This window comes from Dipodomys merriami, unplaced genomic scaffold, assembly GCF_024711535.1.
Source record: "Dipodomys merriami isolate MVZ:Mamm:240054 unplaced genomic scaffold, mDipMer1.0.p SCAF_129, whole genome shotgun sequence".
NCBI lineage: Eukaryota > Metazoa > Chordata > Mammalia > Rodentia > Heteromyidae > Dipodomys > Dipodomys merriami.
The window spans coordinates 2,606,052-2,675,854 of record NW_027202593.1 but is presented as its reverse complement, the minus strand read 5'-3'; the positions used below and the strand labels follow the sequence as shown (position 1 = coordinate 2,675,854).

Here is a 69,803-nt window from a genome sequence, read left to right as displayed (position 1 = left end):
AGGGGAAATTTGCAACCAATGATTTTGCTTGTTGTTAATGGAGTCCTTACAGCTAGTGCTAGCAATTAGGGTGCTCTTGAGACCAGACAAAAAGCTGATGATGTGTTAACATATATTGTTTAGAGGGGAGTTTGATCTTTTCCTCATGGCTTCTGTTGTTTTTATCTAGTAATATTCCCTCCTTATTTTAGAGCTGCATCCATGGCTCCCAGGGAGCAGAACATAGCTCCCTGGTCTGTTAAACCGTCATTTATAGAGCAATAAAAAGCATAAATGTCTTTGTATCACAGACTCTGAAGCCTGAATTTCAGTATCACATGGAAGATATTACAAATGAAATCGTTTCTAAGTATCTCCATTCATCCACTTAAATTGATTACTGTGTATCAACACTAGTGTGCTAACTTAGGGCACAATAGCTGAGAGAAAAATAGTCCCTGCTTCTTGCATAGAAAAGAAAGAATTTACATAATAAATATCATATTAGGCCAGGCACTGGTGGCTCTTGAGACTAGGAAAAAAGCTAGGAGGCTGAGATCTAAGGATTGCAGTTCAAAGGACAGCCTGGGCAGAAATATCCATGAGACTCTTATCTTGAATTAGTCACACACACTTACACACACACACATACATACACACAAGCCAGAAGTGGAGCTGTGTCTCAAGTGGTAGAACACTAGTCTTGAGCAAAATAAGCTCAGAGACAGGGCCCAGGCCCTTGAATTTAAGCCCCAGGACTGGCAGAAAAACAATTTAAAAAAAATTAATACTAGCATATTAAAGGCATTTTTAGCAAATGATGGGGTTTCCCTTTGGACTGTAAATTCCTGAAGGATAAGAATTATGCCTTTATGTGTAGAATAAACCTATTCTTCACAGTAGACTGCTGTCAGTAAATATTTAAAATATTAGTTAACTACCCATTTTTAATCAGTGTTATTTTTGTGTTTTCTTGATGTTTTGACAGAAAACACATAATAGTAAAATGTTATAGCTTGCATGCAGTAATTTCCAGAATATACTAAAATACTAATATTAGTTACTAAATAATTTTTCAGGACTCGGCTGGTCTGTGCTACCCTTCCAGGAAGAATCATGAGCAGACATTTTCTTACTTTGTTGTGGACCCTGTCAAACGTCACGTTAATGTTCTGTACCACTGCTTTGGTGTTGGGGACATGTCTTGAATCCTTCAGATGACCTGTATCTACTGGCTTTTCATTTATTGTTTTTCTGTTTCCATACTAATTTAGAGACAAATGTTTACCTTGTAGAGAGCTGCTTAGAGAAGGGAAATGCAAGCACAAAGAGTCCCTGTCTAAGTTTGTCTGGATTCCCTGCCACAGTGGATACAGAGCCATTGTGAAGTGGTGACAGCGAGTTACCAGAAACTGACAATCTGGATTGTATTTGTTGTGTTAAGATTCAAGTGAGTTCTCAATTTCCCATATATTTTGTCTTTGAAGCTAATTCTGCATTGAAGTGATAATAGAAAACTGAAATATCTACCACCAATTATTAATATGAATTGTTAGCTTTTTGAACTTGATTTTCATTTAATTATGTTTTTTACATTGCATTAAGGTTTACACCTCTGGAGTTAGGAAAAGCATCATTCCACTTAGAACCCAGTAGTGTTTGGTAACTGTAAACTTTTTCATCCCATGTAATTAGAACAGCAGGTACCCCCATCTGACACAAGAACTATGTGAGCAGGGAAGTTGCCTGATGATACTAAATTGGCAGAACTGCAAGGATCAGGTCGTCTTGGTATAGTGTCCTGTTACAGTCACAGAATGGACATAGAACTGTTTGGGTCTTTGTTGTTGTTGTTTAATGCAGTCCAGGCTAGCCTTAAACTCTTGAACTTCCTGCCTCAGCCTCCTGTGTGCTGGAATTACAGGTGTATCTCACTACACCTGGCTGACAGATTTTTTTTCCTGTGGGAAAGTGATCATATCCTATAGGTGATGGAAAGCCTGCCAGCGGTATTGAGCTTTGAGGAGGGAGCAGTTTGAAACACGTTCCTGAGGTACAGGGGTGAGGATGATAATCGTGGACTTGAGTCTGGGCCAGAGGGCTGGGATGAGCAGGCCTGCTCAGCCTCCGCCGCCTCACACGCACCTTGGCACATTGCTTATGAGTGAATAACTACCACTAGTTGGTACAGGCTGAGTATGCCTTGTTGAAATGCTTGCGACTAGAAGTCCTCTAGTTTTAGTTCTGTGGATTTCTGTTCTGTGTGATACTTGCAGAGACTTTACTGTTGAACATCCCTAATTACAAAGTCTGAAGAGAAAAATTTGAAATTTTCCAGTACTGACAGAACACTAAAAAGTAACAGATTTCGGGCTGGGAAGGTGGCTCAGTGGTAGAGCGCTTGCCTTGCAAGCCTGAGGCCTTGGGTTCGATTCCTCAGCACCACATAAGCAAGAAGAAAAAAGCCAGAAGTGGCGCTGTGGCTCAAGTGGTAGAGCGCTAGCCTTGAGCTGAAGAGCTGAGGGACAGCGCCCAGGCCCAGAGTTCAGGCCCCACGACTGGACCTCAAAAAAAAAAAAAAAAAAGTAGCAGATTTCATAGAATTCCAGATAGCACATTTATGGGTTAAGGATATTAAAGTTGTGATATCCAAGATTATTTTAACTGAAGGTTATTTCTTCACTTTTTTTTTGGGGGGGGGGAGTGAAACGTGGAGAGAGACAGGGTCTTACTAAGTAGCCCAGGCTGGGCTCAAACTCAAGATCCTCCTGCCTCAGACTCACTAGTGCCAGTATTATAGATGGTTGCCACCCTTTTTTCTTTTTAAATACTTTTCCGTTTTGATTGATACATAGTAATTGTGTGTGTACACATACCATGTGCTCTTTCAATACCTAATTTTAAATTACATAAAGACACAATAAGAATTTAAAAATACTTTGTTTTTTGCTTACAGTCACATAGTCTTCTAGGGCTAGAGGACCCTTTGATCATTCATTCATTCATTCATTCATTCATTTAAAGACTAAGTCTTGCTAGGTGACCCAGGCTAGCTACAAACTGTCCTTCTGTCTCCTGCTGAAACCACACCCAGCCCCCTGATTCCTTTTGAATGTTAAGTCTGTGCCAGACAGTCATCAGTTTACTCTGAGAAAACATACACTTCCTATAAATCTAGTTGGGATAATGATCATTGACAGTGATCATTGACAGGCACAGTTGCATGAGTTCAGAAGAGGGGTGATTTGTGAACAGAGCCAGAAAAGGTCACCTGATGAAGGTGAGCTTGCTTGGCTCACCTGGAAGCCATGAAAGAGAGCAGCTGAAAGAAATCTGAGAAGGCCCGGCACATGGGGCCAGGTCTGGGACTGAAGCCCAGAGGTGGACGGAATTGATTCTGAGAGCCAACCTTGCTTTCCACCAACAAGGGCAGGCAGGCACAGAAGTGGTGCACCTTTCAGGAAAGATTACTTCATTGTTTTGGGAAAAACATTTGAATGACCCATCTTGATTATGTAAATTATCTAAGTGAGGGAGCCTATTGGGAAAACTTTAAAGAGTTTGGGCTGGGCTACCAGATTGCCTGAATTCTTAATTCTGCCCTCACCTGTGTGACCTTGAGCCAATTACTCAACCTCTTGGTGCCTTAGTTTTCTTTGACAGAAAATGCAGAAACTAGTCAGATTCCTTCATAGAACTTTTTGGTGTCCTGGGGGCTGGGAAGTTGGCTCAGTGGCAGAGTGCTGGCCTCGCAGGCTTGAGGCCCTGGGTTTGATTCCTTAGTACCACATAAGCAGAAAAAGCCGGAAGTGGCGCTGTGGCTCAAGTGGTAGAGTGTTAGCCTTGAGCTGAAGAGCTGAGGGACAGCACACAGGCCCAGAGTTCAGGCCCCACAACCACCAACAATAAAAAGAACATTTTTGTGTCCAAATTAGTGCATATATTGGGTTTATAATGGTGCCAGCCACATAGCTAAGTACCTATGGATTGCGGCTGTATTAATTCTGTAGCGAGGAAATATGAAACATGGGGAGGGGCTGTGATGGGGGTTGGCTGCACAATAATGTAAAAAGTAAATATGTGAGGTCTTCCTTGGGTTTGGTGGCTGTTCCTTGGTCAGATGGAGTGTAAGGGATAGGAAGTCAGTTACCCTCTCTCCCGGGCCCCAGGGGAGGTCAGCATCCCCAGCTCTGAGGCTGAGTATTTTTGCTGCATTTTTCTTTGTTGTGTTACTGTCTTTGTTGATGGTAGTAATCTGTTGCTAAACTAGTTCTTATCTGTCTCCTATCTGTCTCTCCAGAGATCAGGACTTACGTGTGTTTTGCCCACTCTTACTAGGCACCTTGCATTTTCTGGCAGACAGGGATGAGCTGGTCTTGGAGTGAGAGGGGAGGTGTAGAGCGGGAGGGGAGGGGGGCGGGCCCTGAGTCTGTTGTCCTGACTGGCTGCAGAGCGCGACACCCATAGTAAGTTCTCCTGGTCCCCCAGATCCTGTTAAGTTCAGTGAGTGCCTTGGCCTGCATGTGGGGGAAGGAGGACCAGAGACATGTCTGGGGCACCATTGCCCTGGGGAGGGGCAGGACAGCCCAGAGAACAGTTTGGGGGAGCAGCTCTGTCAGCTGAGAGAGCACTGGTGCTGGAGCGGGACAGCTGGCAGTCACACAGCAGACACAAGTGTCCTGTGAATGGCTTTTTCGAACTCAAGAACATTCCTCAGAAATTCCAGAGGCTGCTGAAGGAGAAAGGTCTCACAGGATTGTAGTTTTGACGTTGGAAAGAGAGACTTGGGCTAAAGGCTGGAAAATCTGAGCCATTTGGATCCCATAAGCCAAAATAAGTCACGAGGCAGGGTATAAGACATATGCAGCACCCTGTGGAGTAGTTGAAATAAGGAGTCTTGCTCAGGTGAGGCACAGAGGAAACAAATTAGTGGAGGTGTGCTTACTCTGAGGACTGGGGTAGAAGGCTACGAAATTTAGATCCGTAGGGCACCACGGATTTAATTTGGTTCACCCCTCTCTCTCCAGTTAACTAGCAGAAAGCTGGGCTGGAGGTAAGACTCAGGTGGTGGAGCACCAGCTGAACAGGTAAGCTGAGAAAGAGCATAAGGCTTTTGCGTTCAAGCCCCAGTGTGTTCACACAAAAAAATAAATCTTGTAAGTGATGAATAGCAGTCACTACATATATGAACAAAGTCTGGAGAGCACATACTCACTCTCCCAATTCAGCATCCTCTCCTGTCATTCTCCTCCTCTGATAGTTTCTCCAGCAGAGTTCCACCTTTTACACTTACGGCCTGTTGTTATTACTTCAAGTTATAGCTCAGTGGTAGAGGGCTCGCCTAGCAGGCAAGCCCTAGGTACAAGCCCCTGAGTTTCAGAACTGGGGTGGAGGGACCTGAAAGCACTGTCAGATGCCACGTTTGATTGGGGCATATCAAAGAGATGGACCCAGAGTCACAGCACATGTCTGTAGTCATTGCCTTCAACTCTGTCTGTGATCAGTAATCAGTCCCACTTTCTAAATCTTCTTTATAAGGAGTGGGTAGCTTTTTAGGTAGGGTTATGAAGATTTGGATTCCCCTCCAGAACTCTAGATGCTCCTTCATTTGTGAGTGCTAGCCTTGAGCAAAAGAAGCTCAGAGACAGTGCCTAGACCCTGAGTTCAAGCCCCAGGGCTGCCAAAGAAAAAAGAAAGAAAGAAATATGCTAAGTTGATACCCTGGGTTTGATTCCTTAGCACCACATATGCAGAAAATGCCGGAAGTGGCGCTATGGCTCAAGTGGTAAAGTGACTAGCCTTGAGCTGAAGAGTTGAGGGACAGTGCCCAGGCCCAGAGTTCAGGCCCCGCAACTGACAAAAAGAAAAGAAAAGAAAAGATGCTAAGTGATAGGTAAGTGATAGGTGTACTGATAAATCTAATGTACTGAATAGCATAGTCTAGCAATACAACACACTGTGGAATGCCTGCTGTTCTGGGGACCAGGGGCTGGGGCTCCCTGCTGTGGCCTGAGCATCCCTCAGACTGCATACTGCTGTCCCTGTTAGAAAGCACCAAAGTTTAAATTTTTGAGGTTCTTTTTTGCCTAATTTATCTCCCTTTTGTACTCAGAAAGTCAGAAAAGCACACTGTGTAGAGGTGACTGTCTGCAGACTGGGCTCAGAGGGCAAGGCTTCTGACCATGCTATCCCTTTCTTTTTTGTTGTTTTTTTTTGTCGGTTGTGGGGCTTGAACTCTGGGCCTGGGCACTGTCCCTCAGCTCTTCAGCTCAAGGCGAGCGCTCTACCACTTGAGCTACAGCGCCACTCCCGGTTTTCTGGTGGTTTATTGGAGATAGGAGTCTCACGGTCTCTCCTGCCCGGGCTGGCTTTGAACCGCGATCCTCAGATCTCAGCCTCCTGAGTAGCTAGGATTACAGGCGTGAGCCACCAGCGCCCAGCCCCTTTCTTGCTCATAATTGTTTCTTGCAGTCGGCAGGGAGGTCCCTTTTTTTTTTTTTTTTTTTGTCGGTCATGGGCCTGGGCACTATCCCTCAGCTCTTCAGCTCAGGTTAGTGCTCTACCACTTGAGCCACAGCACCGCTTCTGGCTTTTTCTGCTTATATGGTGCTAGGAATCGAACTGAGGGCCTCATGCATGCAAGTCAAGCACTCTACCACTGAGCTACCTTCCCAGCCCTAGAGGTCCCTTTTCAACAGGAGTCTATTTCTAGCTCAGTGACTAGCACCTACTGTAGGAAAATGCGCAATAGTCGTCCAAACTATGATCAGGGACATTTTGTATTTGAGAACTCAGAGCATGAAGTGGAATGAAAGAATAAATGATCTCACTGATACACAAAGACACACAAAATACCTTCTACATGTACACATGAAACAGAGCTCCTAAGTTCAATAGTCAGTCATCTTCCCAGGCCAACCAGAAGTTTTTTTCAGCAAAATTTTCTTTAACAGTTTTACTTCCAGACAGTGATTACAAGTCAGCTGTGTCTGGGGGTCCCTTAATCTACAGGAGGCTTTGATGAAAATACATTCAAGCTTAATTGTATGTGTGTGTGAGGGGGCGGGGTCATGGATGGGGCTTGAACTCAGGGCCTGAGAACTGTCCCTGAGCTTTTTTGCTAAAGGCTAGCCCTCTACAACTTTGAGCTACAGTGCCAATTCTGGTTTTCTGGTGGTTAATTGGAGGTAAGAGTCTCATGGACTTTCCTGCTGGGGCTGGCTTTGAACTTCGATCCTCAGATCTCAGCCTTCTGAGTAGCTAGGATGACAGAGGTGAGCCACTGGTGACTGGCTAAGCTTACATTTTTTTTTTTTTTACTCCTCACTATGGTCTTGTGAAATAGTGTTATAATCATCAGCACTGAAGCTGGGTACATAATCACAGTCTGTCAGTGCTTTTATAAATGTTTTACCTTAATTTCATCTACTCAATGTATGTATCAGCAAATGGAAGGAAGACCCAGAAACAAGGGAATAAGCGAAAGTTCTGAGACAGTTGAAGCTGTGTGTGTATAGAACATGAGATAGGAGAAGAAAAGGAGCAGTCTCCAGTTTCAGCAGAAAGGAAGGCAGAGTGCCAGAAGTGGACAGAGAAACTCAAGAGTGTGCAGGGATTGAGGGTAAGGGATTACAAGCCATCTCCAGCATGATCACAGCCACACGGAACACGGAGCTCCTGGAGATCTAGCCACTAGGCACATTTCTCCCTTTCTCCTGTGTCAGCAAAAGTGTGGCATCCAGTAAGTGATCGCTGAAGAGCACAGCTCTGATCGCATCTGCAGAGGCACAGGGGGGAAATGGCTTCTTCAGGGAACAAACAAATGATTCCGTTTGTCTGGAAAATAGCCTGGTCTGCTAGGGTGCCTGTCATTCCAACACTCCAGAGGCTAAAGCCGAGCCTGGGTTACGTAGCCAGACCCTGTTAAAAAGAGCAAGGAAGGAAGGGAAGAAGGAAGGAGGGAGAGAGAAAAGAAGGCACATGTAGTGAGTGAGTAGCAAGAGATAGGTTGAAAAGAGAAAGCAAAGACCAAAATGGTTCATGGTTTGTGCTAGGGATTGGCTCTGAACAGTAGACATCTTGAATAGTAGACTCAGATCATTCTGATGTCTATTCAGAATAGAAGTCTGAGAGATACAGGTAAAACTAGAAGTGGGCCTGGCGCTGGTGGCTTACGCCTATAATTCTAGCTACTCAGGTGGCTGAGATCTGAGGATCATGGTTCAAAGCCAGCCTGGGCAGGAAAGTCTGTGAGACTCTTAACTCCAATAAACCACTAGAAAACTGGAAGTGGCGCTGTGGCTCAAGCAGTAGAGCACTCACCTTGAGCTGAAGAGCGCAGGGACAGCGCCCAGGCCCAGAGTTCAAGCCCCCCCCCAAAACAAAAAACAACAAAACGACAACTAGAAGTGGGAACATGCTCTTCCAAGGTGTGTGGAATGTGGTGGGAAGTGGAGTTGAATCCAGCATGGGGTTGGGTGGCAGCGTACCAGAGATCGGAGAGAAAATGCACGCACTGGAATTGGTTGGCTGGATGGGATGGCAAAAGGTGATTAAGAGAGCTCATGTGTTCTGGCTGAACAAGTGCAAGACTGTGCTGCCACCACAGATGACGAGTCAGAAGGGCGTGCGTCCGGCTGGTGTCTGTGGGAGGGAGGCACAATGCAACGTCAGACGCGTTGAAGAGGTGGATGAAGAAAAGTGGAAGGATTGGGAAGGTGGCTTAGCGGTAGCGTGCTCGCCTAGCATGCATGAAGCCCTGGGTTCGATTCCTCAGTCCCACATACACAGAAAAAGCTGGGAAGAGCTCAGGGACAGCGCCCAGGCCCAGAGTTCAGGACCCAGGACTGGCAAGAAAGAAAGGGCTGAAGGGAAAACAGGAACCCAGGTGGCTTTCCTGACGCACACCTGCGGAGGGAAGGCTTCTGGAAGTGCATGCGGCCTTGGCACTGGGAGCCGTGGAGAGGAGGCCATTTCTGGCCGCTGAGGCCACGGCCCTCCTGCGACGTCCCTGGCGGCCCCCGTGTGCCGGCGCGCCAGGCTGCCGGGAGGAGGCCGCCTGCTCCGCGTGTAGACTCGCAAACGAACGCTTTCCGCACTGACGACAGACGACGACAGAAGCGACTTCACTCACGACGTCATCGGACGCCGCGGCGCCGCGGGGCAGCGTCTGAGGAGCTGCGCCCGAGGCCTCCTCAGGCGGCCGGGCACCACGCAGGGCCTGTCTGAGGCCCTTCACACGTGCGGGCCGGGCACCACGCCGGCCGCCGGGCACCACGCAGGGCCTGTCTGAGGCCCTTCACACGTGCGGGCCGGGCACCACGCCGGGCCTGTCTGAGGCCCTTCACACGTGCGGGCCGGGCCACAGCCCAACAGGCCTAACTGATGAATCCGCAGTGGAGGACTGAGCGAGGGTTGCGGCTGCTGCGGTGACAGAGTGGGGACGGCTTCCTCATTCAGCTGCGGAGCTAAGCAGTCAGGGCTCGGCCAGGGCCTGTGTCCTCGCTCCTGGGATGGCGCCGAGCCCCCCCCCCCCCCCCCCCCCCGTGGAGGGAAGGACGGACGGGACAGGGCCAAGGCTCCATCCTATTCCGGTGGCGGACGGTGGGGCGGAGGAGGAGCACCGGCCGAAGGAAGGCAGCCACAGTCCGGGGACTCCTGAGAACTCTGGGCCTGGGAGGGAAGGAGACCCCGGTGGGCGTCGGAAGGCCGACTTAATGGCGGGGGAGCAACAGCCAGCCAAGCAGCCCCCGGCCTAATTGCAGTGCTGGCCGCGGGCGCAGCTCCCATGGCAACCCGGGGGGCGCTCGCTCCCTTCTGCGGGAGGGTGGGGACTGGTCCGAGGGGACGCACGCAGGGGGGCTGCGAGGCCGCGGCCTCCGTGAGTGGCTGGCCGCGACGCCCGGCCCGACCCCCCGACCCCGGCGCGGAGCGGAGTGAGGAACCGAGCCAGGCAGGGCGGAGGGGCCGGGAGGGGTCCGGGGGCGCCGGGCGCGGGTCTTTGGCCTAATCCTACTGAGTCGGAAGGCAGATGATCCAGGAAGGCCGATGGTTTCAAAGCCAGCAGAGGCCGGGGAAGGAGGGCCGCGAGTTCGAGGCCAGCCCGAGCTGGGAAGCAAGCCCACAAAAGCTGGCGAGGGACGGGTGTGCGGCGCAGCCTCGGATCCCTCCCGGGGAGGCCGCCGCGCAGCCAGCGCGCAGGGGCCGGGCCGGGCGAGGGCCGGGCCAGCCCCGCGGCGGAGGGACGACGCGCCCCGCGTGCGCTCGCGGCGAGCAGGCCGCGCGCGGCCCCCGCCGGGGACCGGAGCCACAAAGGCGCACCGACGGGAGCGAGCGGACCGGTTCCCGGGCGCCCTCTTCGTCGCCCGCGGCCCGCCCGACCCGGCCCGGCCTCCCCCCCCTCCGCCGGGTCCCGAGCAGGAGAGCCGGGACCCGCCCGGGGAGGGGCGCCCGGCCACCGCGGTCCCCCGGGTCCCCGCGGCCCCCCGGCCCGGGGGCGGGGCGCGCGGGGCGGGGCGAGGCGGTCACGTGCCTCCCGGGTCCGCAGGAATGCGGTAACTCCGGGAAAGTTTCCCCGGGCGCCGCCGCGGATCCGGGGCGGGCGGGCGCGCGCAGGGAGGAAGCGCGGCGAGGGGCGGAGCCGGCCGCGCGGGCGGGCGCGTCTCAACTTTAGTTTTGGCGTCCGGAGCGAGTTTCTGTCTCAGTCGGGCGCAGCCGCCGCCGGGGCGAAGAAAGGGAGGAAGGAAGGAGCGGGAGGGGAGGCCGCGCGGGGGGGCAGGCGCCGGGCCTCCGTCGGGGAGGGCGCCGGGCCGCTCCGACTTTCGAGGCGCAGCCGCGGGGCAGCGGCGCGGGGATGCGCGGTCGCGGCGCGGCGCCCCGGGCCTGACCGAGAGCCAGGCCGGAGTCCGGAGCCCGGAGGCCGCCCAGCGCCCGCCGCCCGGAGCCCTCGCTCCCGCCCCTCCCCCGGCCCCGCGCCGACCTCGGCGTCCGGGCGGAGCCCTCGCGCCCGGCCAGGGCTGCGCGTCCGGGAGCCCGAGCCATGGACCCCGGGCAGCAGCCGCCGCCCGCGCCGGCCCCGCAGGGCCCCGGGCAGCCGCCCGCGCAGAGCCCCCCGGGCCCCGGCCAGGGCCCGCCGTCCGCGCCCGGGCCGCCCGCGCCCCTCGCGGCGCCGCAGGCCCCGCCCGCGGGCCACCAGGTGGTGCACGTCCGCGGGGACTCGGAGACCGACCTGGAGGCGCTGTTCAACGCCGTCATCAACCCCAAGACGGCCAACGTGCCCCCGACGGTGCCCATGCGGCTCCGCAAGCTGCCCGACTCCTTCTTCAAGCCGCCCGAGCCCAAGGCGCACTCCCGGCAGGTAACGCGGGCCCCGCAGCCCGGGGCCGAGATTGGAGCTCCCGGGCCCCGTCGGTGCGGCCGCCGCCCGGCCCCCGCCTCCTTTCTTTCTTCCCGGGGCTCCGGGAAGGTTGGCGGGAGCAGGAAGGAAGGGGGTGGGGAGGCCGGGCCGGCGGCGGGGGCTCGGCGGGCGCGCGCCCCGCACCTCGGCCCCGCGGGAGGGCGGGCCGGTGGGGGAGGGGGCGCGGGCGCGCGGGCGGGGGCGCGGGCGCGGGCGCGCCGGCCGAGTCGCCGAAGTGGAGCCCGGGGCCTCCTCCGGGGCCCCTCGGCCGGGCCGGGCCTCCTCGGGAGTCGGATAATTGTTCTCTTGTTCCCGGCCGGGCCGGGCCGCGCCGCCTCCCCTCCCCCCGAGGGCGCCGGTGCCCCGGGCGCGGGGCTCGGGCTTCCCCCCCGGACTTTTCCTGGAAGTCGGCGGAGGATCTCCGCCTGGCTCGGGGCCCGGGTGGCGCCGGGGGCTCCCGCGCCGCGGCGCCCGCGGAGGCCCGGCGTGGACGGCGCGCGGCCCGACGGCGCCCCGCGCTGACTCAGCCGGGACTCGGAGCGAGCGTGGGGGAAGCGGTGACTAAGGCCGCCCGCCGCGGCTCCCGCGCGCGTCCCGGGGCGGACGTGGCTGCGCGGCCGGCGCGCCCCGTCCCGCGCCCTTCCTCCCCGTCGTCTCGCTCCTCCCCGCAGCCCTGGCCCGAGGCTCGTCGGTTTCCCGAGTGCTGCGGGGGTCGGCCCGCCCGGGCCCGGCCCTCCCCGCCCCCGGGTCGCCCGCGCTCGCAGCGGTGGCGCCGCGCGGGGGAGGGGCGGCCGCACGCGCGGGCGGGCGGGGCGGGGGCGGGGGGCTCCGCGGACCGCGCCGCCGACTCCCATTTTGTGGCGTCCGAGCCGCGGGGAATGGCGGCCGGGAGCGGCCCGCGTGAGCCGGTCCGGAAGGGTCCCGGTTGCTGGTCGGTCGGAGGGCTGCCCGCTCGGGGGCCGGGCTCGTGCCCGCGGGGCCGGTCGGGACAAGCCCCGGGCCCGGCCGCCCGGAGCCCGGAGCGAACCGGCGCCCCGCCCCTCGGGCCCCGCGGGGGCGGGGACCGGGCTCGGGGTGGCCCCGCCGCCCGGCCGCCGCCGTGACCGTCCCTGTCCTCTGCGTCCCCCACAGGCCAGCACGGACGCGGGCTCGGCGGGGGCGCTGACCCCGCAGCACCTGCGCTCCCACTCCTCGCCCGCCTCGCTGCAGCTGGGCGCCGTGTCCCCGGGGGCCCTGGCGCAGGCCGGGGCCGCCCCCGGCGCCGCCGCGCCCGCCGCGCAGCACCTCCGCCAGCCGTCCTTCGAGATTCCCGACGACATGCCGCTGCCGGCCGGCTGGGAGATGGCCAAGACGCCCTCGGGCCAGAGATACTTCCTCAAGTGAGTGGGGGGCGGGGGGGCGGGGGCCGAGGGGCGGGGGGCAGGGCCGAGGGGCGGGGGGCAGGGCCGAGGGGCTGGCGGGGTGGGGGGGCAGGGCCGAGGGGCGGGGGGCAGGGCCGAGGGGCTGGCGGGGTGGGGGGCAGGGCCGAGGGGCTGGCGGGGTGGGGCGCAGTTGTATATGTACACATACCTGTATAGATCCGTACTGCACGTATCCGTGTATAGTATACATGTGTCTATATGGTACATATGTACACGTAGCTGTACGAATGGCGTGTGTCTGTGTTACGTGTGTGTGTATTTGGGGGGAAAAGCTGAGCACTTTCTTGAGCGGGGGTTCTGTTTTGAAGACTTCGCTGGGTGTGCACAGTGGCAGTGTCAAACCTGTTGGCTGGCCTGGGACAAGACAATACCGTATGGTGTTTGTTTCTTTGTGTGGACTCCTGGGGATTGAACCCAGGGTCTTGCTTCTCTCCCAAATATGAACAGTAATACTAATTTTGAGGCTTGATGTTTAGTTAATTATGGTCTGTCTTATTTCAGTCTAGTGGGTCTTCAAAACGGAATGGCTTCTCTAAGCGAAAAAATAGACCATTTAATTTTTTTTTACTAGCACTTTGTCTTTAATAAAATGGTAGTTACATTGCAATAATATGGAAGTAGCATAGAATTATCTACAATTCTGTAAGTAGAATTCTGTAAATAGAACTCTACAGATAGAATTTGATGTTCTAATTTTGAAATTATATAAAGACTTCCATTTCACCTGGGTCTTTTGAGTCAAATGGATATAAAATTGTGTATAAGACTTGTTACAGATTGGGGCTGGGAAGGTGGCTCAGTGGTAGAGCGCTTGCCTTGCATGCATGAGGCCCTGGGTTCGATTCCTCAGCACCACATAAGCAAAAAAGAAAAAAGCTGGAAGTGGTGCTGTGGCTCAAGTGGTAGAGCGCTAGCCTTGAGCTGAAGAGCTGAGGGACAGCGCCCAGGCCCAGAGTTCAGGCCCCTCGACCGGACCCCCCCCCCCCAAAAAAAAAAAGACTTGTTACAGATTGAAATTGTTCTTAATTTCTTATTTTTACCTATTTCTTCAAGATGAGATAACTGAGAAAGTCCTGGTTTTGATTTAGATCTGCCTTGACAGTCTACTATGGAAAGTAACATTTATTAGATCATCAGATAATACAATTAGCAATATTGTTTTGTTGTGTATCTTTAAAAATTTATGTGATGTGAGTCTCAATCTGTGTTTTGTGTTGCCTGCCTTTCAGGCTGAGTTACTCAGTAATGGAAATAGTTCTATGACCTGCTTGTTCTAGAAAAGAGCAGAGAGAGAAAAGTTTGATCTTAGTTTCTATAGTAGGTGGGTTTTTTTGTTTTTTTGTTTTTTTGCCTCTTTTCTGCAACTTTTTCTTTAAAAATTTTTTTTTCTGGTGTCCAGCCTCGTGTCCATTTCAAAGGGTCAGGTTTCAGCCAGAACAATAAAGGGCCAGAAACTGGAAAGTACACACAAGTCTGGCAAACTAATCTGCATGTACAAGATATTTGTTCTGCAGACATCAGTGATTGAAAGAGCAGCAAACTCCCTTCTAGAGGGAGGGGCGTCCTCCTGGGGAGAAGAGTGGAAACTCACCCCGTCCTCCTGGAGAGGAGAAGCTGCAACTCCTTTAAGCCTCTCCCTGCTCGGTCACATGCTTTGTGGGGAGATTTTTCAACAGCTTTGTAGCCTGCACTCCTCTCCTGTGGCTGAGAGCAACACAGGCTAAAGAGACACATTTATGCACTTAAAATCTTTTTTGTATCTTGTTAACTGCTTGTAGGTGACTTCTGCTTACATTTTCATTATTTTGAATCAGCAGTGTTTCATTGTCAGCTGGAACAGTAGATACTTGTTTCTAAGTTTCCATTGGTTCTTTGAGAAGAAATGTTTCCTTTGTAAGGTGCAGACACACAGGTTTAATGAATGGTGTATAGTTCTCCCACCCCCTTCATCCACACCCACTGGGGGGGGGGGTAAAAGAAGGTGAACCAAACCCAAACAAGGGGGAGGGCTAGTTACAGAAGAAGTAGGAAGGCTTTACCTGGAGAGAAATCTGTCCAGAGGACAGGTGAAGGCAGTAGTTTTTTCAGTGTTTTTGAGGAATGCTCCTGTGGAAGTAAGGGAAAGTAGAGTTTTCATTCTGGTCATCTTTTTCATATCAGCTTTGTAGAAGTAGAAGACTTTTCCCTGAGGGGAAAATGTAGGTCAATGAAAGCAGGCAAGGTGAAGTGGTTAGTAAGCCCAGTGGCTAAGCATTGGATGTGGAAGGATGATAGCTGCTGTGGACTTGCACAGTTTATATTCCTCTACTGAATGAGCCTCATTCCATCCATAACAATAAGCCGCCTCAGGAATGTGAGCCAGCTCTGCACCCTCATAAGAGCTGCCCCCATGCTGTGAGGAGCTGAAGAGTCATCCTAAAAACAGATCAGTAACATGAATGACCATCTGTCCTTTGAGTCAAAAGATGGTAAACTCAAGCTTTTAGTACCACATTGCTATTGTTAAAGTTTTTTTTTTTGTTGTTGTTGTTTTTGCTAGTCTGGGGCTTGAACTCAGGGCCTGGGCACTGTCCCTGGACTTCTTTTGCTCAAGGATAGCACTCTACCACTTGAGCCACATGCATGCCAGCGAAGCACACTACCACTAAGCCACATTCCCAGCCCCTAAAGTTCATTTTTAAAATGATTACGTTCATGGTACAAGGGAGCTCAATGTGATAATCCCATCATCAAAAGTTCTTTGAATTCTAGTACTGAGCTTGAACTCATGGCTTGGGCGCCTACTCCCTTAGCTTTTTCACGAGAGGCTGGTGGCCTACCACTTGACAAGCCACACACACACAGATGCATTTCTAGTTTTTGGTTGTTAATTGGGGCAAAGAGCCTCACAGATTTTTCCTGACCTGCCCAGGCTAGCCACTTCTAAACCACAATCCTCAGATCTCAGCCTCCTGAGTAGCGGGATGCAGGTATGATTCACTTTTTTTTAATGTTTAGTTCTCTTGGCAGTCAGTACTTACTTATTTTGGGGGGGGAGGTCCAGTTGTGGGGCTTGACTGGGCCTGGTTGCTGTCCCTCAGCTCTTCAGCTCAAGGCTAGCACTCTACCACTTGAGCCACAGTGCCACTTCCGGCTTTTTTCTTTTTGCTTATGTGGTGCTGTGGAATCGAACCCAGGGCCTCATGCATGCAAGGCAAGCGCTCTACCACTGAGCCACCTTCCCAGCCCCAGTACTTACTTATGTTTCTCTTGTTTGATGATTCTTTTTGCCAGCCAGACGTTGGATGATTTAAAAACTAGTTACAAATTTGATACTCATTTCAACAGGGAAAAATAGATGTTATGAACAGATACTTGTTGAAACTAAATTTTGAGTCACAAAGCATCTTATTTACTGAGATTTCTACATGGCATGAAGAACTGATTATAAGTGGTCCAAACATACAAGGAGATGTAATTTGAGAGAACACTTAGAAAAGTTGACTTTGGAAACAACTGTTGTTTCCCTGTGACCATCCATGAATGAGTTTCTGCACTTGGCTGGCACTCTTCCGTTCCAAGGCAGCGTAATTACGCAAAGGGCTGTAGCCGTCCATTTGTGTTTTTAACTCAGGTCCTACGAGAGTGAGAGCTTTTGCAGAAAGAAGACTCTTGGCTCTCACCTTGGCGGATGGTGTGGCGGGAGATGGGAGATGGGAGCAGCGCTTCAAGCTCTGTGTATGCCACACCCGATGTCTTTCCTGAAGAACAAAGTCTGAACCTTTTCCCCTCTAGCATAGCACCTTCAGTTCTTATTTAAGAATTCCTTCTCTTTATGACTCAATTACTGCCTTCTTCAGCTGTCTTACAGTTTTCCTACAGGAAATAGTTCTTCAAGTAGTTGGTCCACAACTTCCTATTTCTTTATAAGCTGCTGAATAACTTCCTGAATTAGTATTCTATAACATCTTTGGTTGCAAGGCGTGCTTTTACTTCTCTAATTTATTTTATTGAATCTGATACCATAGAGCTATCTATTACCATGCCTAAGGAACTGCCTATGTATAACGTATGGCTATCCTACCTCAATGTAACAAATGCGATCTACAGATTTAAGTTTGTGGGTTTGCATTGCTTTAGTAATGTCCTCATGGCGTCTAAAAGACAATTGTTTCATTTTAATTTATTTTCTAAATAACTAGCCTTCGTGTTATTCTTGAAGACTCAGGGTTTCTTATGGCTGTGATTTTGTTTAGAATAATCCATAGTTTAAAGTATTTTTTCCAGTATTTTTTTGACATTGCATAGTATTTAGCCAAATGCGAACATTAAATGCAGTTACCTTGCAGATATAATTGTCGGCTGTAAATACAGTATTTTGACTCTATTTCTGCTACATGTCATTTTAGAAATGAGTGTTCTACTGCTCTAATCACAGTCAAGTCAGAAATGCATCCGCGGAAATAAACTGTTCCTTGTTACAGTGTCATCGTATGTTTCCCTTTTGCCCAGTGAAAGACTATAAAGGCATACAATAAAGATTAGATATTTTAAGTAAGAAGAGTTTCATAAAGAATAAGGTCACTTGGGGTTTTTTTCCCCTTATACACAACCCAAGCATATTTCCCCTTAAAAATGAAAGGCTTGTAACTTAGCCATTGAAAGTTGGTTAAGCTTCCAACGTACACACAACACAAGGGTACATTGCAAACTGCAATCATGAAGTATTTCCCTGTCTGAGGGGAGGGCCAGTCTCTGCCTGTTTGTCTTGCTATTGAGATGGAGTGGTGAGGGAAGATGAAAGTATGCGCCCCCCTCCACTCCTACTCAGTGTGTGGGCAGCCTGCAGGGAGGAATGCTCCTCCCCCAGGGACTGAGGGAGGAGAGCTCTGGAGGGCCAGTCTCTCCAGACCCAGGAGAAAAGCAGCAGGAAGATGGTGCCTATCTGTGTATCAGTAAATTGAACATAAAGATTAACTTACTCTCTGGAAAGGCAGTATTTCTGATGTGAACTAAGGAAGATAATTTTATTAAGAGACTAGATGTTCAAATGACGCAAACTTTATCTGTACAGGATACTGGACTAATTATCTTTTAACAAAAGATTTAAAAGAGAACGCCCCCAAAAGTTCTATGTTCATATACTTAGGAAAAATATAAGCCAAAAAGCCTGCTCAGTATTTCAGTAGCTGACAGTTAAAACAAGTTAGTGACGCACAGAAATGTTCTTTGTAGTTGGGCACCTCCACGCATAAATGATCAGTTGTTTAAGATTCTGGGATTAATCAGAACTTCAAGCCATGAAAGGGCCATCGCTGGTTTTATGTAGAAGAATTGCTTCATGGTTCTTTTCTTTTTCTTTCTTTTTTTGTCCAGTTTTGGGCATTGAACTCGGGGCCTGGGCACTGTCTCTGAGCTTCTTTTGCTCAAGGCTAGCACTCTACCACTTGAGCCACAGCACCACTTCCAGCCTTTTCTGTTTATGTGGTACTGAGGAATCGAACCCAGGCTTTTATGCATGCTAGACAAGCCCTGCTTCATGGTTCTGATTGCACAGGTGTCTCAGCACCCTGCTTCCTGGGAGCCAGCACCCCCTCACAGGCCCTCTGCTCAGTGTGACCCTTCTGAAAGCAAAGAAGTAGTTTTGTGAATCACAACAGCATCTCTCCTCCCCCTTAATACTCTAGACAAAGAAAGGGGAGAAGTCATTTAATCCTCATTCTGCTCCTAGTGAGAGAAGATACATAATTTTTAACAACTCACAGGATAAGCTGATACTTCTGAGTGATCTTGCAAATAACAGAACAATGCAGGTAGAGATAGGCATTGAAATACTAGGTTTTCTTCCAGAGGCTGTCTTACTTTGTCCTATCTTTAAAGTGTTTGTGTCTCTTCAGAGAATAATGCTGGTCAGTGGACTCTCATTTTCTGCAAGGTCCAGTCTTGGTGGCTGAGGGGCATTTTGTTGAAGGCTACCTTCCTTCTCTTATAGTTGTTTGCTGAACTGAAATTGAGGGGGTTTTGTTTGCTTTAAAGTCCAGGTTTTATTTGGCCAACAAGAGTGTTTAGAGGTCCAATTTGATACACACATGAGAACGTTTAGAACAGACAGCCTTTTACATGCTGGTGTGTGATTTAGTTAAATCAACGCAGACTAGAAAGTTGCTTGAAATTCAGTTTGTCACACATCCTGAAATTACTTACATGGGTCAGGAAATGGAGCCGGATGTGAATTTTTTTCTGTGTGAGACATGAATTGTGGGTTCTTTTTGAATTTATGAGACTGTACTCCCTCTCCTTCATGGATCTAGTTTGACAGTTTTTTTTTTTAAATAAGGTTCATTTTTTTTTGTCATGGGATTGAACTCTGGGCCTGAGCGCTGTCCCTCAGCTCTTCAGCTCAAGGCTAGCGCTCTACCACTTGAGTTACAGTGCCATTCCCGTTTTTTTCATCATGGTTTATTGGAGATAAGAGTTTCATGGACTTTCTTGCTCCGGCTGGCTTTGAACCATGATCCTCAGATCTCAGCCTCCTGAGCAGCTAGGATTACAGGCATGAGCCACCGGCGCCCGGCTAAGGTTCGTATTTTTTTATTATGAAAGTAATACTTATTAGAGTATAAAAAAATTCAGGACGGGAGAAAGTAGTAGAGGAAGTACCCAGATTCTACTAGTGAGAGACGTTTGAAGATAATTGTTTTCATACTTTCCGTATATAAACAAGTAGTTTAATTTTAAGGGAGTAACTCACATATTGATTTAGTAACTCCCTTAATACTTGAAGGTTTAAAAAGAAAAAGAACAGTGACCCACTTTGTAAAAAGTCTTTGCTTACATTTTCAGAGAAAAAGACTGCAGCCTTTCCAGTTATCTCCTCTTACGCTTTCTAAAATTTCATATTTATACAATATGTAACACTATTGAATTTTTCTCCTTCAGAAATACCTTTTACTTGATCTTCCCTGTGTAATTTCTAGAATATTTTATTATTTTAATTTTTTAAATTTTTATTGTGAAAATACTGTACAGAGGAGTTACAATTACATGGGCAAAATAATGAGTACATTTCTTTTTTTGGGGTCCTGTTGTGGGGCCTGAACTCTGGGCCTGGGCGCTGTCCCTCAGCTCTTCAGCTCAAGGCTAGCGCTCTACCACTTGAGCCACAGCGCTACTTCTGGCTTTTTTTCTTTTTGCTTATGTGGTTCTGGGGAATCGAACCCAGGGCCTCATGCATGCAAGGCGAGCGCTCTACCACTGAGCCACCTTCCCAGCTCCTAATGAGTACATTTCATATCAAGCATTGTAGCCTCCTCCCTTGTTTCCCCTTCCCATCCTCCCCCGGCCCCCACTCTAGGATATTTTAAATCATTTTTTTTTTTTTTTGTCGGTCGTGGGGCTTGAACTCTGGGCCTGGGCGCTGTCCCTCAGCTCTTCAGCTCAAGGCGAGCGCTCTACCACTTGAGCTACAGCGCCACTTCCGGTTTTCTGGTGGTTTATTGGAGATAGGAGTCTCACGGTCTTTCCTGCCCGGGCTGGCTTTGAACCGGGATCCTCAGATCTCAGCCTCCTGAGTAGCTAGGATTACAGGCGTGAGCCACCAGCGCCCAGCATATTTTAAATCATTTTTATACTATAAGTATGTAAGTTTTGCTCTGACGGAGCTGTGTAAGTACAAGATTTTCTGGACAACATACTTTTTAGAGTTGTATGTTTTTCTTTGTGCATGTGCATTTCTGTTGCTCTTTTTTTTTTGCCCTCTTTGCCCACTTTCCTCAGGTTCTTTTTGTTTCTGCCCTGGGCCACCTAGACTAGTTAGACAGAGTTGTCATCCGAGACCTGCCCTTGTGTCCCTCCAGGAGTCACTGCCTCACTCTCGGTTGGATAATGTGTTTCTCTCTTTTCCTATTTGTTCACACTCAGTTGGCTCACCCCTCAGGAATTTGCTGAGAAAACGGGCACATGGGAAATAACTGTTGAGATCTTTTGTGTCTAAAAATATCAGCTAACATTTAATGGGCAGTTTGGTTGTAGAACTGAATTGTTTTTCCTTGAAAAGTTTCAAAGATTCTGGCTTCCAAGTTCTACCTTCCTTCCTTCCCTCTTTTTCCTTCTTTCCCTCCTCCCCTCCCTTCCCAGTCTTTGTTAATTCACACACAGTTGTTTTCCACCTTGTCGAAGCAGGAAGTTAGCATTGCTAGAACAAGGTCTTGTCAAAGTGGCTGGTCATAAAATCTCCGTCACTGGCTGGGAATGTAGCTTAGTGGTAGAGTGCTTGCTTAGTATGTATGAAGCCCCGTGTTCGATTCCTCGGTACCACATACACAGAAAAAGCTGGAAGTGGCATTGCAGCTTAAGTGGTAGAGTGCTAGCCTTGAGCAAAAGAAACTCAGGGACAGTACACAGGCCCTGAGTTCAAGCCCCAGGACTGGCAAAATACTAATAATAAAAATAATAAAATAGGGCTGGGAAGGTGGCTCAGTGGTAGAGCGCTTGCCTTGCATGCCTGAGGCCCTGGGTTCGGTTCCCCAAGCACCACATAAGCAAAAAGAAAAAAAGCCGGAAGTGGTGCTGTGGCTCAAGTGGTAGAGTGCTAGCCTTGAGCTGAAGAGGTGAGGGACAGCGCCCAGGCCCAGAGTTCGGGCCCCACGACCAGACACCCCCCCCCAAAAAAAAAAATAGAATCTCCATCACCAAAATCATATGAATGGCCATGACACCGGATTCATTCATCCTGAGAGGTGACTAATTTTGCCATTTTTATCTGCCTTCTGTTGTTTCTGGATGACCAACTTTTCTCCCGGGAGGGGTTAAGATAGATGTCTTCTCTTTTTTTGGGGGTGGGGTGGGGGGTCCAGTCGTGGAGCCTGAACTCTGGGCCTGGGCACTATCCCTCAGCTCCTCAGCTCAAGGCTAGCGCTGTACCACTTGAGCCACAGCGCCACTTCCGGCTTTTTTTCTTTTTGCTTATGTGGTGCTGAGTAATCGAACCCAGGGCCTCAGGCATGCAAGGCAAGCGCTCTACCACTGAGCCACCTTCCCAGCCCAAGATGTCTTCTTTTCCTGGTGTCTCCTTTAGAGTGTTGTAGTTGGCTCACCCGTTGCTTACCTGCAAAGCCGACATCTGCTGAGCAGGAGGAATTCTTCAGAGGGTCAGCATTGACCGATGGTTCTGCTGTGGAATGGTTTTTATGAAATCTGCATCTTAACAGTCTCACTGCACCACAGAGCCTGTGCTGGGCAGTTAAGCCCTGTCTGCAACCCTTGGGGATTTAATATTTTGTTCTTTAACTTTGGGGCTTTGGTATTCATGATATGACTTGATCTGATTCTTTTAAGATTCACTAGAACAAGTGTATGGTCTGGGGCTTTGGGCCTCAGTGAGGGGTGTCCTTAGAAGTTTTGTGGGGTGACTGCTTTGACCTGCAGTCCTGGGAAATAGTTTCCACTTCCCTGGTGGCTCTTCTAGGCTGCATTAGCTGTGGTTTTTGTCCGGTAGTCAGAACCACTCTGTGGGTTCTTGGAGAGAGGTTTTACTTTTTTTTTGGTTGGTCGTGGGGCTTGAACTTGGGGCCTGAGCACTGTCCCTGAGCTATTCAAGGCCAGCACTCTACCACTTGAGTCACAGTGCCACTTCTGGTTTTTCTGGTGGTTAATTGAAGATAAGAGTCTCATGGACTTTCCTGCTTGGGCTGGCTTTGAACCATGATCCTCAGATCAGCTTCCTGAGTAGCTAGAATTACAGGTGTGAGCCATTGGCACCGGTTTCCTTTTTGTTTTTTTTCTTTTTTGGTCCGTCTTGGGGCTTGAACTCTGGGCCTGGGTGCTGTCCTTGCGCTCTTCAGCTCAAGGTGAGCACTCTACCGCTTGAGCCACAGCACCACTACTACTTTCCTAGTGGTTTATTGGAGGTAAGAGTCTCATGGACTTTCCTGCCCAGGCTAGCTTTGAACCATGATTCTCAGATCTCAGCCTCCTGGGTAGCTAGGATGACAGGCGTGAGCCACTGGAGCCTGGCTCACTGGTTTCTTAAGAGTGTTCTTGATGATTTTTGTGTCCATAAAAATGGCTCATTGTGGAGTGCTTGTGGCTGTGCCTGTGATCTTAACTATTTAGGAAGTTGGAAAGTCCATGAGACTCTTATCTCCAGTTAACCACTAGAAAGCTGGAAGCTGAGATGTGTCCTTCAGTAGAAAAGGTGAAGCCATAGTGTGAGGCGCTGAGTTCAAGCACAAGTACCAGCACTTACACAAATAAATACATAAAAAATAAAAATAAAATGGCCTGGTGGGATTAGCAACCAGGTGCTCTGCCAGTCTGCCCTTTGACTGGTCCGTCCGTTCATTAGTGCAGATGGCGGTCAGGGAAACATTTATGTGTATCTAAATTGCTTATATGCTGGAGTAGGCTAGCCAAAAGGTGCGTAACTGGGGTAAGCTGTTGTTGCTCTTGCTTTCTCTGGCGAGTGCTCTTTAGTAGGTAACTCAGGAACGTGGCTCATGCTGTTTAACAGATGATTGTCCTTGTCATAGTATTACTTCTACCCTCCCTTAATGTCCTGAGCTCAAGCAGTTTTGGAAGCAGTTAGCATTTTAGGAAGGCTAGATTTAGGTTCAGATAAGTAACCTGTCCAAGGGGACTGTGGTCTGCTTGCTGTTGTCCATCTTATTTACCTTGAACTTCTTCAGGTTTACATTTTTGTCAGTGTCTTTTCTGTTTGGGTAAAACTCTGACATATGGGAATATGTCAGGGGAAACTCTTAACAACCTAAAAACACAAACAAACAAACCTGCTGAAGTTGGGCTTGGGAGTGCATACCTGTAATTCCAGCCTCCAACCCGCAGAGGCAGGAGGACTCCTGGACTTCATAATAAGTTCAGCACTATCTTGATCTTTGTAGTGAGATTGTCTCAAAAAGAACAAAAATCAAACTAAATGGATGAAATCTCACTGACCAAAGCAAAACAAGAGCCAGCAGCACTGCATAGCAATGAGAGAAGGAGGTAAAATGCCATCGAAAACACGTGAATACTTCTGGGTGCTAAAAAGTGCTCAGGGCCAAGTGCCAATGGCACACGCCTGTCATCCTGGTTTGAAGCCAGCCCGGGCCGGAAAATAGATGAGTCTCTTAATTCCAGTTAACCAGCAGAAAGCCAGGAGTGGAGTTGTGGCCCCAGCCTTGAGCCAAAAAGTTGAGGAACAATTCCCAGGCCCTGAGTTCAAGCCTCAGGACTGGCACAAAACTGCTCAGAGGGCTGGAAATGTGACTTAGTGGTAGACTGCTTGCCTAGCATGCATGAAGCCCTGGGTTCAATTCCATAGTACAACATAAACAGAAAAGGCTGGAAGTGTAGAGTACTAGCCTTGAGCAAAAGAAGCTCAGGGACTGCTCAGGCTCTGTGTTCCAGCCCCAGGACTGGCCAAAAACAAAAACCCTGCTCCGATGTTGAATAGTCTGGGGATGTTGAATAGTTTGCAGTGTACAGGGACTGTGTCCGGATGGCCAAGAGTGGAGCTGAGAAAGGAGTTCGGTTCAGTAGAGGCCCACGAGACAGTGCTATAAGCAGTCTTCACCAGCCATGGGGTCATGGCTGAAGTCTAACTAGCTCTCCTCAATAATTTTTTTAAGATTAAAAAGTAAATGGCAAAGCATTGTCCACATACAGATGTTTCTGTTTTTCTTCTCCACATGTTCAGACTGATAGAGGCTGTGGGGGAGCCCACCATGTACTTTGGTTGGCTTCCAAGTGATGTCATATGATCGCTTTTCAAACCAACCCCCCCCCCCCCCCCCCGCCCAGCTGGAGTGCATGCGGGCAGCCTTTCCTGTTGGGACTAGTTTTGAGCTCTTATGGGGGAGAAGAGAATCCTTTTCTTCAATGATGGGCAGATAGCATCATCCCCCTGGGTGTGAGGGCAAAGCATGCCCTGTGTTGACCTGTGTGTCTTCAGCTGTGACTTAGTACCAGGTTGGGCTGGTAGTGGAGCTCAGTGGTAGAGCTCCCAGTGCCTGAATGAGTTCAGTCCCCAGCCTGGCTAAGGATGGGGACACAGAGAACCTTGGCTGGGTAACTTCAGGCAGGGTGGTGCTTTACAACAGAAGATCCACTTGGTTTTCCTGGTCCTTTATTGCTAGTTCGTTGGAGATGAGAATCTCATGGAATGTTCCATTGGGGATGGCTTTGAACAACTCTCATCTTCAGATCTCAGCCTCCTGATAGCCAGGATTTCAGCTACCAGTGCTTTTCCTGTTTTGATGTGGTTACTGGTTTTCCCAGTTCATCTGTTTAATTTTCTTCCAACTTGTTACATTTTCATAGCAGTCTCTTGGTTTCATAAACATCTTTGCTGGGTTTAAGCAGCAGGTGTTTTAAAGGTTTGTTTTGTGAAGTTGGGACCACATTCATTAGTTTTGATGTCTCCCTCTCTTCTCCCCTCTCCCCGCTTCTATCTTTCTCTCTTGTGTATAGAATATGCAATGTCAAGCATTAGGGTTTTAAATTTATTAATAAAACTTTGTGAAACACGTAACAGTTGTTACACCCAGAGTTTAGTATTTTGAGTGGAAGTTAGGAGTTTCCTTGTGACAATAACTGCAAAGTGAATATAGGGATAGCAGCTTAGAAGCTGTAATGATTGGGTTCTGTCCTGTGTAACATGCTGTGTGGCGGTACTTTTCTGTTCCTGGTAATTGTAACTTGTATGGCCAGAGCAGAATCAGGCTGGTGGAGGTTGGGAAGCGCCGGGTTGGCATGGACAAGGCAATGTCACCTTGAGGTCTGGGGGGGCTGCAGATGGCTGCCATCTTGGATTTTGCACACAGCCTGTCCTTGTGCATAGAGGAGGAGCAAGAGCAGTGTGTGCCTCCTCTCAGGGCAAGACAAAGACACTGGCACCAGGTTTACTGATGTGTGTGCTAATGGCTGTTGATTTCTTTTCCTTCTTGAGTTAAATCAACAAAGTATTCATTGTTTTGTCACTCATGATACTATCACTCATGAGTTAGACTGTTAGTTTACTGTTCATTGATTTTGGGGATTAGATTGTAGCCTAGTAAGTTGTCCAGATTGTCCAGCTGGGGTGTGTGTGTCCATGTGCACACAGGTCACAGGGCAGTGGGTGCCCACAGTAGAGTTGGAGGGGTGCCCTAAACCTTTCGGCACTCTTCACTAGGTAGGAGGTAATGAAGACCTTCTCTCAACACTGTGTGCGTTAAAAAACTAGGTTGGGGGCTGGGAAGGTGACTCAGTGGTAGTGTGCTTGCCTAGCATGTATGAAGTCCTGGGTTCAATTCCTCAGTACCATATAAACAGAAAAAGTAAGTGGTGCTGTGGCTCAAGTGGTAGAGTGCTATCCATGAGCAAAAGAAACTCAGGGACAGTGCCCAGGCCCTGAGTTCAAGTCCCAGGACTGGCAATTAAAAAACAGAAACAAAAAAGTAGGTTGTTTTTCCTTTCTCTTTGTGAATTGAGTGGTTATGAAAACTGATTGAATTCACTGTAACTTTTTTTTTTGTTATCCCCAAATTGGGTTTAAACAATGAATCAGATTTCAGTGCTGTGATTCATGCTCCCAAAATGGGTAATGAGTAATGTAATTAGCACTAAATCCCTAGTGGTTCTCTTGACCTAAAACAAGAAGAAAAAAAAAGCAGTGCTCATCCATTTTTGGTAGTAGACTTTTATTGGTTCTGTGAAGAGCTTTGTAAGGCCAAGAACTGCTATTTATGGCGCGTTTCCTCAGACCGTGATTCGAAGTTGCTGATTAAGTCGGTGCTGTGCCATTGTCATCCCGAGCCTTGCGTGGAGCAGAGGAGGAAGGTCCCAGAGTCACCTCAGTCAGGAACAAGTGGGCCTAAATGTCTGCTAAACCCACTTTGTTGACAGATTTTGTGGTTACGGGACTTAAACTGTCTTTCAGATTCCAGGAAATTGTTCAGTATCCAAGCGTACAGTGATTTCTCCATTCCGCTAATCCCTTTTGGTGAATTAAATCAAGTCGTTTAGGGCTGGAGTCTAGCTCTGTGGTAGAGCTCTTGCCTACCCTGTATGAGGCCCTGGGTTCAATCCACAGCAAAACAAAAGAAAAAATGAAATGAGACCATTTTGCCCAATTTAAATAAAACTCTACCAACAGTTTGGCTTATGTGGCATGAGATTGAGGACATTGGTGTTTTGGTGACTTAAATGAACTTCCCATGCCTTCACGGTGTCCCTGAGCGCCTGTGCAGGTCTCCCTGTGTTTTTCTTAGCTCCAGTTCTGCTTTCCAGCTTCCTCTTTGGAGAGCTGAGGCTTAGCCTCCCCAAGGCACACCCCCTGTCTACCGGAGTGACAGCACATAGTGAGCGTGAGCAGATGTGCTGGGCATCCTCTGCGGTCATGGGCCCTTCATTCCATGGCTGTTGAGTTCTCACAGGTTTGGTGTTTGCATGTGCTTGGCTCAGCCTGTCCAACTATGGGAGCAGGGACCGTCCCTGCTCTTAGTTAACTCAAGCCAGACGACGGAAACTGGATAAGATGCCCGTGTTGGGATTGTTGAAGGTTCATAGAAGAGTTGGTCTTTGGATCTGTTTGAAAGAATACTTTTACTCTACTAAATTCTTGTGTTGACTTAGCATTATATTTGAAAGTCTTTATAACTTGACCACATGCCACTTGATGTTATAATTGTTCAAAGTACTACTCATAATTGAGTTCAGAGCAGTAGTATTGGCAATAGGAGGAATAATTTGAAAGAGGAACTTTTCTTACTTTGATTTAACTGGTCCTGGAGGGAAATGGGAAAGTGACAGCTCTGGTCAGGAGGCTATACAGGGTCTAGATAGACGAGCCCCAAGAGGACTGGGTAGTTCAGTAGGAAAGATCTAGAAAGCTATAAGACCAAACTTTCTACAGAAAGAGCCAATAGTTGACTTTTGGGTATTGTTTTGTTAAGAATGCAAACTGGTTTTAAGAAATACTTGTCCTGTTTGAGGAAATACTACTCCACATCAGCTCATAGTTTTATTTATCAAACTTGCAAAGGAAATGAAGTGTCAAGTGTGAACTGTGGCCCACCCTTGTTTGCACCTCTTCTCTTGGCACAAAACCCAGATGCATTCTCCTTTTTGGGCACCCAGAAAAGGAGTTTTGCGGTGTCTGGAGAGAAAGGTGCTGATAAAAGAGCCGCAGTACAGATAGATGCTGTGCATCATTTGGAATCACCTCCACAATCCATTTTAATTTTGAGCCTTTTTTTTTTTTTTTTGGTTAGTCATGGGGCTTGAACTCTGGGCCTGGGCGCTGTCCCTCAGCTCTTCAGCTCAAGGCTAGCGCTCTACCTCTTGAGCCACAGCACCACTTCCAGCTTTGTCTGAGTAGTTTATTGGAGATGACTCTCATGGACTTTTCTGCCCAGGCTGGCCTTGAACCATGATCCTCATATCTCAGCCTCCTGAGTAGTTAGGATGACAGGTGTGAGCCACTGGCATCCAGCTAATTTTGAGCCAATTTTCATGGGCACATACAACTTAAAAATTGTCTTTAACCTTTACAGGCAATGGTCGACTTGCTCATGATGGTTTTGTTACTGTATTCATTCAATTGAATGAAAGAGTTAATATTTTGTCAGTGGGTACATGACTTCCACTTTGATTTCATAGGAAATGTAATGTCCAGTCCTTGGTAATTTGGTGTTTAAGAAACCTCCGTCCCTTGCTGGGAGGGTACTAAGGCTTTGTGCTCAATGGGCAGGCACTCCACTGCATGACTGACATCTCCAGCCTGAGAAACTTCCTTTTGCCTGTGCAAATCTGCTTGAAGCGGGAGTATTGTGTGTGAGTGCTTGCTTGTGTGACTCCGTGTCTTAGCAGGAGCTACCTCATTTAGCTCTGTCCAGATAAAACTATTTTATAGCCCTGGGAGTTTGGGTTCCCTCTTCATGCACAGCTGAGAGTTTGTATTAATCTCTTGACTCCTTTTTTTCCGTGTGCCTACTCTGGGGCTTGAACGCAGGGCCTGGGCAGTCCCTGAGCTTTTGTGTTCAAGGGTAGCATTCTGCTAGCCTTGACCTCAGCTCCCCTTTTGGCTTTTTTGGGTGGTTAGTTAATTGTAAATGAGAGTCTCATGGATTGCTTGGGCTGGCTTTGAACCGTGATCCTCAGATCTCAGCCTTCTGAGTAGTTAGGATTACAGGTGTGAGCCACCATGAATGCCCAGCTCTTCACAACCACTCTGGTGTCTCCTTCATACCCTGAATTGTTTGGTGATGGACAGTCCTTGTCCACAAGTAAAGCTCTGATCCTTTAAAAAGGCTTCCGTAAGAGGATGCACCATTGATGACAGCCTGGAGGGTCCTTGGAGAGTTTGCATGTGTGCATCTCTTTGTCACATGGCTGCTGCAAGCGTGGACAAGCATGTGCTTGGTGTGTAGTCACGCAGCAGGATCAGATCTGAGAGGGTGGGTCTTCCTCCCACAGTTCAGAAACACCCTGTGCTCCTCCCTTCCACGTCCTGGTCCTTAGCTGCTGCTAGTAGACCTGATTTTCCCTCAGTGCGCATGAGCTGTAAAGGGCAGTGCCAGTGTCTTACTCCAGTGTTTGTTCATTGCTATCAGCTCACGTGGTGTAGACGCCACTAGGGAAGAGGGCATGCAGACGTCTTGTGGACTGGTCTGTGCTCGCTGAGTCTGGAGCCTGAGCCAGGTCCTGTATCATTGTCCCCGGCCTGGGGGTTACAGTTGGATGAGGGTTTCACTTTAGGCCTGTGATGCCCCCTGCTTTTCAATAGTAGCTGTGAAAAGAGCAAGTTCTGATGGACAGTTGTTGGTTTCCTCCAGGAAACTGTCCTGGCGGGAATGTCCCACTTGTGGGAACGATGAGCAGAGGAATGGTTTCTCTGATAGTTCCTGTCTAAGACAGAGTGGCCTTCATTCCCAGGATGGAGGCGGACTGGCTGGCCGAGGGTGGCAGTGTGCAGGCGCCTGCAGCCAGGGGCCTCCACTGGAGAGAGGGACAGCCAGCCTGGAGGAGCAGGGTGCTGCCCGGCTCCAGAGCTGTGGCCCTCAGAAGAGTGGCACCAACAAGCCGATCTTAAAAGCATATTTCTTAAGAGCATTTGTGCTGGGTGCCTGTAATCTTAGCTACTCAGAAGGCTGAGATCTGAGGCTCACGGTTCAAAGCCTGCTGGGGCAGGAGAGTCCATGAGACTTGTATTTCCAACTATCAGAAAACCCAAAGTGGCACTGAGGCTCAAAGTGGTGTAGAGCACTAGCTAGCCTTGAGTGAAAGAGCTCAGGGACAGTCCAGGTCTAGAGTTCAAGCCTCATGATTGCGTATGTGTGCACACACACATCCTCGGTATTCGCAAATGATTTTTCCCCATCAGTGTGCAGAATTAATTCAATTTATAAATTAAATTCTTTGCAAGGTAGAATGGCCAAATTTCTCCCATGGCAGCCACACATTCATTGAAGATGTAATTTTAAGTAGAGAAAATTAAAAATGTATCAAGGCAGTTGAACACGAGGTGCTTAAGTCCCTCCCTCCAGTGTTCTTTCAACGTGTCATACTGATTTTACTACAGTACCTATTTTAAAGTACAGGATAAACTTCTGCTTTCAGTAATGAGCGCTCTCGCGTTGCAACATTATTTGTCTATTTTTGTAAAGGGCTGCTAATCACTTGGTGCCACCCTGTCTGTGTTGGGCGGGTGGATTGTCTGTGGGACATCACTTGATAGTGCCTCACAGGCCTGCAGGAATTTTGTGCCTGTGATTATCCCACCACCTGGGTTTGAAGTTCAGGGATTGAAGAGGCTTTGTTTTAGTGATCTTGCAGGTATTGTCATGACCTTCAGGAAATGATGGGCCAGAGTTTAAGACACCTGGTCGCTGTGGTTCTGAGATACAGTGCATTTATCCCTAAATCGTTGGCTGGAGTTTCTCCTTACCTTTTGCTAAACAGGGTCTTCCCTTTGTAGGGACTAGTGCAGAATTTTATTTCTAGATCTGCGTTTTGATGGGGCTGTCATTTTCATGCCTCTTCAGTCCGCTAGCGAGCATTATAAAGTGAAATGTGAGACTGACCTCTGGCTCCCGAGGCCAGAGTGAGGCCAGAGTGAGGCGCGTGGAGCCCAGCCCTGCTGCTGGCTAAGAATAGAACACAGCTCTGCCCAGTGATCAGAGTGCAATTTACTCTCGCCAGCCGCCAGGATCCAGATCCGCACACAGGGCTCCTCTGAGTTCTCAAGAATCGAACAAGTATTTCCCTTTGGAGGAGGAATCCAAGGATTCCTGAAGGGTTCTAGTATAGCAGAAATGCCACTGGTACATTAGACTTACTCTGCCCTTCCCGCAGACACTCCTCAAATGTAGAAAGTTCTGTCCATTGTTATGTCAGCCAGTTTGAAAATAAATGTATTATCAAGGTCTCTAGATTGAAGCTGGAAAACAAGATGGTTAGGACCACAGAACTGGTTGTCTGTGCAGCATGAAAGACTTCAAGAATGTTGATTGTGTTTTCAGCATTCCTGTACACAGATCCAAGCTGCTTTGCTTGGATGTCTTCTTCCCACACTCCTTTGCTCACTCATTATCTTTGGGCTTCATCAAAATTTTGACTGCTGGGGCTGGGAAGGTGGCTCAGTGGTAGAGCGCTTGCCTTGCATGCCAGAGGCCCTGGGTTCAATTCCTCAGCACCACATAAGCAAAAAGAAAAAAAGCTGGAAGTGGTGCTGTGGCTCAAGTGGTAGAGCGCTAGCCTTGAGCTGAAGAGCTGAGGGATAGTGCCCAGGCCCAGAGTTCAGGCCCCATGACCGGACCCCCCCCCCCAAAAAAATTTTTTTTTGACTGCTTTGATTCCTTCCCATCATTTTTAACTTCATTATGCGAAGAGCTAAGGCTCAAATGTGTAGTCATATTTGAGTCTTTTCCCCCTCAGCTTCTATGGCATTATCCTACCTCATTTTATTCCTGTAACATTATTTCAACTCTATTTTGTATGTTTTTCATATTTTAGACTCAGAAACTTGTCCTAAGAAGCAGTAGCTCTCTATTGGTTATATATTAGTGGTGTTCAACCATTCTAAACGTTTAGAAATGCATATACTATGAGCCATTTTTTTTGTCAGCCATACTATTAATTGAAAAAATTGGTATAAGTGGGCACTAGTGGCTCACACCTACAATCTTAGCTGATATCTGAGAATTGTGGTTCAAAGCCAGCTTGTTCAGAAAAGTCCATAAGAATCTAATCTCAAGTCAAGCACCAAGAATACTGGAAGTGTCACTGTGGCTCAAGTGGTAGAACACTAGCCTTGAGCAACAAAGCTCAAGGACAGTGCTCAGGCCTGGCACCCCTCTTCCCCTCCCCCCTCAAAAAGGACGCAGTTTTAGAAAGCGAAATTAGCCATAATGAAAGAAAAACATTACAATGTCGATTTTAGGAATTAGGAATGTTGTGGAATTTTGGTAAAATAGTAAAAAAGGAAGCTTTTCAAAGCATCTGTGAATTTTATGACTAAGTTTATGATTGTCCTTGGTTATTTAGAATAGTGGGGCATGGTCTGTTTTGGAACTTGAGATAGTTTAAATGTTTTAATTCTTGTAAGTTGTAGCTTGTTTCATAGCATGTAAAATTAATAGAGCATGCTTTAAGCCTAGGGAAATTTGTTGTTGGCTGGCTTGGAAGAGAGTTGGGGGCTTTGATCTCAGAGCTAGCAGCTGATCTCTCCAGAAACACGTGGAGCCTTAGCTGATTGATCTGAGGGCCCACATTCCCAGGCCCTGAGAACCAGCTACACCCAAGACCTGAGTGGCTTAGGTTCGTTCCTTCAGTTCCCTACATCCCTGTGCTCAGCACTGCCCCCTGCAGGCTCCTGGTAGGCTTAGGGTGGGGGGGTGCAAGAATCCCATTGGAGGGAGTGTAAGGAGTGTACTTATTGTCTTTGTCATACTGTATTGGTGTCTTATCTGGGGTAGCTACATAGCACTGAAATCATTATAAAATATTTGATTTGAGCCGGGTGCCAGTGGCTCACGCCTGTCATCCTAGCTACTCAGGAGGCTGAGATATGAGGATCTTGGTTCAAAGCCAGCCCAGGCAGGAATGCCTGTGAGACTCTTATCTCCAACAAACCACCAGAAAACCACAAGTGTGCTGTGGCTCAGGTGGTAGAGCGCTAGCCTTGAGCTGAAGAGCTGAGGGACAGCACCCAGGCCCAGAGTTCAGGCCCCATGACTGACCCCACACACACACACAAAAATAATTGTTTTCTGTGTATAGAGGGTAGGTACTGGGGCTTGACCCAGGCCCTGAGTACAGTCCCTGAGGTTTTTTGCTGAAGGCTGTCACTCTGCCACCAGAGCCACAGTTTTGCTAGCTTATTAGACATAAGAATCTCAGACTTTACTGCAGGCCTAGCTTTGAAGCACAGTCCTCAGAGCTCAGCTACTTATCAGAGATTTATTAAAAGAGGATAGGAACTAGAAAAAACGGGAATATCAAAAGAACAGATATATTTTATTATTGTTCTTGTTGTTATCATCATTATTTGTACCAAGGCTTTAGTGGCATGGGGTGACATATAGGATAAGCTGACTTGGTTGGACTCCCGGTCCCCTCCCTCCTGGACTAGACCCCAGCCTCGGGAATGGCAGGCCTGCTGGGTTGTAATGATTCCACGGTGGGCGGGCGCCCAGCGCTCACCCTCCACAGCTCTGTTTTGCCCTGACTTGGACCCAAGTCTACTGTTCTCCACGTCAGTTAAAATGTGCCTTCTGCATGGAAGTAAGCCAAAAGCCTGTATCTATGGAGTGTTTCTGTCTCCTTGCTGATTGCTCGTCGAGGTGCTGCTGCTGTTGTGGCTTTGTGGCTCTGCTTCTACCCTGCCTGCCAGGGATTCCCTTGCCTCACTCCATACAAGTCCTGAGGAACCAAGTGTACCTGCCAACAGCCCCTGATCTGGGAGCCACTGTGGTTACAAAGTCAGCACGGGGTGCATGGGGTCCTTGGTTTTCCTTCGACTAGTCCCTCCACCTGCTATTACGAACAGCCATGCTCTCAAGTCTGTCAGCCGGCGGGCAGAGGACGGGTGAGCGTGCAGCTCAAAAGCATGCTTAGAGCCGGGCGCCCATGGCTCACACCTGCCATCCTAGCTACTCCGGAGGCTGAGATCTGAGGATCACGGTTCAAAGCCAGCCCCGGCAGGAAAGTCCGTGAGACTCTTATCTCCAATAAACCAAGAAAAACGGGAGTGGTGCTGTGGGTCAACCGGTAGAGCTCTCGCCTTGAACTGAAGAGCTGAGGGACAGCGCCCAGGCTTAGAGTTCAAGCCCCATGACCGACCAAATTAAGAAAAAAAAAAAAAAGCATGTGCTTAGAAGGTTACCAATGAAACCAGCTTGTCTGCATGATTGATTGCTCACCTACCTGCAAAGAGTTCTTGATAACAGAGCTGGCTGTGGTGATGTGCACATCTCATCTCACCTCGTGGGTGGAAGGCAGGATTGTCCAGGAGGGACCTGGCAAAAAGCTAAAGTAAAAAAGTCCAGGGTATGGCTCAAGGGGTAGAGAGCCTGCCCACCAAGGGCAAGGCCCTGGGTTCAAACCATAACACCACCAAGGAAAGAAAAAGTTGTGATAGGCTACATGTAGATGTAGTATGTACGTACACAAGATTACCATTTAAGTTATTTAAAAGTACGCACTTCATTGGCATTTTTCCCAGCCACCATTAGTAGCCTTCTCAGAATATCCCACATAGAAATCTGTTCCTACTTCATTTCCCACACCTCCTAGTAACCGTCTTTTCTTCTTTGTTCTTTCTCAGATACTTAAGTATGTAGAATAATACAATATCTGTCCTTTTCTGTAATAGTCTTGGATTCTTTCTGTTTATGGCTAAGTTCTCCTTAACACACACACACACCACAATTTGTTTGTTCATTTGCTGATGGATGTTTGGGTTGTTTGTAACTTTGGCAATTGTGAAGAAGGCTGCTTTGACCATTATTAGTACAGCAGTCTGTGTTGATGGATGTTTGGGTTGTGAATGGATGTTTGGCGATTGTGAAGAAGGCTGCTTTGAACATTGGTACAGCAGTCTATGCTGAACCTCTGCTTCCAATGATTGTGAGTAACTTCCAGAAGTGGGATTGTTGGGTCATGTGTTTTTATGTAGTTTTATGTTGTTGCATGTTGCATGTTTGGTTTGTTCTCCACAGTGTACCACTTTACATTCAAGCAGTTATACTCTCCCAATACTTAATTTCCACAGCTTCTTTCTAGCATTTTTCATTAGCTTATACTTGTAACAGTGAAATACATTTCCATGTTTATTAACTTCTGTATTCTTTGATAGCAGATATGATAGGTTGTGTAGCATCTTTTTTGTGATTGTTCTTGTCAGTGCTAGGGTTTGACTCAGGACCTTGGACTTGCTTCCTCTGCTGGTGCTCTACCACTTGAGCCACATCCCCAGCCCTGCTTTTTGCTGGTTATTTTAGAGGTGGAATCTCAGACTTCAATGCCCAGGCTGGGCTCGAGTGGTGATCTGATCCTGATTATGGGAATGGACCAAAGATGCCCAGCTGTGTTCTTTCCCTCCTCGTTTTCCTTTTGGGGGTGCTGGGGTTTGAGCTTAGCCTCATGCTTTTTATTGCTCTTCTTTTCTTCTATCTAGTTAGGTTTAGTAATCACTGAACACGTTGAGCTCTTTTTCTATTTGATGTGGAGCTTGGAATCTACAATGAATCTTCCAGAAGTACTTGTATATTTGAAACCACCTGAGTACATACAGCATAGCAGTGCTTTCTGGACTTTTCTGTTAGGACAAGAAACAAAAGGCTTGCAGTATGGTATAATTTCCAGTGTGTTATGGTGTAATTTCCAGTGTGTTTCTTCCTAATTTTTGCTCATTTTTAATAGCCTTCAGTGATATCCCAGTTAAACTTGAATTTAAGAGTTTGATTCCTGGTGATAGGAAATGGTTACCAACCAGGCATGGTGATACATGCCTGTACACCCGGGACTTGGGAGGCTGAGTCAGGATTGTGAGTTCTAGGCCAAGCTGGGCATTGCAGCAACACTCAAACTCCTCTCTCTCACCAAAAATATTAACTAAACACTGTTGTCTCCTTATGAAGGGATTCTCCTGTGCATAGCTCTGATCTTTTGATACTTCTAAAAATAGTAATTGGAAGTGGAGGTACTTATACAGATGTAGAAAGCATATGGTTCTGGCATAGAAACTGTAGCTCCAAGCAGGATTAGATTGAACAATGTGTCTTTGTTCCTAGAGCCAATTAAGCATGTAGGTTTAGCTGGGTTGGGAGCAGCCTCTAGCATGTGACTCTATAAATAACACTTGCACAACAAACATGGGCCTGATCCCCGAGCGCAGCTCTGGGCGGGCTGCCCACACCCGCACGCCACCATGGTGTGCTGAGGGCCAGCACAGGACAGCTCAGAACGCAGACCTTCTTCACGCCCATGTCCGGTCAGTCCTGCTCCAAGATGGAAACTCTACTTGGACTTCATAGATTTTAATGATGTTATTTGGTATTTCAGGAGATAAAAAAAGGAGATGGTTCTCTTGTAAGTTTGTAAGTCTTTGAGTGTTGGTTTTGTGATTTTCTTTTTTTAGATGGCTGATTTGCAGATTACTTTTTATCTTTTTTTTTTTTTTTTTTTTTTTTTTGGGTCCGGTCGTGGGGCCTGAACTCTGGGCCTGGGCGCTGTCCCTCAGCTCTTCAGCTCAAGGCTAGCGCTCTACCACTTGAGCCACAGCGCCACTTCCGGCTTTTTTTTCTTTTTGCTTAATGTGGTGCTGAGGAATCGAACCCAGGGCCTCAGGCATGCAAGGCAAGCACTCTACCACTGAGCCACCTTCCCAGCCCCTGCTTTTTATCTTTAAAAATGTTTTATTATAGCCGGGCGCTGGTGGCTCACGCCTGTAATCCTAGCTACTCAGGAGGCTGAGATCTGAGGATCGCGGTTCAAAGCCAGCCCAGGCAGGAGAGACCGTGAGACTCCTATCTCCAATAAACCACCAGAAAACTGGAAGTGGCACTGTAGCTCAAGTGGTAGAGCGCTTGCCTTGAGCTGAAGAGCTGAGGGACAGCGCCCAGGCCCAGAGTTCAAGCCTCATAACCGACCAAAAAAAAAAAAAAAAAGTTTTATTATAAAGGTGATATACAGAGGTTATAGTAACATGAGCCAGGTAATGAGTGCAGGTCTTTTTCTTTTTCTTTTTTTTTTTGGGGGGGGGTCAGTCGCGGGGCTTGAACTCTGGGCCTGGGCACTGTCCCTCAGCTCTTCAGCTCAAGTCGAGTGCTCTACAACTTGAGGCACAGCATCCCTTGCAGTTTTCTGGTGGTTTATTGCTGCTGGTCTGGCTTTGAACCGCGATCCTCAGGTCTCAGCCTCCTGAGCAGCTGGGATGCCAGGCGTGAGCCACCGGCGCCCGGCTACGAGTGCAGTTCTTTTTGGACAATGCACCCCCTCCCCTCACCCACAAGTTGTAGAGTTCATTTTCTTTTCTTTTGGTCATGGGCTTTGAACTCTGGGTCTGGGTACTGTCCCTGAGCTCTTCAGCTCAAGGCCTAGAGCTCTACCATTTGAACCACAGCACCACTTCTGGTTTTCTGGTTGCTTATTGGAGATGAGAATCTTGTGGACTTTGTTGCCCAGGCTGGCTTTGAACCATGATCCTCAGATCTCAGCCTCCTGAGTAGCTGGGATCACAGGCATGAGCCACCGGTGCCCAGCTGTATAGTTCATTTTCCACATAGTGTCTAGTGAGTACCACTGCTGCGTTTGTTCACCCTACATTTTATCTTTGGGCTACTGTCTTATGGGTCTATAAGATATTATCACTGAAAAGTCCAGGTGTAATTTTTTCCCAGCTTGCACTTACAAGGTGGAAGAGGTCAGTATTGAATGAGCCTGGTGAGAAGTGCCTTGCTGGGCCGAGGAGTCAACCGAGCCTCCAGGCAGGCCTTTTGCTATCTCATAGAGACAGGAGTCTTCTCAGATTTCTCCCCTGGCTGGCTTCAAACCATGACCTCCTCTAGGTTTGACTAGTTGGGACGACAGGTGTGAGTCCCCGGGCCTAGCTAGACCAGTGTTTTTAGGGTACCACCGACAGTATTTACTCCCTGACTCTGTGGTTTGGTTTGTCACAGTCACATGGATCAGACGACAACATGGCAGGATCCCAGGAAGGCCCTGTTCTCCCAGATGAGCGTCGCTGCCTCCACCAGCCCCTCCGTGCAGCAGACCTTGATGACCTCAGGTGAGCCAGACACTGGTCATTAGAGCACTCACTAATGCCTGTGCATCTTCGGAACTCGCTGCGCAGAACAGTCATTATTTTCTTACAGACCCTGCAGTCTGAGCCATGCTCTGCTCATGTCCTTCCTGTTTCACTTGGAGACATTTTATTTCAGAATAACATGCACTATACGATAGAGACTTGTTCGGTTGTTAATTCATAAGGCAATCTGTAACTTTTAAGCCAGACATGACTGAAGTTTTGGCTATGAAGCAGGCATCACAGATCTCTGGTTTTGTGTTCTTTCACTACTCTCTTGTATCTGAAGTCTCCTTTACTTTTTGGGCTCTAGATGGAAGACAGCTTCGAGCATGCTTTTTTTTTTTTTTGTAAAGGGTGAAGAGAATGTGTGAAGTTTGTTTGTTTGTTTGTTTGTTTTTGGCCAGTCCTGTGCCTGGACACTGTCCCTGAGCTGCTTTTGCTCAAGGCTGGTACTTGAGCCACAGCGCCACTTCCTGTTTTTCTGTGTATGTGGTGCTGAGGAATCAAACCCAGGGCTTCACGCATGCTAGGCCAGCACTCCTCCACTGAGCCACCTTCCCCGCCATGCAGGAGGTTTCAGGTTGAGTGTGTATCTGTGGACTCCAAGCTGTGATGTTCTTAGCCTACATTTGTGGGAGGATCAGGGGGCTTGAGACCTCCAGGGCTTCAAACGTGTCATCTTCTGCCTCTGGAGTGATGGCACCATGGGTGGGGGCGGAGGGTCACCACCATGGGCCATTTAATCTACCTTTTTTTTTTTTTTTTTTGGTCGGTCATGGGGTTTGAACTCTGGGCCTGGGTGCTGTCCCTCAGCTCTTCAGCTCAAGGCAAGCGCTCTACTACTTGAGCTACAGCACCACATCCAGTTTTCTGAGTGGTTTATTGGAGGTAAGAGTCTAACAGACTTTTCCTGCCCGGGCTGGCTTTGAACCATGATCCTCAGATCTCAACCTCCTGAGCAGCTACGATTCCAGGCGTGAGCCACCAGCATCTGGCTAGTCTACCTTTTAAAGCAATATTTCTACGTCCTCAAGACACTAGGAAAGCAGCAGCTTGTAAATCCAAAAATACTTATCCCAGACTGAGCATGTGTTATTTCACATGAACAGACAAAACGCCTGCATAAAGCGACAGGCTAAATTATTCTTTCTGAAGTGACTTGAATCTGCAGCTTTTCTCATTTGCATAATGAGGAGTAAGGCTGTCCCTTAGGATAGAGAGTGAGAAGAAAAGGAAATGTAACACACAGAGCTCTGTTTCAATCCACTAAAGAAGAGTCCCGGTGTCAGCATTTCATTTCTCACTTTCCCTGTGCAGTTGGTGCTGGGTGACTTTGCCCTTTGTGAGGTGGGTCAGGGTCAAGGTTCTCTCATTAAAAAGACACCTTTGCCCATCACTCCTTCCTCAAGGCTGCGTTCTGGATCTATTCCTGTGCCCTTGCCGGCTGCCCTGGCTTAGGGAACCTGGCAGCAGCTCTGCAGGGCGTGTTGTCACCTGACGGTGGAGGGTGGAGTGGTGGCTGGTGTGGGGAGCTCATGGAGAGAAGGAAGCCAGGATTGCACAGTGCGTCTGCTTCCACAGCTCTCTGTGGGTTGAACACTTGAATATTAGAGTTCAGAGTTGACACTGGAGAACAAGGCCACTTGACTCAGGAACAGCTGGCTCCTCAGCCCCCCAGCCTGGAGACAGCAGACCCTTCGGTGCTCAGGACGGAACAGCAACTGGGTGCCTTCACTGGACACGGCCTCCCATGCGTGTTCTGTCTCAGGAACAACCTGATTCCCGCCTCTGACAAGACCGCGCGGAGTCGGGGCTGAGATCAAGAGGCCTTGGAGTCAGGGATATGGGTTTGAATCCTCAGGGTCACCGTGGGCCTTGTGGGATCTTCGACGTTACTATGTCTCAATTTCAATAATGAAGTCCTCCCTAGAGCTATTACGGCGATTAGATGAGAATTCACTTGCAATCCGCAAATGGACACAACTGGTGCCATTATCTTACTTGTAGAGCATTGTGTACATGTCCTCATACATGTATGTGTATATGTACATATACATGTGTAAGTAAATATGAGCTGATACAGTGCAAGAATTTAAGTCACTGTTCATTCAGAATAGTTTTTTTGTTTTGTTTTGTTTTGTTTTTTTGGGTCCAGCCGTGGGGCCTGAACTCTGGGCCTAGGCGCTGTCCCTCAGCTCTTCAGCTCAAGGCTAGCGCTCTACCACTTGCGCCACCGCGCCACTTCCGGCTTTTTTTCTTTTTGCTTATGTGGTGCTGAGGAATCGAACCCAGGGCCTCGTGCATGCAAGGCAAGTGCTCTACTGCTGAGCCACCTTCCCAGCCCTCAGAATAGTTTGAGGCTGTTTATTTCTACAAACTTTCTTCAAATACAAGGCTATTGGTTCTTTACCCAAGTAATCAGTTTATCTCTGGCTTTCAGATTTACTTGAGTTTGTTTCATATAGGCATTAAAATGTTAAATATAGATTTAGTTGTTTTTTTTTTAATGCTAGTCCTGGGGCTCATACTCAGAGCCTGGGTTCTGCCCCTGAGCTTTTGTGCTCAAGACTAGTGCTGTACCACTTGAGCCATAGCTCCACTTTCAGCTTTTTGTGGTGGTTAATTGGAGATGGGAGTCCCATGGACTTTCCTGCCCAGGCTGGCTTTGAACCACAGTCCTCATCTCAGCCTCCTAAGTAGCTAGGATTACAGGTGTGAGCCATTGGTGCCTTACTAATTTTATTTTATTTTTTGCTGGTCCTGGGGCTTGAACTCGGGGCCTAGATGCCATCCCTGATCTTGTTTATGCTCAAGGTTAGTGCTATACCACTTGAGCCATGCTGCCATTAATCAGCTTTTTTCAGTAGTTTATTGGAGATGAGAGTCTCACAGACTTACCTGCCCATGCTGACTTCAAACTGCAACCTTCAGATCTCTGCCCCCTAAGTAGATAGTAGTACAGGCCTGAGAGCCAATGGCACCTGCCTATAAGGTGCTTCTTAAAAGTACCAATTTAATCACCAAACTAATTTTAGAAAGTATTAAAGAACATAAAGAAGAAGTACATATGCATGTGTGTCATTGCTACTTGCTAGCTCTCTTTTTTTTTTTTTGGTGCCAGTTCTGGGCTTGAACTCAGGCCCTGGGCACTGTCTCTGAGCTTCTTTTGCTCAAGCCCAGCCAGAACATCACTTCCGGCCTTTTCTGTTTGTTACTGAGGAATCAAACCCAGGGCTACCTGCATGCTAGGCAAGCATTCTACAACTAAGCCACATTCCCATCCTTTGGGTAAACTGTTTTTAGGCCTTAACTTCCTTGTGTGTTTAGCAGGGGAAAATAATTGTCCATATGTAATAAAATTATTGCACAGTTACTAATTTTCTTGCAAAGAACTTAGAACAGTACCTTGGTGTGTGGATCAGAATTCTGGAAAGGTCACTGAATCTACTTTCTAAGGAAAGGATTTCTTGATAGACCTGTATGCACTTTGAGCCGGTCACCTGGGTGTGTTGTGTGTCCCTGGAGACTTCTTCCTTCCTTCCTGAGTTGCAGGGCAGGTGAGGAGATACTAATCACTCCACCCTTGTGATCAAGACTTTCCTGTTTGATTAGACATTGCAGGTGGTTTTAGTTAGTTATTACTAATGCAAGCATTCTTAGGCAAGATCAGGAGTGGATGTCCTGTCACCCTCAGATTACGACAGAGTATTTTGTTTGTTCTGAAAATATTGCAGGAAGTGAGTGGTGGCTGTGGTGGATGGGTTGTCAGTCAGGCTGTGTTCTTATATCCCGTCTAGAAATGTATCTTCCCTAAGGATAAATAATTGTAACCATTGTTTAATGATAGCACACTACTTCCTTCTGTTTACCCAAATTCTAATTTCTCACATGCTTTATCTCACCCCCCTTCTCTCCCTCTCTCTCCCTCTCTCTCCCTCTCTCTCCCTCTCTCTCCCTCTCTCCCTCTCTCTCTTCCTCTCTCTCTCTCTCCCTCTCTCCCTCTCTCTCTCTCTTTCTTTGCCAGCCCTGTGGCTTGAACTCAGGGCCTGGCATTGTCCTTTAGCTTTCGCTCAAGGATAGAACTCTACCACTTGAACTTGAGTTCCACTTCTGGCCTTTTCTGTGTACGTGGCATTGAGGAATCTAACTTAGGGCTTCGTGCATGCCAGACGAGCACTCTACCACTGAGCCACATTCCCAGCCATCTTTTGTTTTTTGTCGGTCATGGGGCTTGAACTCTGGGCTTGGGTGCTGTCCTTGTGCTCTTCAGCTCAAGGTGACCGCGCTACTGCTTGAACCACAGTGCCACTTCCAATTTTCTAGTGGTTTATTGGAAATCAGAGTCTTATGGACTTTCCTGCCCAGTCTGGCTTTGAACCGCTATCCTCAGATCTCAGCCTCCTGAGTAGCTAGGATGACAGGCGTGAGCCACCGGCGCCTAGCCCTCCTTTGTTTCTTAAAGTGTTATAAAGGTTTTCGTGTAAGGACCAGGGTATGGCAGTTCAGCCTTAAAAGACCCAATGTGTCACTCCAGTAGCAAAAAGTGAATTTGGATGAAAAATTTATTGTCTCTCTTGACTAGTCTAAAGGTTGTCTATGATTTGGGAGAAATGCTGTTATAGAAATAGTAGTCCCAACATGTTATCCATCGGTCCTTTTACTTAATTAAAGGATGGAAAGTTTTGTTTTTCTTCACCTTCTCCCTTCTCTTTATTGGTGTTTGAACTCAGGAGCCCACGCTTCCAGCCCCTTTTACACTGTTGGATTTAGGTTTTGCGTTTTTTTGATGCCAGTCCAAGGGTTTGAACTCAGGGCTGGGGCACTGTCCCTGAGGTTTTGTGCTCAAGGCTAACGCTCTACCACTTTTAGCCACAGCTCAAATTCCCGGCTTTTTAGTAAATGGAATAAATGAAAGTCCATCCTGTGGACTTTCCTGCCTGGGCTAGCTTCGAGCCGCAATCCTCAGATTTCAGCCTCCTGAGTAGCTAGAATGACAGGTGTGAGCCACAGAAGCCCGGCTGGGGCTGTACTTCTGTCCCAGCCTGTGTGGGGCTAATTCTTCGCTGGGACAACAGGCACCACACGCAGCCCCACATCCAGCTCTGTAGAGAGAGTGTGGAGGCGTCTCTGCTCTTACACTCCCATGTTGGGATGGCGGCGGCAGCTCAGCGCCCCTGCTGCTGGCTGACGGATCTTGCATGAATCGCCAGCTTGGTCTTGAACTGGGATCTTCCCGACCCAAGCCTGGAAGCAGCTAGGGTTATTGGCGTCCTGGGATTGAACCGGGGCTGCTGTGGACTTGCTCATGGGGTAGTCACATGTGTGTCTTAGGACTTTGGCGTTCTTAAGCGGTGAACACGGCTTTCAAAATCGTTTTAAACTTGAGCCATTTTCACAAGGGTAGAAGCAATGCTACTGTCCGTGTTTCCGGTGGAAGTGTCCCAATACTTTGTTATTTTGGACCTCATCTCCCTGAAGCCAATCACCTGGCTTCCGCATCCTCATGAAAGTAGAAAAATACTCCCAAGTGCTAACTGCCCATTTTATATTATTCTGTCGCTTCAAAATGGCACCTCCTTTCACTTCTTGAGACAGTTGCCTTGCAAAACTTTCCTGTTCCATGCCCGTCTCCCACACTCCAGCAAGCTGAAGATTCTATCCACAGACCCACTTCCCACCATATCCACTAAGGTTTTGGGGGTGGGGGATGATAGTGTATTGCAGTTTTCTTGGTGGGTGGGGGCCAGTCACATACATAGTAGAAATAAGAGGAACGTGGCAGTCGTAGGTGAAGTGTGGTTTTTGTTTGTGTCTTTGGGGGATGTGGGTTTTATTGTTCTTCCGTTTCCTCTCTGAGGAGAAGAATCAGGTATATAAGTGTATCTTTCCTCTGAATACAAGCTAAAATCTGTCCCATGCATTGTTGTGCGTCTAGAGGTGTTTTGTGTTTAAATTTGCACCCTTTCCTGTTTTTAGGTAACAATAATGGAAAACTAACCATGATTCTTTTCCTCTGGTGTTACAGGCCCTCTACCTGACGGCTGGGAGCAAGCCACCACTCAGGATGGAGAGATTTACTACATCAACCACAAGGACAAGACCACCTCCTGGCTGGACCCCAGGATCGACCCTCGCTTTGGTAAAGGTTCATTTCAAATTCTTGAGTGTGTGAATTTTGGAAAGTGCATTTAAATGTGGTTACATAGTTATGTAGTTGTACAAAATGACTGCCTTTCCAACTTTCCCAAGTACTGGTTTTTGTTTTTGTTTTTTTTTTTTTCCCAACCTCTTCATTTAAACTTGAGACGCTGAGCTCTAAGTCGGCTTGTCAGTCTGGGCGGAGAGGGGGATGTTGTAACAGCTGACAGACCAGAATCCCTGCTCCTCTTGGTTGTGTGGGAAGCACAGTGACCTTGTACAAAACCAGGCTGTTGGGCCACATGGAAAACCTGGAATACTGGCTCTCAGTGACCTGGTCTTAACTCAGAGGGATGAGCACCATCCAGGGCTGGTGATAAATGGTGAAGAGAGGTCCGGCTTTAGGTGGTAGCGGGGGCGGGGCAGCCCTTGGCTTTAGAAATGGTCCAAAGGAAGCATCCCCTCACACTTCTTGGCTTTTTTCCCTCCATAGCAAAGGCCCCTTCCCTTTTAAATAATGTAGGAAACAAAAGAGTAAGCTAGGTTCCTGTCACATTGCATGGCTAAATGATTGTACCTCGCACAAAGCAGAGCGTGCTTGTTTATTTCATAAGCGTGCCTAAGGGTCTTTGTGCCTGTTTATCCATAGTTATATATATTTTTGCACTGTTTCAGTCTCCTCAGTTGGGTTTCTGGGATCTTTTTCCAAAGCCATGGAAAATGAATCTAAAAACTGTGGTTTTGAAGCTGTCGTCTTGAGCTAGACGCAGCTAACTGAAACCATGTGCAACATCGATCACACAGTGGGTCAGGCTCCGAGCGGACGCTTGAAGCCTCCTGAGGCTGACCTCGCAGCCTCCATGGGCCTTACAGGGGAGAGGAGTTAACTCTGCGGATGCCATCTCCCGCATGCCTCGCGGAAAGCAGAAATAACCATATAGAGCGGCTACACCAAGTAACTTCCTCGTCAGCAGTCCTAGGAACCTTTCTGCCTCTTGGGTCTACCTCGAGAAAAAACAAAGTGGGCACTGGCGGCTCACGCCTGTCATCCTAGCCACTCAGGAGGCTGAGATCTGAGCATCGGGGTTCAAAGCCAGCCCGCGCAGGAAAGTCCCTAAGACTCTTATCTCCGGTGAACCATCAAAAAACCAGAAGTGGCGCTGTAGCTCAGGTAGTAGAGTACTCACTTTTGAGGTGAAGAGCTGTGGGACAGGGCCCAGGCCCAGAGTTCAAGCTCCACGACCAACCAAAAAAACCCCCAAAAACAGAAAAGTTCAACCAAACAGTACTTGTGTTGTTTGCCTCAAATGTCAACTTTATGGATTAATGCAAAGTAAAATCAAAGTTGGTCCTGGGCAGAGATGGTTATTTTGACAGATAACCAGTTTGGCTTAAATGCCAGTCTTTTTGGCTTCTGGACCTGTTTGAGGGTTAAAAATAAAAGGTAATGTGGCATGTTAGTAATTCACAACTTCAGGTCCTATTTTAATATTTGAATAAGGCCTTGTGGTTGAAATAGGAGCCCATGAGAGGTAGGAAATTTAATAAATGTTGCCATTAGTTCTAAGGACTGGGGTGACGGAGGCCACGTTTCTTGGGGTCATTTTTAATGAAATGAATTCATCTGCATTTTGGAAATTTTAGGCTCATGAAAAATGATTAACTCTTTACTGAGATCAGTATTTAAGATTTTTAAAGGCATGTTTTCAGTGAAACAGTAAGAACCAAAAAAACAAAAACAAAACCACTCCTACCTCTGAAACACACATGCACACACAAGCTTATGATTAGATGTGCCAAAAAAGTCTCATGAAATTCTCTTCCTGCCTCGTTCCCCTTTCTGGGCCCACTGTGGATGTGTGTCCCAGACAGGCTTGTCAGCATGCCAGTGCTCTTTATTTTGTGGCTGGGCTTTTAATCTGTTCCAGACCTTTTCAGTCAGAGAGCTCAAGTGTAACTGAAGGGGTAGGGGAGAGACAACAGGGGGAATTAGTGCTCTGATCTGGAGTGACTGCAGATAGAGACAAGCTGTTAGATGCTGGATTTTGAAGACTTCCTTCAACCTGAAGTTCTGTTCTATGTAGTGGATTATTCCTCCTCTCCCCCCCCCCCCCCCCCCCCCCCCCGCTTTCGCTTTCCCCTACTTTTTTTTTTTGCCAGTCCTGGGGCTTCAACTTAGGGCCTGGGTGCTGTCCCTGCTCGAAGATAGAGCTCTATCAAATGAGCCACAGCACTGTTTCTGGCTTTTTCTTTGTATGTGGTACTGAGGAATGGAACCCAGGGCTTCATGCATGCTAGGCAAGCGCTCTTCCACTGAGCCACCTTCCCCCCACCCCTATTTCGACCCCCCTGAGCCCAGCAGGCTCTGCAAATGGTATTCGGTTATTGCTCTTAGGGTTCTAGAGTTTGTTTCCCTGTATTTTCCAAGTCTGTATTTAAATGTCGGCTATTCGAGTTGTGATGGGTTGGAGGGAAGGCTATACCTCTGTGTGAGTGTTAACTAGGTCACCCCCTTCAGTGTGGATCCTTTTTATATTTCTAATCAGGCCCTTCAACCTAGAGCATTAAGATAACCATTCCTTCATATCTCTCACAAAGTTTAAATGCATTATCTGAAATTAGGAAATTAAATAACGGGTTGGGATTAGTAAATTTTTATGGTGTTCTTATTCATTTAACATTAAAAAACTATGTCTGTACATTGTTTTAGAAAATTTACTAGTAATATTTAACAGATCATCAGTTGTGACCAAATGTCAATGTGGATGCAGATACTTACAGGGCTTTTAAGGAAGAATGTTTAAGCTGGGTGCCGGTGGCTCGCACCTGTAATCCTAGCTACTCACAAGGCTGAGATCTGGGATCCTGGTTCCAAAAAAAAAAAAGGAAAACAGGGGGGCTGGGAAGGTGGCTCAGTGGTAGAGCACTTTCCTTGCATGCTCGAGGCCCTGGGTTCGATGCCTCAGCACCACATAAGAAAAAAGCTGGAAGTGGTGCTGTGGCTCAAGTGGTAGAGCGCTAGCCTTGAGCTGAAGAGCTGAGGGACAGTGCCCAGGCCCAGAGTTAAGGCCCCACGACCGGACACCCCCCCCCCCCCCCCCCCGCCGCCAAAAAAAAGGAAAACAGAAAAAACTCCAGGGCCTGCTGATATATATATATGAATCATTGCTTATCCTGGGCTTGAGCTCAGGGCCTGGGCACTGTCCTTGAGCTTTTTTGTTCAAGGCTAATGTTCTACCACTTGAGCCATGGCCCTACTTCTGGCTTTTTGGCTTGTTCACTGGAGATTAGAATACCCTGTCATTCCTTACTACAGTTCGGGCACAGAAAGTTTTATGCTGGGAAATGTCAAAGGTAGTTAAAACTCAGATGTTAATTTTCACCCTTCATTTCCACATTTTCTTTTTTCTTTTTTCTTTTTTTTTTTTTTGCCAGTCATAGGGCCTGAACTCAGCCTGGGCGCTGTGTCTCAGCTCTTCAGCTGAAGGCTAGCCCCAAACCAGACCCTGGTGGGTGATGCCTGTACTGTAGCCCCAGCCACTTGAGATCTGGAAGATTTAGTTTAAGACCAGCCCAGGAAAATGTTCACGAGACCCTATTTTAACCAACAGAAAGTTGGGCATGGATTCTTACTCCTGTAATCCCAGTTATCTAGGAGGCAAGATGGTTCCAGGTGAAATTTGTGAGACCCCCTTTCATCTATGCAGGAAGCATAAGTAGGTGGATTGTGACTTGGATATAAAGCATAATAATGTGAAGAAAAGCTGAGGCATGGTTCGAGTGGCGCAGTATTCTGTTGAGTTCAAACTTACATACTGACAAAATTTTCTTTTAGTAAAATAGGTCCCTAAAGCCAAAAGTTGTACAGGACATTTTTCTGTCCAAGGTAAAATAAATATAAGTAATTAAATATCTCTTAGAAATTTTAACCCTAAGACATCAATCATCTCATTAACTATCCTAAGATTCAGTATTGGCCAGCCCCAAATCTCTCCTTATCAGCGATAAGGGTAAAACTCTGGGTGCTTCAGAAACTCTAACTTCTGTGCTGGTGAGCTGGGAAGGGGGGGGGGATGCCATTTGGCCATTTGAGTTTTATCAGAAGGGCAGATTGCTTGGCATCCATGTATTGAAGACAATTTGTTTCCCTTGCCAGCTTTTTTATCTTTCCTGGGAATCCTAGACTGTCATCGTTTCTTGGTTTTGATTATATTAACTCCTTAGGACAGAGAGGAAAAGGTGATGTTTCTTTTATGTTGAAGTGAAAAGAATTACTGCTAACCAACAATCACTGACAGATAAACTTCACTTTGGCCTGAAGAGGAAAATCCCTCCCTCCCTCCCTCCCTCCCTCCCTCCCTCCCTCCCTCCCTCCCTCCCTCCCTCCTTCCCTTCCTTCTTCCCTTTCTGTCCTGGAGGACTGAACTCAGAGCCTCACAGATGCAGTACCATCGTCCCTGTCCCTGGCCCACTAAATGGCACAGGATCCCTCGTTCGCTGTGACTCCCCGAACCACCCGCTCATGTTTAATATTTGAAAATTATGCCAAGAGGAGTAGGAAGTCTGAGCGGCCCTGAAGTTCGGGGAATTCTAAGCTGTGCAGACCTCTGGTGTAGAATCTATCTCAGGACTGCTAGACTGCAGGCCATTCTGCTTTTAGAAACCACCCCACCCGTCTACCTGCCCTGCCAGGACTTGGAGAGAGGGAAGGGTTCGTGTTCTTGTGCCCTGCGTCCTGACTCTGTGAAGAAAGCTAGTGAGGGCCCCAGCCCCCCACTTCCAGACCAGCCCCCTGGAATGGGTTTCCCACTGCGGAGCAAGACCACCGGGGAACGGACCTTGCCTTGATTGGCTTGCTGCTCTCCCAGGGAATCCATGCCATTTAAGGCAGGTTCTCTGGGCCAGATGCTGGTTGTCACTTTCCTCAGAAATCTATTTCCCTTCATGGTTAGGAGTACAGGTCTGATCTTAGCAGGATCAGGCTGATCTAGGGGCAGCCGTCCTGATTTTCCCTGTGTTCTCCACTGTAAAAATTGACCAGCCTTTCATGTTACTGGTACCTCCTTAAACGTGATACCGGGTGGTGTTTTAAGTGCATCATTCAAGGAGAAAAGCAGAGATGACAGTGCCCTGCTGGGGAGTTTTCTGTGCTGCCCTCCACCCCCCACCCCCCACCCCCCCACCCCCAATGAGCCTTTTTTTTTTTTCCTACCAACCAAATCTATAGTAAAGGTTAGTCTCCTGTTTTCCATGTGAGAGTTAGCATAACTTTCTGGATTTCATTGAATTAAATTGTGTTGTATATGAAATTACTCGTTTGGAGAGTTAGAAACCCAAATTTATTCAGGAGGTTGATGTGAGGACAGTGGTGGGTGCTAGCCCCAGCAGGAAAATCCAGATTAACACCAGAGATCCTCCTCTTCACTAGCCTTGAGCACAAAAGCTCAGTGCCCAGGCCCTGAGTTGAAGCCCTAAGTCCAACACAAGAGAGAGACCCAGGTTTTTCTGATAGCACTAAGTTACCAAGTGGTTCAGAAAGACAACTGACTTGCCTTGACTTAGCTTGGCTGGTGTGTGAGATGTGAGCGGATTAAACTGGACACCCTTAGGAATGTGCCCAGTCTTGGGATGGGGGAAGGGGAGAAGGGAAGGCTGTACTGTGAGTTCTCCTCCTGGAAGTTACTTTTCAATACCCTTAATCTGAGTGCACAGGGGTTTAGGAGATAACTTTTGAACTATTTATTGTACCTTCTCAATTCAGCTTTTGGTCTTCTGGTCCTCGGGAATTACTTTTGAAGAGGGGTGCGATATCTCTCACCTCTAATCTGAAGATAAGCCCTATCTCTTGGAAGCCAAATTGGGGGGGGGGTGTAGGGAGGATTAGGGAAGCTGTAGCTGTACCTTTCTCAGCCGGGTCTTTAGCAGCAGGAGCTTTTACTGCAATCGGCAGTGGTGCTTTGGAGGTGTGCTTTGTTTGTTTTTAATTTTAGAGCATCTGTAAATGGACGCAGTTGAAAATCTAATGTAAGTGAACCTGAAGTTTAGCCAGTCTGCCCAAAGCAGTCAGGTTGAAGCCCACTGTTAAAGGCTGGCACTGGTCACACTTTTTAAGTCTGGAAGACTATTGAATAAGTAGCAGCACTCACGCACTCCTTGAGTTGAGCAGCCTTATTCACTTGAAAAGTTGGTGTGAAATTCAGTAGGCTGGTACCACCAAAGTTCTATGGCAAGCCTTCCCGCACCTCCCCTGGCACGCAGGCCAGTGTGGATGAAGTTAGTGTGTACTTCGTGCAGGATGGGTGGCTCTGCAGCCCAGATAGTTATGTAAAGAATATTCTGTTGTTCTTCTGTTATTAACTTCGCAATTTGTGTAATTTAAGAGCTTCATGTCGCCAGGACTGGCGTTACTGAGCACACCTTTGTTGTTAGAGGAGAGTTGTCTCCAGTTCTGTTTGTGTTAAAGTACCCTGGGAAGAGGGCCGGCCTGCTTTGGCTACCCCCTCCCCAGTTCAGATAAAAGCAAAGAGGAGATTGGAGAAGCAAACATCTCCCCCCCCTCCCCCCAAGGCCTATCTCTGTGAAGGAAATTAGGCTGACCTAGCACAGGAGTGGTGCTGGGCTGGGTTTTATCTCTGAATCGTTTTGTTCTGCTTTTGGGGTTGCTGAGGCCATTTCAGAAGTCCTTGTGCTCAGACTCCCCTGCACCCACGGTCTGTTCAGGATCTCAGGTCTGAGTGGAGGGGCCCACGGGCCATGGAGATGGAGGCTGCGGAGGAAGCAAGTAAGAGGTCACAGTAAAGTGTGTACCACACCTCTGGTGTGAGGCTCTGTAGGGAACATGGTCGAACGCCAAGGTTCCTGTGTCTCACGGACTACAGATGCATCCAGTGAAAAGTGCTCCCAACTAGTAGGAAATTGGAAGTCAAGCTGTGATTAATGAATTTGCTTGTTCCTTAATCTAACCTGAATTCTCGAGTGTGACTCCCCTCTCTTTACGGCAGTAGTCACACTGCTTCCACGCGAGTCTCGGGGTGTGTTTTCTAGAAGGGGCGCAGGGGTGCTCTGAGCAGCCCTCCTGCCCTGCCTCGCCTCGCTCCCTGCCTGAAGTGCTGGATGAGGTGATGAGGAGCACGTGCTCTCTTGCATTAGTGCTAGCGTTGTGCCATCCGTAAGTGTATTGTTTGGAAAATAACACCGTCATGAGGATTAAGCCAGACTTTCCGGAGGAAAAGTTGGCTGATGCCAAGTATTGGTGTTCGTCATCCCTGTTTTTAAGCAATTATAGATGGAAATATTTATCCTTTGTGGGGGTGCTCAGGAGTTGGTGTTAGGGAAGGGCAGAGGTGGAGTTGAGAGAAGCATCCAGACCAGAGGAGATGAGTGGCCGTGGCCCACGAGGCACAGCGCACCACTGTCTGAACCACGCGTGGACTGGCCGAGAAAGACTGACAGCTGAGGAGCCGCACGTGGCGGCGGCGCGCACCTTCACCCAGGGCAGCTGGGTGCCCGAGTGAGGCAGCGGCTTTGGAAACTCGTCGGGCTCCGTGTGGCGGTAGCTGTGCTGGGTTGACAGTTGATGTCCATACAGAAAGAAACCTGTAGACACGTTTGAGAACCGCAGGTGGTAGAGCAGGGTCGGCGGGGCTGAGGGAGGAGTGGGGGAGCTGCCCACGACACAGGCGTGGCTCATGGAGGGATAAAAGTTGTGGAGTGGGATGGTGCGGTGGGCTGCGCAGATGTGTCGACCTAGGAAGAGCCCCGGAACATGCATGTTAACATGGTGAGCCGTTCGGTACGCGGACTCCCTCACCCCAGAGGACCCCAGGTGTGGTGATACGACTTAGGTACATAGTCTAGGTGCCGTGTTAGGCACCGGCCTATGCATTTTGATAGTCAAGACATGAGTCCTCAGGTTCGGGCCCTGGCGCCCCATCCGGGTAGATCACACACTCTGGCCTCAACCTCCGGATCCTGCCTCTGTCAGAGTGCAGGGGTAGGCATGTGCTTGCATTGTGGGCCTAACAGCTGCTGATCTTTTCGGTGCCATGATGGTGAGTCAAGTAGTCATTTGTCCCGAGAAGCCAGCATTAGAAAATGGTAGCTCATACAATGAGTTGCTTTTTTTTTTTTTTTTTTTTTTTTGCCAGTCTTGGGGCTTGAACTCAGGGCCTGGGCGCTGTGTCTGAGCCGCTCTCTGCTCAAGGCTGGCACTCCGGAGCCACAGCGCTACTTGCAGCTTTTTCTGTGTATGTGGTGCTGAGGAATAGAACCCAGGCTTCGTGCATGCCAGGCGAGCGCTCTACCGCTGAGCCACCTTCCCATGCCGTGAGTTGAAATTTTGCAGATCCCTGGTCCCTTGTAGTAAGCAGTGGGCATTCCTTGTTGGTTGTTTTCCCTGGTACTAGGACTTAACTTGTGATTGCTGAGGTTGCGGGTAGGCTCTCATCTGGTATTGGGCTACGTAGTGATCCATACCTCTAGCCTGGCTTTTTTGCTGGCTAACTGAAGAGGGAGTCATGCAGACTGTGCTGCCCTGCTGCCTCTGATCCCGTAGGCCTCTGCTCTGAGGAGCTCGAGCAGTATTGTAGGTATGAGCCAGAGGTTCACTGTTTTAAAGATGAACAGAAAAGTATTCATTAGGCTCTCGCACTCGTGGCTCATGCCTGTAATCCCAGCTACTCAAGAGTGTAAGATCTGAGGCTCACGATTCAAAGCCGGTTTTGGACAGGAAAGTCCATGAGACTCTGGAAGTACAGCTGTGGCTCAAAGTGGTAGAGTGCTGGCCTTGAGAGATAGAGCTCAGGGACAGCGCCCAGGCCCTGAGTTTTAAGCACTACAACTACCAAGAGAGATAAGAATAGAAAAGTATTCATTAAATTGTCTGAGGATGGCAAGATCCTAATGTTTTAGTAGTTCAAAAATAATTCCTAATTTTAAATGTATACTTAAGATATTAGAAATGAATTTGTTACCCCAAAGTCTTCAAAACTGAGTGACTTGTTTGTAATGCTTTGTATGGGTCCAGGGGTTTGAGGGTACAAATTGTGTCAGTTTAAAGTTGGATGTTGTCAGTGACCCTGGGGAGAGATGTTCTGTCGAAGATCCTCTCCTCCTCCCTCTGAAGGAGGTGGTCTCTTTTTCAGAACTGCTGAGTGGTTGGTTTGCTGCCAAAAAGCTGTCAGGACTTTTGTGTTTTGTAAAATTCAGAGCAGTTGCCTCTCCTTGGGTGTCTCAGACACATCATCAGCTTCACAGTACAGCCCTTCTGACATCTTGTGTGGAGTCTTTTTCTCTCTTTACCTTGTGAAGGTACAGTCTGGAAACACAGGGCGGAGGTTGGAAGTGCCCGGCCCCGCTTCCGGTTCAGCTGTTTGCTGTGTGTGCGGTCTCATGTGCTCCGTGCCCACTGCACTGTGTGCTTTGATGCTTCATTAAGATGCTCAGATGACGGAGAACAGGATGCTTCAGGGAGAAGAAACCCCAGCCTGCGAGTGGCGCCACTGCTCCCTGAGTTGGTTAAGTGGCTCTCCTCGTGGAGTCTTTGTATTGCTGCTCGGGCCCTGAGCTCACACAGCATGTAGCTAAACACAACTGGAAGTCACCAGTCCCCTGCTCCGTGTTCTGCACAGGTGTCCGCTGGGTTTCGTGACCATCAGGAGATGTCCTTCCTTCAGTGTTGTGTCAGTAGTAAAAATGCAGCCATAGGTGCATAGTACGTGCCATAGGTCTGAGAAAATTGAGTACAGACAACGGGTCTGCACAGGAATGCCGAGGGTGCGTGGTGCTGTGTCTGGCTTACGTTGAATAAGCTCATCTTGTAATACTGATTTTGTCACAGCTTTCAGTCTAAAGAGATTATTTACCAGTCTTGCAGATTATTTGCAGTTAGGTGTCAGTGACACTCATCCATCATCCTAGCTGCTTGGGAGGCTGGTGTCTGGAGGGCTGCAGCCAGCCCCAGCAGAAAAGTCCGGGAAACCCTGGCTTCGGTTAAACACCAGAAAGCAGAGCTGTGGCTCAAGTGGGTAGAGTGCTAGCCTTGAGCAAAAGAGCTCAAGGACGGTGCTGGCACTGACAAGCCCCAGGCCCCGAAAACACAAATACACGCTCAGACCTTTCTTCACAGCTAAGACTTTCTGCCCGTTCCCGTGTGCGCGCTCTCCCGTGCTGCCTGTGCCACGGGTTCAGCAGTGATCACCTGATCCAGCCGCAGTGATCTTGGCGGACTCCTAGGAGATTTGTACCTAGTGCTGCTGTCCAGACCCAAGCAGCTCCGTCACATTTCTCCAGGTGCTGTGGAGTAACTACATCGTCCTGTCAGCAGACTTGTTTAGGATGCTCTCTTCTCTCATTTCAGCCATGAACCAGAGAATCAGTCAGAGCGCCCCTGTGAAGCAGCCGCCGCCCTTGGCACCCCAGAGCCCGCAGGGAGCCCTCCTGGGAGGCGGGGGCTCCAACCAGCAACAGCACATGCGGCTGCAGCAGCTGCAGATGGAGAAGGAGCGGCTGCGGCTGAAGCAGCAGGAGCTGCTCCGGCAGGTGAGGCCACAGGTAGACACCAGCCTTCCGCTTTTCTTTCATGAACTCGGGCAGACTTCAGCGCAGCGTTGAGTGGTTGTGGAGGAACACTGTAAAGTGGGGGTCACCGCAGCCCATGGTGCCCAGATCACAGCGTTGTTACAAGCGGCATCGCTGTTTGTAATCCTGTGTTACAAAGAGACTTGTGGGCCATGGGCGGTGTGGTGCAGCGAGACACAGAGGAAACACAGGGATGCTCCCTGGAACGGGGCTCGGGCTGTGGCGTCCTGTATTCCTCACAACCCAGGAGGGGCGCGGGGACAGCGGGGGGAAGAGCTAGCTGCTTCTGCTCTGAGCACAGCATTTCCGCACGCCACAGGACACCTGTGACACAGTCTTGACTGCCGGGCCTGCGTGTTGTGCGCCTCAGTCTGCAAAATCTCATAAAGTATGTTCTTGGTCTTCTCCAAACGTAGAAGATTCACATGTCTTAAAATTCCCTTCTTAGTATGGAAGTGAACTCCAGGAAATGGAAACAAAAACAAATTAATACACCCCCTCTTCTGATTTGTTCTTTTCATGATGGTAGAGAGCTTGAGGTCCAGACTGAGATAATTCATTCCGCTTCTCAAAATGAATTTTTGGCTAAGAGGGCTTAGCAGTAGAGTTGCCCGTCTAGCAGCGAGGAAAGGGGCTGTGGGTGGCTAGGCAAGCATGGTCAAAACAGTGTTTAACTTACCTTGTTCGAGCGCGTTTAAAATACCTAGCTATTGAGGGTTTTTGTCATATTAGCAGAATAAGTTTTTTTTAAGCATTTGTATAAATAGTTTTGGATAGATAGTAAACACTATACAGTGGTAAGAATGTACAAAATGTGAAAGTACAATAGATAGTCTCACTCTATTTTTCCTGTCTCCGGAGTGTCAATTAGGGAGCTCTGGGCCCTCCCTCCCTCCTTCCCTCCCTCCCGCCCTCCCTCCCCCCCCCCCCTCCCCTAACCAACCATGCGTGAGCCTGAGCCATCTCTGAGCTCTGCTGTGGGCTGTGAGGAGCCAGCTGATAGGTACCTAAGGAATTCATGACCGGCTCGCTCTCCAGTGACTTTGCTCTGTCAGTAATTGGCCCTTGGGCTAGTAAAGAGGGTGCGTATTCAAGTAGACTGCATTGTCAGAGCAGGGTAACACATGAGGAATTTAACCATATGGATATTAGAGAAATGTGACAATTCAGCACTGTGTCTACACAGCCTGTTTCAAGGTTTGCTTCTTACTGTGTTACTGATGAGTACTCATGGGTCTAAGGAAACGCAGGCTTCACTTGCACGTGATGGAGGCCTATCCAACTTGAGACACTTTAAGAAGAAACAAGTTACTTAATTAGTGATGTCAAAGTCTTAATGTTTTTGTTTTAAAAGTCTTGATGAGTCATCCACGATTTTCGTGAATGCCAACATCAGTGTGGTTGTTTTGTTTGTTTCTGGTGGGCAAAAACGCTACTTGTTAACCCTTCTTTCTGAGGACTTTCTCTAAATCTTCTTGTCCCTACCTTGGGTGATGGGTCCTGGACAGCTTGGTTTCGCTTCTTCATAGGTGACCTCTTCTTTTTTTCTTGCTACTGTCCTGTCTTGCGTTGAGGTGACAAATGTGCTCTGTGCTCATACTAACAGTCAGTTTTTAAAGAATTCTTCTGTGTCTCTGTTAGCGATCAGTGTCAATTCAGTGTCTCTGAAGTGACTGGCTTCTGTGACCTGTGGGCAACAGCTCCACTGTGGAGCCCCAGCCCTTCCCGCCGGGTGCCTGGCTCCTGAGCTCTGCAGCCTTGCCATCTGTCTTAAAGCTGTTTGAACTGCAGAGGTTTTAGTTTTTGTTCTGTGGTGACTCCCTGGCCCCTGTCTTCCTGAGTCCTCTGCTTCTCGGTAGCTTGGGAATTCTGTGCTCTGGTGATATGTCTGGATACAATTTGTAAGCCTACACAGCCAAACCATGTGGCTTAAAGTAATTTTTATCCGTTTATTTTTTACTCTTAGGCAATGCGGAATATCAATCGCAGCACAGCCAATTCTCCAAAATGTCAGGTAGGCTCTTCTATGATGTTTTAGCATTGGAAAAAGGAAAAAAAGAAAATGAGTTAGAAAAGGAGACACTTGTATTCCAGGGCCCTCAGTGTAGATTAGCCAGAGATTATAACTTGGAGTCTTCTTTCTACCATGATGCACAGTGACGATGGCTTTTCCACAGTCCACGTCTGCTGCCTCCCGTCTTCACTGGAGTCTTGTCCGTCCACATTCGAAGTGGACTGGCTCACCGCATATTCTGTCAGCTCAGAGTAGCTCTGACTTGAACTTGAATGGCTGAAAATAGGGTTTCTTGGTGTCTTAAAGGAAGTACTGGGTTGAACATAGGAACGTGGGAGCCGTGTGCTGGGGGTGAGCACAGTCACGAGGCTGGGACAAGGCAGTCTTCTAGTGGACATTTCAGAGGAGGAGGCCAAATCCGTCAGGCCCAAGAGGGCTCCTCTGGGGTGGGGCTGCGGGCTCGTTTCTCCCTGCGAACCCCGGCTGCACTGTGTGAGAGCCTCAGGTGTTGGTGAAGATGGCGGCCAGTGGTGCTTCCTTCCTCACACAGACTCCTGTCTGATGCGTGTGAAGGGCATTCTCTACGGGCACGGTCCTCTGCAGAAACAAAGCGCTAGCGATCCTTCCCTTAGAGGGACAGAGGTGGCTGTCAAGCCCTTGTCTTCTGCACAGCTCTCCCTGCACCCCACAGCCAGGGGAGGGGACTGACTACAGACGCCACTCGCTTTGGAGAGAGCAAGCACCCCCACTAGAATAGACAACCGCAGAGGGGAGAGTTAACTTGAACTCTGTTTGCCTTATCTATGTCGTGAGTGCCCGTGTCTAATCAAAAGACCAGACCATGTAAGGGAGCAGGTCTGAACCAGTCTAATCTGCACCACAGTAGATAGAATACACATTCTCAATGTATACCACACCAGTACCCCTTCGATGTGAGGGCTACATTGCCTTGAATATCTGCAGAGATTTCTTTTTCTTTATATTTTCTCTGGAGCATTACTTAAAGGAGGCTTTTATCACATTAAAAGTCCTAATAAAAGTCCTGTAAGGGGCTGGGAAGGAGGCTCAGTGGTAGAGCGCTTGCCTAGCATGCATGAAGCCCTGGGTTATTCCTCAGTACCACATAAAAAGCCAGAAGTGGTGCCATGGCTCAAGTGGTAGAGTGCTAGCCTTGAGGACAAAAAGTCTCAGGGACAGCGCACAGGCCCTGAGTTCAAACCCTGGGACTGGCAAAAAAAAAGTCCTGCAAGATAAAAGTGGATGATGATCAGTTGCCCCTCTCCTTTGCCTACTCTGCTTTCAACCAACTCTTCAACCTGGGAAATGAAGTGTTTTTATGTCATTATTTCACACTTGACTAGGAAGGTAGTTGTGATTTTTTCTAACAGTAAAGCTTTAGAAAAGACGAGCCTTGGTTGGGCTGGGTTTTCGCCTCCCTGGAGCACCAAGGCCCATGCTGGGCCAAATCCCTCTGCGGGGAGGGGAGGAGGACAGAAGACCTTAAGGAGATAGGTTCTGTAGAATTTACTTTAAACATGCTAGACTTAAATACTGATTTGTTGCGTATGTCAGCACATACCGTATGTCAATAAGTTGTCCACCTCCTTGTTTTCAACCAGACACAATTCTACAGAAAACACATTAACTATGAAATTTCAGTTAAATTTTGAGGAGCTCAGATTCATGGACTTGAGCTTTTCTGATGTCATGTATGTTCTATGTGATCATAGGACAGATGTAGGAACAGAAGAGAGACAACCTCTGTCGGCTGTCCCAAGCTTAGCTCTAGCTCAGTTATTAAGCTGGGTGTGCTGCTGATTCATGCTTGTGACCTCTGCTGTGTGACAGGCCCAAGGAATGAGGGTCTGCGTCTGAGCGCAGCCTCGGCAGAAGTCAGACCCTACCCAGAAAAAGGGGGGGGGTGTGGAGTCGTGCTGGCCTAGCAAGCACAAGGGCCTGAATTCAGACCCAAATAATTCCAAACCCAGGGAAAGCGGTCGGTTTTCAGGCATAGGTTCTGTGAGGCGTGGGCAGCCGTTAAGACGTCTCCTTGGAGGGAGGCCCCGAAGAACCCAGCAGGTCTGATGAGGACTCAGCAGCTCCGGGGCGTGGTGTCCCTTCTTCACCGGCAGAGTAGAGCGGGAACTTGTATTGAGCTCTTTCAGACACCTTGCCGCAGGGCCGGCTCGCACGCAGAAAGGTGGTGGACTAAGGCTGTAGTTGTTGGGTTTAGGCTTTGCTTTGGGGGAGAGGCATTCAAGTCTGCTTTGTTGCCTTGTGGAACTCTGTGTCTGCCTTTGGGGAAGAGGGGAAAGAGAAGGATAAATTCAGCAAGACCCACTGTCCTTGATCACAAAGCATGTAGCATGCCCACACACTGTCAGGAAAGATTAAGCAAGGAAGAGACAGTGTGCAACAGGGTGGACAAGAACAACTAAGGCCAGGGCTTGGTGCCAGTGGCCACACCTGTAATCATAGCTACTTAGGAGGCTGAGATCTGAGGATCATGATTCAAAGCCATCCAGGGGGACTGGGAAGGTGGCTCAGTGGTAGAGCGCTTGCCTTGCATGCATGTGGCCCTGGGTTCGATTCCTCAGCACCACATAAGCAAAAAGAAAGAAAGCTGGAAGTGGCGCTGTGGCTCAAATGGTAGAGTGCTCGCCTTGAGCTGAAGAGCTGAGGGACAGCGCCCAGGCCCAGAGTTCAGGCCCCATGACCAGACCCAAAAAAGCAAAAAACAAAGCCAGCCGGGTCAAGAAAGTCCACAAGACTTAATCTCCAATTAACCATCAAAAAGTAGAACTGTGGCTCAAGTGGCAGGACCCCAGCCTTAAAGAAAGAAGAGCTAAGGGACAGGGCCCTAAGTCCAAAACATAGTACTGTTATCAAAATGCTCCCCCCACCCCACCTCAAAACCAGAAAGTGCTCTCCACTTTCAAAGAACAAGACGCATAAAGGGCAAATCTCAGTGTGTGGATGGCAGCAGGCACTGTGCTTTGGTCGGTCTTTGCCGTGAGATCATGCTACTTTCACCCGCTTCCTGCGTGGTGGTGTGGGAACTTGGCCATTCCCTCTGGTGTCCTTAAGAACTTTCATTAGCGTTCAGTCCTATCTGAAGCACACATTCCTGTGGCCATTTACACTAATGTCAGTGAGGGAAAACGCTAATAAATGTGACTCCAAAGATACTGACATGGAAAACTGTGAAAGAAATTTAAAACCCATTTCTGTGTCTTCGTCAGCTACAGAATTTATCGCCCTTATTACAGTTTGCAGGATTTTGGTAGAAGTTTTTTCATTATATAAGTGCTTTAGGTTTTACGTTCACTTCAGTTACGCACAGTTTTTATATTTCAAAAGCCATTTTGCTTCTCAGAAGTCGCCTTTGCGACTAAGTACCTTCGCGAGATGGGGAACTGACTGTATGGTCTTCCAGGCCTGCGGTGCCCGCCGCGGGGCTCCCGCAGGTCGGCGAGACCTTGTGAGGACGGCGGTAGGACGGCCTTCCAGCTCGGGCCCCAGGGCCTTGTGAGGATGGGCTTGAGCGAGAGCACAGACAGCTCCTCCTTAGTATGAGCATTTTTGTGTGGTGCAGTTTTAATGTTTATACTTTCCAGATCAAGTCTAAACTGGAAACCTCTTGGAGTGGGGTGACTGTTTCTATCATTCTCAGTAAGTTACTCTCCCTTCAGTGAGAGGCTTGCTCACCCCTTCCCTCTCAGCAATTAGGGATTTCCGGTTTCCCTTAGAAGGCTAAGGTCAAAATGAGACCCAAGTGTCCTTGATAGAATTCTTGAAAATCCCCAGAATAGAGGCAGTTATACGACCATCTTCTCCCAGTGACCGGTAGAGTCAAATTTAGGGGGTCAAATTACCATAGGGAGTAGCCCAGCACGCTGAGGATGAGCCAGGAAGTTCATGAGTTCAAGACCAGCTTGGGCTACATACAGAACAAGTTCTGTCTATGTAGTGAGACAATAAAAGAAAAATGATACAGGAAATGGACCGCAAGAATTAGAAGAAATGCAGTGGGGGAACTGGTGGGCGGGGCTTCCAGCAGGGCTAGGCTGTGCACTCCTTGCACTCTTAGCCAAGGATTGTAAGTGTAAGAGTAAAACCTACTGCACAAAAGGAAGGATTTTGGTGTAGAATACTGAAAATTTGTTTCAGGGAGTCACAGACCTTTTGCTGGTTACTTCAGAAGAAATTATTTTCACTTGCACAGGTGTAAAAAAGTTAATGTGAAGTTGTTAGTCTGAAACGCAATTCTGTTGCATTTAAAAATTAGCCTGTGCATATCTACAGATGGCTATGTAGAAAGCAACTGTTCTGTGACAGTTATTTTACCATATTTCGGGAGTTGGGATCCGTCTTGGTGGTAGAACATTTGCCCCATCACCCGGAGCCCGCTTCTATTCCTTCCCCTGGGAACAAACAGCGACAAAACTTAAAATTCTGAACACACATTTAGTTTGGATATAAACCCTTTTTCATAATTGACTTGCCTGAAAACTGATTACAGTTGAAACATTTTATTGAAAGTTGCATCTTATCTATGAATTATTCTTGGATTATTTTATCCTGACTACAATGCCCTGAATTAGAATACTGAGCTAAAAATACAAGTTTGTTAAACTTTTCTTTTCCCCAAGGTAGCTAAAATAGTTTATGACAATCTTTCAAAAATGAGGAAGTAAGCAAACTTATAGGAAATCCAGCCAAAACTTAAATCATGCTTCTGTGTTGCAAAGGTCAAATAGTTCTTCTAGAGTGTTTGACTTTTTCTAAACAAAGTAAGTATTTTTAGCTCATTTTCTTCTGTAATCATACAAAAATGTGGTGGGTTTTCCCATTGAGCTTGTAAATCTTGCTGGTCTGGGCCACATTTGCACTCAGCCCTCTGTGCTGTGAGCAAAGCCAGTGGCCCGGATTTGTCAGCCCGCGGGCGCCTTGGAGCAACGCAGGAGGCAGCTTGCCGGCTTTATGCAGTGGGCTGTTGTTTTTTTTAAAGGACTGGGAATTGAACTTGTTGTTTGTGAGGCAAACGCTCGGTCACTTGAGCCACAACCCCAGACTTGTAAGGCACTTTCATGGACCCAGACCCAACTATGAACCACTGGCCCTTCTGTTTCCTTTTCCCTTTTCAAATAGCAATATGAATTCCCCATATGGTTTTTAAAAAAACAACAGAAAACACTGAGGGCTGGGGACACATGCAGTGCCTTCAGTTCAAACTTGAGCAACCACAACAACCAAAAAATAAAAGAAGAGAAGGAATGGGGAGGAAAACACCTTCAGGCAATTGGCATTTTGGCTATATGTTAAATTTATTTCTTTGAAAAATTGGGAGACAGGCAGTGGAACAGTCAGAAATTTGGAAATATTTAGAATGGTTCTAGGTTTTATTTATTTTTTAGGACATCCAAGAAAAATGAAAGCATATGTCTACACAAAGCGAAAATTAAGAAACAACAAAAATGTATGTTTTGATAAAGCATGTGGATAAGCATTTATAGTAGAATATCTGCAATAAAGGGGAATCGACTGGCCAGGCTCCGGTGGCTCACGCCTGTAATCCTAGCTACTCAGGAGGCTGAGATCTGAGGATCACCGTTCAAAACCAGCCTAGTCAGGAAATCCCGTGAGACCCTGATTTCCAATAAACCACTAGAAAACTGGAAGAGTGGCGCTGCGGCTCAAGCGGCAGAACCCAGGGAGAGCATCCAAAGCCCAGAGTTCAAGTCCCACAACCGACCAAAAAAAGGGGGGGGGATCAACTGTGTATATATAGCCCAAACAGGTCTCAGCACTGTGCTAAGTGAAAGGTAAGTGCTGTCTGGCTCTGTCTATAGAACACTTGACAGCACCTGTGGGTCTGTGAGGACAGAACGGAGGTTGTTCCGTTCCGTGGACCTGAGTGAGGAAGGTGAGGAGCAGGAAGACATTGGGGGCGAGCATGTGGATCGCAGTGGGTGTCCAGCAGCAGCATGCGCATACTAAAGCATTCGTCAGGCTGCAGTTGCTGCACAAGTTCTCTCTCAGCCATATCGCGGTAGAGCTGAGGCAGGAGTTGGCCGGTTGGACTACCTGTAATACCTCATCAGATAGCGGTGCCGAGGCGCAGAGGCGGCTGCGTGGTGGACACTCACCTGAGCGTCCCTGGGTTGAAGTCAGAACTGGAGCGGGCTAGACAAGCAGCTCTGCACCCTGCTTTGACTGTCTGAACAAGGTGTCTCTTGCTGACTTCTTGCTGACCTCCATCTGGTCCGTCATCTTCCTGATTTTATTTTTGTGACATGTTATGTTTTTACTTTTAATGAACATAGATTAGTTCAAGGGGGTTCGGATGTAATATTTCCACCCCTGCATACAGTGCATTCTGACCAAATTTACCTCATCTTTCTTTCCCTCTCTTAAAACAACGAGTGCTTGCCTCGCATGCATGAGGCCCTGGGTTCGATTCCTCAGCACCACATTAACAGAAAAGGCTGGAAGTGGCGCTGTGGCTCAAGTGGTAGAGTGCTAGCCTTGAGCTGAAGAGCTGAGGGACAGCGCCCAGGCCCAGAGTTCAGGCCCACGACCAACCAGAAAAAAAACAGAGGACTGGGACTGTGGCTCCTGTGGCACAGCAGCTGCTCAGCAAGCAGAAGACCTGTGTTCACAGCCCAGCACCACTAAGAAATACATGTGGGCGAATATCGTGGGGGTGTCTGCCAGAGTTAGGGAAGTTGAAGGACCACTCACCTAGCAACGTGCACATGTTCTCAGGTGAATAGAACTAGACGCCACTGTTTTTGGTCACTTGAAATGTTAGTTACTGGTCATGGGAGAATGTGTTAACTTTAAAATAGGCATTCAGACTTCCAATTTAAATGCACCTGGTTATCCCAGTGTGCATTGTGTCTTCAGTCTTAACAGTAAATTTGTTCATCTGTGGATTGACTCTCTCTGTTCCTTTCCGTTTGTTGAAGGAACTCGCTCTCCGCAGCCAGTTACCCACGATGGAGCAGGACGGCGGCACGCAGAACCCCGCGTCTTCCCCCGGGATGACTCAGGAATTGAGGACCATGACCGCCAACAGCTCAGACCCCTTTCTTAACAGGTGGGTGGAAGGTTTGCAGGGATGGCTGCTTGGTCTCTGAGAGCAAGCAGAGCTTTGCGATCGCACCGTCCAGTGCATGTGGAGGTTTGGAGGACACGTGTGTGGGACCAAGTGCCATCACCACATGCGACTTTCCCTGGACAAGGTTCCTGCGAGCACAGGCAGCCTGCTCAGACTTGCGCACAAATTGTTTTTCTCTGCCTGTCCTGTTGACTAATAGTTGCTCAGAATTACAGAATCGTGATGGAACATGGTGAATCCTTTCTGTGAACTCAATGAATCTGCGTAGAATTATCGTTTTACAAAATAAGTAGATAATTCAAGAGTGCTGTGCTGTGAGATCCGCGCTATCTCACTCTGGCAGGTGTTCAAGGAGATAAAAGTGCCTCTTTCAAAAAGTGCACAAAGGTTTATGGCAATATTTGTCAATAATAGCTGGTGGGTGCCTCTTAATGAATTAACACAATCCCTGGGTTTGGGGCGATCACGTGACATCAGGCTGTGGAGTTCTTGTCCGCAGTGATGCGTCCGCCTGTGGCCTGTCCCTGTCCCCATTTGGGGCTGGGTTTGGGTTCTGCCCAGAGCGGAAACATTGGTCCAGCACGGGCCTGTCTGCATGTCCACATGGAATTTGGGCGCTGACTGGTGCCTGGGAGAGCTGGGAACAGAAGCCGTGGCGTCTACTCCACCCTCCATTCAACCTTGCAGCCAGAAAACCAGCTGAGTCTGTCTGTCTGTCTGTCTCCCTCTCCCACCACACACAGTGCCTTCAGACAGATCTGTCTTGGTCTCGCAGCGGCTCGGGGGCCTGCGTCAAGCACGGCGGGGCCAAGCTCCCACTGATCTCTGAAATTCGAGTTCACTTTTGCCTGGAGCTGATGGTATTGTGTGTGTTTGCAGCGGCACCTATCACTCCCGAGACGAAAGCACAGACAGTGGACTCAGCATGAGCAGCTACAGCGTCCCCCGGACCCCTGACGACTTCCTGAACAGTGTGGACGAGATGGACACAGGTCAGTGAGCTTCCTTCCTCCCACATGTGCGACTCTCAGCCAGACGGCCAGGGCCAGCAGGCCTGAGAAGCACTATGAGCAAAATAATGACATCCAATCAACTCCAGTTCCACTGAGCCTCCCTCCCTCCCGCCCTCCCTCTCTCAAGCTCCTCCCGCTTCTCCTTCCTGAGCTCTGGGGCTGCCGGTGTCTGTGTGTCCCTGTGACCGGCTTTGGGATCAGCTTTGTTGTGCACAGTTGAATCCGAGCTGCTCAGGAGCCCTCCTCCCCTGCACCGTGGCCGCTGCTCTGCCCGGGACAGCCGCTCTTCCTGGAGTGCTTGGGAAGCCCGCACCTGTCCAGCTCGCAGCCGGCCGTTCCCCAGGGTCCACACAGCCGCGGCCAGCTTGGTTTTCAGTAACAGCCGCACCAAGCTGCACGCTGGCTGGCCACGCAGACGCAGAGCGCAGGGAAGCCTGGCTCTGTGCGCTGCGGGTAGCTGTGTACATCAGGGCTGCCCAGACAGGGCTTCTCTTCAGCAGTTCCTTCCTGTGAGCGCACACAGCTGCTCTGATGGCCCCTCGCACGGAGCTCTCTGCTTACCCCTCTCCTCTCCTCTGACCAGGCGACACAATCACCCAGAGTGGCCTGCCCTCACAGCCCAGCCGCTTCCCTGACTACCTGGAGGGCCTCCCCGGCACGCACGTGGACCTGGGGACGCTGGAGGGCGACGGGATGAGTGTGGAGGGCGAGGAGCTGATGCCCAGCCTGCAGGAGGCCCTGAGCTCCGACATCCTCAACGACATGGAGTCCGTGCTGGCCGCCACCAAGCTAGACAAAGAGAGCTTCCTCACGTGGTTGTAGAGCGCGCGGGCCGTGGCCGGTCTGTGAAGGAGACGAGGCCCCGCGATGTCCGTGTGCGCCGCCTGCTACTTCCCGGCTCGTCCCCAGCTGGGAGCAGAGCTGCCGGCCTCCCCGAAGGATCAAGGAAACCCCACAAACAACCTTCTTGTTTCTTTTGCTACTGTACCTACTGTTGGTGTGGCCGCCTGCATGCCCGCCGCTGCCGCTCCTCTGCCGGTCGGCTGCCCCATGGCTGTCCTTGTTCAGCGGCCGGCCCAGCGGAGCGCTCGGCTGCCCGCGGCCAGCGCAGGGCCTTCGTGGCCGAGCCCTTCACACGCATCCAGGAGAGGCTGGGCCGCCGGCCAGGCTTCCACCTCCACCGTCTGCTCTGGTGCTGCATGAGTCTCGCAGAGACCCCGGCTTTACCGTAGCAGCAGTTCCCGGACAGGGTGGTAATGACTGCGCACGTTCTCGCAGAGTTCTGGGTGGATATTTTGGGGGGGTGTTGGGATTGTTTTATTGTCATGGATGGCTGGTTTTTTGTCAGAACCTACACAGATGACTAGTTGTAGCTTATGATGGTTATTGTAGTTCTTTTGGTAAAAAGAAACACCTATATTTCTTGATTTTTTTTTTTTTTTTACCATTTTATTTAAATCTGAGTTCTCTGCTCTCTAGACACACACCATGTTTATAACAGTGCCATAGCAGAATGTGTCTTGTCTCATTTTTTAAAAATCTTTTTTAGGTTTGCCTACTTTCCAAGTTACTTTTTAAAGTGAGTTGAGTCTGTATTTAGGGCCCGTGGCGGTGGTGAGGTCTGTCTGAGGCCTGCTCGGTGCCTGGAGGTGTCTAAATAAGTGCATCCAGGAGTGGCCAGAAGCCAACCAGCACAGCCCTCACCCCACCCCTGCCACCGCCGCTCTGGGCTAGTGAGTGCTGCGGGACGGGTGAGCTCGGCAGCGGCTTCCCTCCAGCTCTGGAAGTTCACCTTTGCCTCAGATTCAGAAGTAAATTTTAATGTTTGGTTCTCAGTTTTGAATGGACGCATTGGAGCCTGGGTTGAAGTGTTGCTGAGTCTGTGAGATGCGCCCCATCTGCTGAGACCCGGCCTCAGGGCCCTGTGCAGAGCGAGCTGGCGCTCAGCTGCGAACTGGTCAGGTTAATCGATATATGTGGGTAGTTGAATTTAGCAAAGAAGTAGATCTAAGCATGCCTGTGTCTTTGTATTTACGAAAAGAGCTGTAACTAGAGTATATGTCTACAGGAATAGCAATGGTTTCCAAAGAATATTTTTAAAGGAACTAAGTGAGCATGAATTAACTCTTCAATATAAGCTATGAGGTAATAGTTGGTTATGAATTATAACAGTACCAGCCTCTGTGATTTTAAGGGTCTTTGCTTCTGGTAGAAGCCCTTATTTTCAAGGGTTTTTAACAGACAAAAATCTCTTTTCCTGGATAAAGCTGGCAAAAGCCTCAGCTTTTAGGAAGGTAGATTTTCTTTTCCTTTTTTTTTTTTTAATTACAAAAATCGTAAGTATTTTGGCCCTTTGCTTTGGAGGGTGGAAGCAATTTTAAGTACTTAGAGTGTTCAGAAGCTGCAAGCCCTGTATTATATATAATGATCAGTAGGTTGATCTTTCATAGTAATTGACTCTTAAGGATTTTATTAAAAAGTAGCCAAAAGATTCAATGCTGAATGAAGTCTGGGGGAAGGAATGGCGCCTATGCAGAACAGTGATGAAATTCTACCTGCAGCACAGAACGGAGAATGTGGGTGGTGGGGAGGTGGGGGCTGCGTCTACCAGTAAGCCCAGCTTGGATCGCATCTTCTTTATGGGCAGAGTAGCTTTAGCTGGGGGGGGGGGTGGCTCTGGAGAGAGTGTGGGACAGGATAAACCTTGATGAACGGCGTTCTCTTCAGCACAGACTTACCTTGCCTCCTGCTGTTGCTCAAGGCGGTCAGGTGTTCTAAACTTCCGTCTCTCCCATGGACCCGGGGCCACGTGTGCAGCCTTCTGCCCTCGCGCCCCGGCGTGGTTTTACCTCAGCGTTCCGCAGCCCGGCTTCCCGGTCCGCAGCTGCCCTCACCCTGCTTTCTTTCTCCCAGTAACAGGCTGCAAGCAGGCTTCTTTGTGCGCCTTGGTTCCTGACCTAGAAGGGGTAGCGCCTCTCGCTTGTGTTGGGTAGCATGGGGTAAGAATTTAACTGGTTATTCTTGAATTTCTTTTGCAATAAACCAATTTTATAATCTTTAAATTAATCAGCTTTTTACAGTTGTGTTCTTTTAAAGTCACGGCTTCTTAGCAAACTCATGAGTGAAGGAGCACATTGATTTGGGAATTCCACGTTGACCAGAGCACTATTTTTGTAGTAACCATTTTCTAAATATAGTGCATAAAAAAAAAAAGAAAAGCAAAAAAAGCAAGGCAGTGGCTTTGATACACATGGTGTTGGTGTTTCCAGTCCTCCAGTAGGTGTGTTGTGTGTGGAATGTGGCAGGAAGACGGGAAATGAGATGCGGCCTGATTGCATACAGGCCAGAGCTAGGTGCCGCAGTAGGGAGTGGGCGGGGTCTGTTCGGGAGCCCTCCCACAGCCTGTCTGTCTCCGGAAGAGCTCAGATGAATTCTCTTGTCTTTGTAGGCATGGTTTTATAAGAACTGTGTGAGTATGTCTATCTTAACAGTTATTTTCTGTATCTTGAAAAAAAGTACTCTCCACATTTTAAATGTTTTATATTAGAGATGTCTTTAAAACACACTTGTCAAATATATTTTATATATATATATATATATATATTAGTACCAATGTTACCTTTTTTGTTGTAGATGTTAAGCGCATGCTCATACTAGGTACTTAACATGAATTTGTTACATTATTTTTCCTTATGTAATACCTTTTTGTTTGTTTTTTTGTGATTCAAATATATTCTTTCCTTAAACCCTTCTCCTTGTTTTCAACACTGGGTAAGATTATTTTTTGGGTTTTTTTGTGAACTTCTGCAGAACAAGAACTAGTTGTGAAGGCGGTAGAGTGGTAGTGGGCAGGCAGAGATGAGCTGCTGTGTTTCCTACAGTCAGACGTGGTACTTGGAACTTGAAAGTATAAAAGCTCCTGACATGGAGCTCTGGTCTTGACCTACCGCATCCTCATGGTAGAACATGTCTTCTTCATTCTTTAAGGACACACTGGGAACTGAGACCAGTGTGACACTGTCTTTCAAATGACCTTTGGATTTATTTCTTTAAAGGACATTCACACTAGTGCATGGCAGGACAGCCAGGAGCCAGCAGCTCACACCTGCGGTCCTCGCTCCTGAGGAGGCTGAGATCTGAGGATCACAGCTTAAAGCCAGCCCAGGCAGAAAAGTCCGTGAGACTCTTACCTCCAATTAACCCCCCAAAAACCCACAAGTGGGCCTTTCAGCTCCAGTGCCAGCCTTGAGCAGGAACAGCTCACACACCATGTCCAAACCCTGAGTTCAAGCCCCAGGACCAGCACGGGGGTGGGGCAGGCTGCCTTGCATGTTGGCTGAGAGGTAGGCCTGTTTGTGGAAATGGGTGATAGCCTCAGCTGCTGATGCATGCATTCAGGAGGCAAATCCAAAAGCTTGGCTCTGTTATATGCGACGTCCAGAACGCCGGCTGTGTGGAGCCTTATCCGGTGTGTAAAGCATAGTGGCCATGGGTCCTGGGTGAGGAATCCTGAGATACAGTCCCCGGAGCCAGAGGAAGGGCTCACCTGACTCGTCTAACGTGCCTGCTGTGAGCGCTGCTTCTTGGCAAGGTGGAAGACCATCACTGGTGCTTACAGGAAGCCTGGGTGACGGCGCTGTGTTCTCAGGGCTGTTGGTGAGCTGGTGGGTGACAGCGCTGTGTTCTCAGGGCTGTTTGTTGGTAAGCTGGTAGTTGTGTTTGATCCTCTTGATTCCTGTTTTTTGAGCCCCTCCTTGTCCCAGCTGCAGTGGGCTGTTCCCATTGGCTCCAGGGTCTTTTGGCCACTCCACAGTGGCCAGGTGGGTGCCACCACACCACTGCATCCCACCTCCAGCTGTTGGTGCGCTGTGT

At 48.6% G+C, this 69,803-nt stretch overlaps 2 protein-coding genes across 6 annotated transcripts in view; both read left to right on the top strand.

Moving 5' to 3' along the window:
* The window catches only part of LOC138824462 (cilia- and flagella-associated protein 300-like), an 18,683-nt gene extending 15,878 nt beyond the window's left edge, over positions 1-2,805 (top strand). The window contains exon 6 of one of the 2 annotated variants that reach the window (XM_070018347.1): positions 1,059-2,805. In XM_070018347.1, coding sequence (XP_069874448.1) covers positions 1,059-1,200 — 142 coding nt within the window. In that variant the 3' untranslated portion in view covers positions 1,201-2,805. The remainder of the gene's footprint in view (positions 1-1,058) is intronic. The other variant, XM_070018346.1, reaches the window with a different exon arrangement.
* Positions 2,806-10,679: 7,874 nt separating this feature from the next.
* On the top strand, positions 10,680-68,682 carry LOC138824461 (transcriptional coactivator YAP1). Of its 4 annotated transcripts, none has more exons than XM_070018341.1 (9): positions 10,680-11,335; positions 12,506-12,753; positions 37,935-38,044; positions 44,091-44,204; positions 54,561-54,754; positions 56,748-56,795; positions 63,767-63,897; positions 64,798-64,910; positions 65,515-68,682. In XM_070018341.1, the coding sequence occupies exons 1-9, from the start codon at positions 11,018-11,020 to the stop codon at positions 65,751-65,753; spliced, it is 1,515 nt and encodes a 504-aa protein (XP_069874442.1). In that variant the 5' UTR covers positions 10,680-11,017; the 3' UTR covers positions 65,754-68,682. The 4 variants fall into 4 exon arrangements, with proteins under 4 accessions (XP_069874442.1, XP_069874443.1, XP_069874445.1 ...); XM_070018342.1 differs by having other exon boundaries at positions 10,681-11,335; positions 54,561-54,742; XM_070018344.1 differs by lacking the exon at positions 56,748-56,795 and having other exon boundaries at positions 10,681-11,335.
* The last annotated feature ends 1,121 nt before the right edge of the window (positions 68,683-69,803 follow it).

Excerpts from the sequence above, each read along its gene's own strand:
- LOC138824461 (XM_070018341.1), top strand. The coding sequence starts at position 11,018 with ATGGACCCCGGGCAGCAGCCGCCGCCCGCGCCGGCCCCGCAGGGCCCC. Across the intron at positions 12,754-37,934 it reads GGCCAGAGATACTTCCTCAA|TCACATGGATCAGACGACAA; the intron begins GTGAGTGGGGGG and ends GGTTTGTCACAG. Across the intron at positions 54,755-56,747 it reads TCCGGCAGGTGAGGCCACAG|GCAATGCGGAATATCAATCG; the intron begins GTAGACACCAGC and ends TTTTACTCTTAG.